Source organism: Falco rusticolus, chromosome 3, assembly GCF_015220075.1.
Source record: "Falco rusticolus isolate bFalRus1 chromosome 3, bFalRus1.pri, whole genome shotgun sequence".
Lineage (NCBI taxonomy): Eukaryota > Metazoa > Chordata > Aves > Falconiformes > Falconidae > Falco > Falco rusticolus.
The window spans coordinates 86,661,258-86,732,024 of record NC_051189.1 but is presented as its reverse complement, the minus strand read 5'-3'; the positions used below and the strand labels follow the sequence as shown (position 1 = coordinate 86,732,024).

Below are 70,767 nucleotides of genomic sequence, written 5' to 3'. Positions count from 1 at the left end.
CTGTGCACGGCCAGGCTGGAACCAGGCCGAGCTAAGGACAGCTGGACCTGCAGTTTTCACATCCCGGCCATCCCCACTGTGCCAGCCACTGCCCCACCACAGCCCAAACTGCGCCCCTAAAAAAGCAATCAGGCTGCTCCAAAAGAGGAGGGCTGATTTGCCAGCAGATCAGTGGCTGAGTTGAGATTACATCCCAAGCCTCCCGACTTCGCTGGCTCTGCACCCATACCCTCACCTGCTGCCTCCTCCTCCAACACTGATGTTTGCCTCCCCAGGTTGCTGGCAGGATCTGAAGTGCCTCCAGCTCAGAACAAGTTGTCCCCATATGAACAGAGCATCACTATACAGCCACGTCCTGCAGCTCTTCCTTTCCTCCCCTCTCCAGCATGCATCCCGCCCTGGCCTAAGAGCGAACCTGAGGCTTGCACTTTCCTACATCCTCTCTCACTTTTGATTTCCCCTGCGAGGAAGTTTGGTGCAATGGGAAATGCACCATAAACCAAAGCATGGCTGTACAAGGCTGTGAAGAACCCCCCCCGGTGAGGTGCACACTTTTCTTTCAGGGGGGCAGAGCTGAGAAACGGTCGTGAGTCTGTTTTCTCCTTGGAGAAGGATGAATTCACAGCTTTTCCACCCTGGCCAGCAGCAGGGCTGGGCTCAGAGCAGCTTGTGTAGGTCTGCAGAGCAGACACTGTTCTCCATCACTCCTGGGGCTGGCGGTCCCCAAAACCATGCCAGTCCCATGATGGTTTACGGTCTCCCAAAAGCGCCAGTGACAGAGCAGGGTTGCAAGACACCAGGGAAGGCTTTGCAAGCCCAGCAGGGATGCACTTGGCACAACAAGCTGCTTTTACACCACACCCTGTCTTTTTTCCCTTGTTTTCCTAAAGAAGCAAGATTTATGTGAATCATCTTGGGCAGTTTCAACCAAATGATGCTGAGTAGAAGAGCCCTCAAGGAGATGATGTTCCCTCCAGATCTGCACGGGAAAATCAGCCACTGCCCTTGGGGACTGTGGCACCAAGGGGGCCCTCCCTGTGCTTGGCAGGATCCAGGGCAGAGCCTCACTGAAATCACGGGTGAAAAAACATGCTGAGCTGTGCCTCTCCATCCACGGGAGCTCCTCTACCCTGGTACCTGCCTCTGCCTGGCCACCCTGGAAGGCCCAGGTGTAAGAGGTATTGTCTGAAGCCTGTCCTAAATCAGTAGCTCTCCCAGATAGAAATGTGCAGAGGTGGCATTTTAGGTCAGCAGGGCCCTGCCCTCGCTGGGGAGAGTGGGGGCTGGTGACAGGAGCATGGAAGTACAGTGAGCAGGAGATATTGGGGTGGGTTGGGAGCAAGAACAGGTGGAAAGGTGGGACCATGGCTTTGGGAATGAGGTGCCACCTAGCTGATGCATCAATCTGTAGACATGGACTGTCTCCTCATGCCATGGTGGGGAGGGCTGGCAGAAACCCCATACAGCTCCGTATTTGGCCATTTTCCCAACCTGCTCAGCTTTGTCTACTACCTCTCAGCGTACCTAGCCCCTTGCCAGGCTCATGCATGTCAAACTAGTGCCAGAGCTCTCACTGACAGCTCCCTCAGCTGTTGGTACTGGGGTCTCCATGTAGCCTCATGTATGGTACACCAGCCCTTCCCACGCTCCTGTGCTGGGCTGGACCAAGGCTTATGGAGGGGTACAAGCTGGGAACCACCTCTCTTGGCTGTCCACAGCAGGATGCCAATTTGCGCAAATCCCGTTCACAATTGCAATAGCCTGTTTTGCAGGAGGAGACACAGACACTGAAGTAAACCATGAGACCAGGTAGTTCTTCAACCAAGCTGTCTACCAAACCAAAGGGGTGCTCGATGTAGGGTCCCAGGCCAGCTGGCACTGCATGTCCATTCTGGACAATGTGGCTGAACCCTTCCGTGGTCTAACAGGGGAGACGTCATGGTATCTTCTTACACCACCAGCAGGATAGGGAGTCCAGGACAACCTCTGCTTCCCAACAGGAAGGCACAAAGCAAATGCCCCATTTAGTTAGTCCATCAGATGGGGCTGCAGGCACAGCCATCGAGTTCACTCCCCATCCATCAGGGGTGGGGTGGGGGGGTGACTTACTGCCACAGGAGATGATCGGACTGGGCAAGCCCAGCCGTGTGCGATGGGAGGAAGAGAACTGAAAGGGCAGGATGCTTGGGTTCATCCCACCGGGTTGTCATCTCCCCCCTGGATTTATCACCCCCTGCTAATTAGAGGCAGTCAGCTCTGTCTAATGTGGACAAGCCCTGGCTGCATGCTTGCAGGCAGGGAAGGCATGGCTTGCCACGTCCAGGCGAAGGGCTCTCAGATGTTTGAACTCAGCTCGTGTCCTCAGGAGTTCGCAAGCGAGCGGGGCGGGGGTGTGGGGAAATGTGAAGGGCAGCAAAAGAGAGACAGGCTCTGCTGGAGCAAGCACAGACCAGAGCCAAGCTTTTCTTCTGGCAGCTGGCACCAGACATTCACAGGAGGAATATTTTTTTTAATTTTTTATTTTTTTTTTTATTTCCCCTCTTGAAGTGGCCTCAGTGGGCCCTGGAGGGGAGAAGATTATTAAAACCTGACATGTCCCCTCTGGTCCTTCCCATGTGGCCAGCCCCGAAAGGTTGCAGATGCTTTTCCACCTTTGCTCACTGTCCTGCCTGCCAGGAACTGCAGACCCCACCCTCCACCGAGCTTTATCCCCAGGACCCTTTCCCTGGATGGAGGAAGAGGAAGCTGCCCACAGCATCCCGAGGATCCCCCCAATGTATTCCTCACTTCTGGGGAGAGCCGATGACACAGCTGGGGCTGACACCGCATGAGCCACAGCAGGGTGGGGAGGAATCTCGGACGAGATACAAGGAACAGGAAGGACCCGCAGCGCAGTTTGGTTTGGCAGCCCCTGACAGACAATAAAAGGTCAGGCTGCAGAGGAGCTTGTTTTGTTTTTTTATTTCCCTGGCTTTTGTTCAAGGCTGCGTCCTTAAGGATGGGATTCTCTACCCTGGTGGCAGGCTGAGAGCATGGGTGGGCGGCTGGCTCTTTGTGCTGGTGGGTTTTTTAGTGCACAAACAATTTTGCTCGAGTGCAGGCTGCAAGAGGAGAAGGCTGGGGTGGGTGTGAACTCAGGCTGAAGTGGTGGAACTGTGCACCAGGATCTGGCTTGGTACTAGGTCCAAAATCTGAAGCATCTTCTCTTTCACATGGAAGTTTTAGGTGTTTCCAGGGGCCCTGGCAGAGCAGGAATTCAAACACATATTGTGGAAGAAAAAATGAGGCCGGTCCCTTGCCAAACAGCCCCAAGCAGAGCCTGAGATGAGGGTCCGTATCGAAAAGCTCATGTAAGGTTTGACAGTGTAGTTCAGTGGTCTCAGCAGGTCAGCTGTTTCACCCCTTGATTTTGGGTAGGGTTTGATGTTTTAGAAATAGTGCTGTTGCTTCCTAAGCTTCTCAGGGCAGGGACAGCTTCTTACAGCTGTGCATTGCACCCAGGCTGATCCCTGGTGTCCTGCAGCCCAAGGGTCGACGACCACAACACGCTGCTCTCACACAGAAAGGAGTTTGCAGGGTCACCATGGCTGTGCAGCTCTAACAGCTCAGAGAGGTGAGTTAAGCTCTCATCCGGAGTGTCCTGCCAGGATCCGTGTAACCACCTCCTCTTTTTGGCCACTGTGCAGGGCCACAGGGAGATGCAGTGAGCCCCCCGTGAGCTTAGATGCTGCCGTTATCTCTATCTTCTACATGACCTTTCCTAAAAAATTCAGGATGCAATAAGGAAACCTGTTCTTGGATATAGAGCAGCAGTTTCAGTCTCAACCCAAGCAAGACTAGAGCTCGGTTCCTTGTAAGATGCATGGGCCAGTATCTTCTGATCTCCGGTACTGGTACTAATGTGGTGCTAAGCCTCAGGAGCCTGCTGAGCAGCTCAGCTGTCTTTGCGGGCCAGACATGTCTAGGGGTGATGTCAGGCTAATAATAACAGGCTGATTGTTAATAATAACAGTCTGATCTAGAATCTGATTCATGAAAGCATAAAGAACAGGAATATAATAAATACCAGTCAATGTGGTTTTATGGAAAAGGGGTCTTGTACCAACTTGATGATATATCATCATAATTTCATTCTTTTAGAACATAAGGTTGTTTCATATTCATAACTACATATGCAACAGGCTTGTAAAATACTAGATTTGTACAGTGTGACATTGCAGTGGGAGAAAAAAGCACCATACATCAGCAGAGCACGTGTTAAATGAGCTAAGAGTTGGCTGACTGACAGATCTCAAAAAGTGGTGATCAATGGGGAATCGCTAGTGACTGGATCTGTTTCTTCAATGGAAAATCCTGGGCCCAAAGCCATGCAGCTTTCTCCACTAGTGAGCTGGAAATGAAAGCTCCCTGAAGAAGCTGAAAGGGGCAAAAGTGAGGTGGACCAGGACAGCCAGACAGAGGTACTGGTCAGTCCCTGTTGGTATGCAGCCATTTCCATGCAGACTTTAGCTCAGCCAGCTGGAAAAGTGGTGGGCTGAGGGATCAAAGTACAATGGGCTGTGGCTCAGCATCTTCACTGCGTGATGGATCACATGCTGAGAGCTGGTGGAGCCAGAGACATCTCTTTGCAGGGCTTTGCATTTGGTAAACCTGCATCCCATGACAGAAACACTCTCAACAGAAAACTGATGAGAGACTGCGTACGGGATGCATGTAGGGAAGTGATTTAACAGCTTCAGATGGAGTCTGAAATTGGGTACATCATATATTTCTGGTGTCCACACTTTGGAGGGGATAGTGAGTTGTCTATGTGGGGAGCACACAGTCTAGACATAATTCCTTCTACAGCTATGGACGCCTCAACCCTAACAGAAAGAGCTGGAGGAGATAGTTACAGCGTCAGGAGAAGATGCATGCCCCAGAGGGTGTATCTTTTTAAAGTCTCTTTTAGTGATCCAGTTTTGTACCCTATGAGCTATAAGATATTCTTTTCTTCCCTGGGATCATCATAGGACTACAGGATAATTTGGGCTGGAAAGGACATCAGGAGGTCTCCTGACCTATGGGGGTCACCCCAGTTGCTCAAAGCTTTATCCTGAAACCCTCCCAGGATGGAGACTGCAGATATAACAAGCTGAGCAACTGCAAGCAGAAGGACTCAGCTTCAATTCCCAGGTGTGTTACTTGGCTACAGCTGGGGTAGTTATAGACATGTGTCTCTGTGCTACATGTTGGCTCCTTCAGCCTAGCAGATTTGCAACCCAGAAAGAGCCCCAAAATGTTTGGCCTTGGCATTTAACAGCACCAGGTGAGTTTTTGTGATAGCCCTTTATCACAGCCCCTGTTTTGAGTGCTGAGCATCCATCCACTGAAAACAAGTGCCTCGAACTAGTCACCCATAGCTGCCCAAGTGCTGCAAAACAAGTCAATGTTGTTTGTCTTAAAGATTAAAGCTCATTTAAATGCATTGCTTCTCCCTGTCTCCACCTGATATCCAGACAAGATGCCCTGGCTTAGGTGAGTCAGTCCCTGGCTGAAGTCAGCAGCACTTCCAGCCTCACAGTTATCTCTGCGAGGCGGAGGCAGCTCTTGCATCGCGCTTCTCCCAGCCAGAGCTGTCAGGTCTCTAATCCTCTCCCACCCCCGATCCTTGCACTGGGCCCCAGCTTGGCTGTGACACGTCCTTGGAGGCTGCCCAGTTGCTGTGGGAGAGCTGTGCAGCCTTCTCTGCTCTGCGAGCCCCAAGGAAGATGTTGCAACAGAAACCAGCACCTGCAGCCAGGGAAGGGCATTTTCCACAGCCGCTGCTTTTGCAGGGAACTCCCTGGCTGTGTGCAGCACACGTAGCTCTCTGGCAGGATGCGGGAGAGGCTGTCAGTTGAGGGATTTTTTTCTTTTTTTTTTTTTTATTTATTTTATTTCAAGGATGCGCTGACAAAGCTCCAGGTGGCTGTTTGGCAGCCACGCTTTCTCCTTGGCTGCTGACGCCAACAGTGAGTGAGTCAGCCCTTGCCAGCCTCTGTGCAAGCCTCTTCCCTCCTGCCATTCAAACGTTTGCTCTGCTGGACAGTTAAAACAAATTCTGTCCTGAGGTCCTGCCCAGTGAGCGGCTCAGGCAGGGTGGCACAGCTCCTTGCTGTAGTCATGTCATGAAGCAGTGATTTGCAGAATCCTCTTTCTGAACTGTGGGGGTAGTCGTGTAAATCTGGGCAGAGTTTCCCTTTCCCCTCCTTGCTCGGTTTGCAGGAAAAGCTCCCAGGGCAAAACCCACCCCTGGTGATCCACATTACTGTACCTTTGCCAAGCAGGGCCTAATTCCCCGCTCTTCAGCTACATTTGCTGCAAACATTTTAATTTTCTTCCCAACCCAAGCTCTGCCCTACATTTTCATACCTACGAGCATGGGAGTTTCCAGATGCCCCAGTGCAAACAGGGCAGCACCTCCCACCCTCCCGTGCCTGGCACCCAGACCCACAGAGTCCCCCAGATCCTGGGAGGTGAGACCTTCACCCCCGACAGCCTCCCAAGATTGCACAGCCTCTGCCTGATGGTGCATGTCTCCCTGGGCACAGAGGGAAGCTGGAAGGTCCCTTTCTGACAGCACGATGTCCTCAGGTTGCAGAAGGACCGATCCCAAGCAGGCTGACAGGAGCAGTGGTGAGAGCCGCGCTCTGCCCAAGAGCAGCGTTGGCTGTGATAGCCAGCAGCAGTCTAAAACAAGCAAGGAAAGGTTTCATCATGGCTCAGCATGTAGCAAACAGGGAGCAAGGCAACCCTTACAAAGCATTTTTTATCCAGTCTCATGAGCCTGGACTATGGCTGATCTAGGCTTTACTGAAGACCCTGCAACATTTGCCTCCACAGCTCTGCAGGGAGCTGACTTTCTGAGGTGGGTTAGTAACATGAGTTAGGGGGAGTGCTGAGCCGTGGGTCATCTCCCAAGGCTTTGGGTCTCTCCAGCGTGGATGTCTCTATGTGAGCCGAGTGTCTGGGGTTCTTCTGTGGTGGTGAAGCTCTGAAAGAAGTGTCCATGACAGGATGAGGTCGGTCCCTCCTGAATACACAGTATTGATTCTTTACTTGATCTCTGCTGACTGGAAAGGGAGCCCGGGATGACATCACACTGTGGGCACCCACCTTCAGGTGGGTGGATCTCACTGATTTTGGTGTTGGCAGGATTGAAAGTACTGACTGCAATACGTGGCTGTGATAGGGCTTGTAGGTACCCACCTCCTCTGCTGGGAATGGGCTAATGCACTGCAGAGCATGGCATGAGTTGGGAAGAGATTCCAGGACCTGTGAGCAGCCAACTTAGACCTTTCCAGAAAACTCAAGTTTGACAGACTTTCATAGTGCTCCTTTTAAGGAGGGCAGGAACACAGAGTCAGGATCTGGCCTGCAAAGGGGTGCACAGTTTTTGGTGACAGAGGGCAAGGAGGAATGCAGGCAGGTAGGAGACAGCATGTACAGGCAGGAGCACGGGCGGGTGTTTCTCCAGCACATGCAGCTGTGTTCGGAAGTCCCCCTGGCCCTCCTGGTTGGGAGGTGAGGCAGCAATTACGCTGATTGAAGGCCCGGTTGATTATTGCACAACAGTGGAGGCAGTGCCCCTTGCAGCTGCATGGTTCAAAGCCTGCAAGGAGATAAGGATCTGCCTTGCAGAGCACTTGGGGAGCGCTAGGGCAATCCAAGGACAGCTCTGGCCGCGCCACCCTGCTGCAGCCCTCACCTCTTCCAAGCTGGCATCTTGCTGAGCCTACAGCAGAAAGAGGGGAGTTTCCTTCCCCCTTCCCCACTTACCCCACCCAAGGCCTTGTAATTACTCAGGAGCTCACACAATTAGTGTCAGCTTTCCTTGCTTACCAGCCTGTTCATGCAAGCTCCTGCTTCTCAGCCTCCATGGAGACTCTGGTCTTTGCCTTCCTGCCTTGGTCATGGAGGGCAAAGTTAAAAATTCAGATGGTTTCATGAGCAAAGCCTGTTTTTTTGTCCAATGGGTGGTCTCTGCCAGTGGTGAAGGACTGAGAAGACCTCCAATGGGTAGGGTGTGTGTAATGTCTCCTCTGGGTGGACTCTTGGGTATCTAACCAAGGTTAGGTCATGCTCTACTGGACATACCACTTAGGTCTTTATCTGCTTTTTTCATTGGTCTTGTAGGAATATGGTGGTGTTGGGAGCTCTCATGCTCTGCGGGGTTAAATCAGTGACTGGATTCAAATTCTTGGCATAGAGAGATGGACAAATGGGCCTTACAAGCCCTGTGGCAAGTAGTTTAATCGAGACTAACACTGAGCTATCAGACTAGCAGTGGAAATGTAAAGAAACCTGATCACACTCCTGAATTTGAAGCAGTAATGTCAGTGCCCACCTTGCCATAGCCTTGAAGCAGCTTCCCATGCAGCAACCTACCGGCCTGTGCCCCCTGCCCCTAACCCAGGGCTGAGCTGGTTGAATGTTTTCCCCTGGAAGAGCTTTGCTATGGACAACACTCACTGGAGAGGGTCCAAAGCTTCCCAAGATCTGATGGCTCTGTTGAGCTGTGTTGGTTCCCAAAAGCCCACCGCTTCAGCAGCCTGGCTGGTATGTTACAGGGCCTGGTTCCTCCAGGGGTCCCAGCTATGGGGCAGGACTGAGGTGTCTGGAGTTGGAAATGGATGGTGAGAGTGGGTAAGTAAAATCCGCTTCCAAATCAGACCTCTTTTCCTAGCAGGCCCTTCCTGTAGAAAACACCGAGTCTGGGTCATTTCAGCCTTCCCACCCTCCCAGGCAAGGGAAGCTGTTTTCTGATACATGACATGTGCCAGTTCCCGCAGAAATGCTGAGATACCTGCCATGTCTCTGAGTGTCGCATGTCCTGCCTAGGTCAGTTGCCTCCACAGTTTTAACTTGCTTGGTTGGCTCTAAGCCCGAAGAGCTTAGCTGGACCACAGCTAGACATAAATCATTAGTGGGGTTAGGGATAAAAACCACATTACAAAGGTCATTGTCCCATCCTGACCTTGGATGGGACAAAATGCTTGTCCTGTTCTTAGAACTCCTCCAAGGGCTTGAATACCATGTCCTCCCTCCAAAAGTCCATTTCACCATCAGAAACTCTAACCCAATGTTTAACCCGGCTCCTCCCTGCTGGTGTACTGCCCAGTCTGCCCAGTCTACCTTCCTGAGTGGACTGCGGTCTACATGTGTTGCTCAGCTAGGGGACACTGCCCTGAGATAGTCACTGAGCTCTCCACCTTGTACATTTAGCTGTTAAACTGGTCTATCATAGGAGAAGCAGTGAGAGAGGGAGAAGCAGCCATCAGATCTCCAGCCACAAGATCTTCCTAACCCAGGTGTCCCTGGCAGGTGTGTTTGTGCTGGTAGACAATGTGTATTTAGAAGTTGGTTCCTCCCATTGCTGCTTCATGCCTGAGCCCAGAGAGGCTGGTCACGGTCAATCCAGGTATTTGGTGTATTTCTGCTACAAGGGTTGCCCACTGTATAGGTGACCTCAAGTAGTCAGGTTCTAGCACGCTATGAGTTATTAGCTATGGCCCCTTGGGGAGCCCAGCAGGGGCTTTCAGCTGGACCACTTGCCCAACAGCACCCTACAGCTTTGCCGTGGGGACAGCTCTTTCCATGAGGAAGAAAAGGCATCTCTGAGACTTACAACATCTTTTATCCAAGTACATCAGTTGCCACGCTGGTCAGGATCAGGGTGGGTGTGGGGTCTGCTTATGTCAGCTGTTTGATGATGAAGTATGTACTTAAAAACCATGACACACTTTGGTAAGCGAGCAATGCAATTAACTTACTCAGCCAAGGCAAGTCCACTGCTGCAGACCAGCTCACAGCTGACAGACCCTCCTCTGAAGAAGACCTTGCTTGGGCTGGAAGTAAATGCTTGTGATGGTTGGACTTTCTCTGGCAAGGTGCTGGCTCCTGACCCTGCAGTGATCATGGTGGCTGTGCTGGAGGCCTGCTGGAACTGGGGGGCTGCCTGGCCTGGCAATCACTGCTGAAGACCTGCATGACGTTTTGCTAAGGGAGGGCTGGAGATGGAACATACAGTGACTATCCTGGATGGAACAGAGACCAGCCCATGGGGAAAAGGGCTCTATGTGAACATCTGGAGCCCTGGGTGCTCCCTCAGCACTTGCCTTAGCACTGGGCATATCACTTTTCTCTGCCCTGGGCTCCACTTTATCCAATCTGTCTGCAACCCATCATCTAATTGCAGTAGGTCCAGCCCTTTCCTAGCCACCTCTGTTGTCTGTCCTGGGAGCTTCCAGGAAAGGAAAATGAGATGAGAGGAGGGAAATAACCCAGGGAATGGCTGGGACACATTTGGGATGGGACAGGAGTGGGCTGAGATCTTCAGCCAAGGGGAGGCAGCAGGACCCTTCCCCCCTCCCCCTTCCCGTGCACCCCTCCACTGTGCCTTGACTGGAGTTCAGCTCTGCCTTTGCTTCCCCCATTAGCAGCACCACAGCACACAGGGATGTACAAAACAGTGAATGCTTTTTATTTTGCTGCTGGAGTGTAACCACCGTAATTTCATAAAACTCAAAAAAAAAGAGAAGTGATTACTAAAAGGCATAATTTTTTTTCCTTTTTACACAAGACCTAAGTAAACAGACAAGTTTCTTTTTAAAAACGTTATAAAGTGTCAAGATCCTATACCTCATCTGCATATTCAAAGTGATGCTGTCTGATACAAAAAGCATTGGGTATAATAATTTAGCTATGGCTCAGACCGAAAAAAGAAAAAAAAACCAAACAGTCATCTGGGCTTAATCTACATACTACTACGATTGCCCACGGAGTTAAAAAGGAAAATATGCAGTTCTTTGTTGCACAGAAAGAAACAGCAGGGAAGTCCAGAGTTCACTGGGAGATCATTTTCTAAGGGGAAGCTGAGTGCGGCGAAACGCCCCCCTCCCCGGGAATGTCTGCCAGAGCCTGCAAGCAGGACCCCAGCCGGCCCGTGACCCCCCTGCTGCACAAAGAAACCAGCCACATTTTTCTCCCACCAGACAGTATCCCATCCAACTCCACCCGCCAAACTGCACCTACCCAGCCTGCTGGAAGCAAGTAAGATGTAAGACCCTAGAAACAGCATGGAAGTCACGAATCTCCCTGTGTGCTTCCCCACTGGGACTAATAAAAAACAAACAAACCTAATAAAAAAAAAAAAAAAAAAAAAAGAAAACGACTTGTTCTATTGTAGATAGAGCAAGACTCTTTGCTTCCTCAGGAAATCTGTTACTCATAAACCTCCTCATCTGAAGCTCACAGCCTAAGCACCACAGCATCAGCCTTGCTGCAAGACTCATAATATGAATTTACAAAGGCAAAATTTTTTAAATACGCATCACCAGACCTTTCTCAAATAAAGCGCTGCCCATCTGCGATGGCTGTGTTGCCTTCCTTCCCACTGCTGTCCCCACCGTGTGCTCCAATCTGACTGACAAACATGGAGAATAGAAGGGACATATGAGCCTCTTAAACAAAATGCAGATAAGGCCACACCTGTGCCACCGGTGAGAGGACACAACTATGAATTCCTGCTCAGACTTATTCCCCCATATGAAATTCAACCATGATCGATTCCCGGGCAAAGCCTACAAGCTCTTGGTTTGATGGTTAGGGCATCTCTGCTTTGACATCCTTTGGGTCTAAATCACCAAAGCTCTTGCTACCGGTTTGGAGCCCTGTCCCTGCAAACTATGGAGAGATGACAGCTTTCCATGGAGGAGGTGAGGGAAGTGGATGGAATGATGAGGTATAAAACTGACTTTGTCCTTTGCTTCTGCAGAAAAAGGCAGGGTGAGGTGGCTGGTTTGTAGCCAAAGCCATGGGGGTATCTGTTGCTTATGACGTCTGCCAAAACCCAATGGAGGCAAATGGAGCAATAACAGAACTGGCAAATAAATCAGATTTTTAAGGCTCTCCTTTCAATATCTTGGCATCTGAGGTGAAACAAGATCAGTGTACAAAGAGAGACCCCAAAAGCAGCCCAAACCATAAGCCCTTGGCTGCTTAGGCTTTGCTCTGGTGCTATGCGTCTACTGAGCTCCAACCTTCCCTCTTCCCCAACTGTCCCAACGTTTCTGTGAAGGAACTGGGCTCTTTGTGAATTTTTTTCACCCAAAACCTGGTTGGAAGACCCCTCAATTTCTCCACCCTGTTAGGTTTCTGTAACCCTGTCTAGGCTGAAACATCAAGGAGCTGGTATCTCAGAGGTAGGAGCCCAAGTCTGTATCAAAAAAACCCCAAATATTTGGCAGTCCAACCCAGAGAAACCTTGGGAGTGGGTTCAAGCCTTCCATGAAAGGACAGCAGCACCTAGGCTGCTGAGGTGTCCTGTCTATGGGAGGTGACAGCAAGTTCCAGGACAGGAGGGAGATGTCCATTAAAAAAAGAAAAAAGAAAAAAGAAAAAAGAAAAAAGAAAAAAGAAAAAAGAAAAAAGAAAAAAGAAAAAAGAAAAAAGAAAAAAGAAAAAAGAAAAAAAAAAGAAAAAGAAAAAAGAAAAAAAAAAAAGGACAATTAAATTAGCATGGTTTTGGGGTTTTTTTGCAGCGACTCATAAAACTGGAGAGTATCAAGATGCCACTCTGCCGGCCAGAGGTGCTCAGGTTTTGGCCACATGGATTGTAACTGGCCAAGGACTACCCTTACACTAGAAGCTCCCCTATTTTTAAGGTGGATGGGTTGATGCTACATAAAGCGAAGGAGCACTGCGAAGCCTGTCCCCCTCGTGTTCCCTCTAACAAGCCCACTAAGCCAAGATCCGAGTGTACTCTCATCAGAGCTCAGCACTGAGCATTGCTACTATCAAACCCTGCATGGAGGAGGCGGCGAGTTCCAATCGCCAAAGGAGGCTGAATTCAAGCCCCACTGTCCCCACCCCAACCCCAACTCACAAGCATCGTGGCTGAAGCCTTGGACCGCTTGCCCTGGGCAACCTGCCATGCAACGCTCCCAGGAGCGTGGGTGAGGAAACCATCTCTTCTTCTCACCAGGGCAGAAACACCTGCAAGCTTGCAAGGCGGTGGTTCCCACTGCTTTATCCTAAACTCTTCGCATATCATGGCACAGCCTGTTATGACTTGGGGAGCACACGGGACCGCAAGGTCCTCCGCCTAAGAGGGATTTGGGCTGTCCCATTGCAATGCCAAGCCACCTCCTTTTGTCCCCGGGGATGAAGCAGCACCTATTTTAGCAGCAGGACACACCCGGACAGTAAGGGAATGGTGACCCACCCAGCATGACTGCTGTGTTACAGGATTAGGCCTTCCTATCAGCCCCATTGCTCACCCTTGCCAACAAACACACTCTGACCACTGCCACCCTTCCTACCAGGCACGGGAATCAACAGTCTGGAATGGGGTAGGAGAAACTCAGGGGGCCAAGGGATGTCCCGCAGCGTGGAGGCTAGGACAGGCCCAAGGTGTGTGTTACAACAACTCTGGGGCGATGTGTGGAGGGTCCCCACCTCATCTGTCACCAGAGCCCATGCCATGGGGTGGCTATCCCTGCTGTGCAGCCAGGCTGGCCCCTATCAGGAGAGGAGGAGTGGTGCTGGAAATGGCTCCAAGCTCCTCCTCTGCCCACGTGTGGAGGCATGAAGCCATCCTCTACCCTTCTGCAGGTACTGAAGTTGTCTAATCCTCACCACTTATCCGAAGAGATCAGCCCTCTGAAGCAAATGTCTCTGGATAGTCTATGATTTGGAAGGCACACAAACCTCTGGAGATACCCAACACGGGCCACTGAAGGCATCTCAAGTTGGTATTCCACCAGACATTTTATGACTAGCCCTCCTTGCCCCAACAACTGCAATCCTCTGCAGCTGAGGGGGTGAGCAGCAGCAAGCCCAAAGGACACTTGAAGCATCCACTGGGCCACACGTATGCCCTGGTGACAGCGGATGGCAGCCATCCATGACTGAGTGCTGGGGATCGGTCTGAGGAGGCCATGGGTCACCTCCCGGGCTCCACTGGGAAGAAATGGGAGAAAGAAAGGCCAGAGGACGTGTGGAAGACAAACATATTTTTTTAAAAGTTTTTTTTTTCTTTAATTAGCAAATTTCTTATCCTTGTCAAAAGAAAAAAAAACCCCACAACCCCTATGTGCCCACCGCTCCAGCTGCTGCAAGCGTTCAAAGGCAGAAAGTCGAGAGATGTTTAATGTCCTGGCTCAGGGGCAGATCTGAGTCCACCCCACCAGGGCACGTGCCAGGGGATTCTGGGGTGCCAGGCGCTGTGTTACAGATGCGGGAAAGGCAGATGCAAAATTTGGTGATGTGCCCTTGCTAGGAGCACCCAAAATCCCCCAGGAAAGCTGAAGCCCAGCCCCTTGGCCAGGAGACACAGCAGTGGAGGACATGGACATGCCCTGAGATGCACATTGTGTTCCCAGGACATTGCAGCCAGAATGGGGGTTTGTGCCGTGGCTCAGTGATGGGGACATGACACAAGAGAACCCACCACCCCGTACACTGAATTTGGAAGCTATAAATAAGAGCACTCCACACTTTGGGGGACTCAGCGCTGACCCTGCACCCTGCCAAAGCTGGGTACCTCAAAGCCTCACCATGGTCCTCAAGTTTCCCAGAGCCTCTGCCTTTGCTGCAGCAAGCCCCCAATGAGCCCCATCTGCAGCATCCTGGCTGGCATCAAGGCAACAGGGAGAGGGTGATGTGGCACAGGGGTCAGGAGACACAGAATAGTGCTGGGGGACTTAGCTCAGCCCTTCCTGTGGCCAGAGGGCCAGCACCAAGCTACAAGCTGCCTTTACCTCTCCCTGCTATCACCATCTTCCCCCCTGAGGCCACTGCACCATCCCCACTTCTGTCCCCACTGCTACAGCCCTTATTTATAGGGAAGAGGTGGGAAAGGGTTTTTCTGGGAGTGCTCCAGCCCTCCTGCTCCCCATCCCTTCCCAACTGACACAGACCTGCCTGCATCACCCCAAACCAAGCACCCTTTGTCCAACCCTCTCAGTGCAATGGGAGGGGAAAGGGAGAAGGAGGAAGGCGATGAAGAACCGTCACATGAGCTCATTGCCTGTAACACCAAGAGTCAAAGGGTAGTGCTGCCTTCCCTCCTCAGGGCTGTAGCTGGAGAGAGCAGCCTTTTTCGGGGCTCCAGCAATACGACCGTGCTGTGGGTGCTGGAACACGCTGGTGGTGCTCCATGTCCCCCCACCCCAGCTCTGGCAGTGGGGCGGCGCATGAGGTGCACAGGGCTGGGCAAGGAGGTGAGGGGGTGGGATGTGTGCGAGTGCCCGGGTGTCTGTGTGCACAGATTTTGGCAAGAGGTCGTTGAGGTTACATGATGCAGCATTTGTTCTTGTGGTTATGAGGGTCCTTAAATCGGAGTCTCTGCTTTGGTCGGTATTTTTCCAAGTACGTCAGCTGCTTGCTGTTGATGGCTCCTCTGCGCTTCCTGCGGGGACAGAGAAGACCCAGCACAGTCAGTGCTGTGGCAGGAGAAGACCTCCCACCCCACAACCACTTATTTCAGGGTGCTGAACTGCCCTGTCTGTAGCACAAAGGGATTATGGAGGCTGCAGCCATGTACATTCTTCAGGGATGGAGGCGGGCACTGACCCCAGCAGCTTTTCTCACTCATCAGCCCTGCAAGTCTCAAGACATGGACAGCTGGGAAGGCAACAATTGGGGCAGCTGCCAGAAGCAGGCTGCCCACTGAGAACCCCCCAAGATGCTCTCAGCTGCTGCCCCAGCCTCCTGCAGCCCTGATGCAAAGGCACAGGGTGCTTGATATCAGCACCTCCCTCTTCCTCCTCCAAGGAGAAAAGCAACCCTGTTGCCACCCCAAAAAACTGGGACATGCCAGACCTCTCTGTTCCATCAGGAGAGGGGCTGCTTTCTCCCCTAACACTGAAACACTGCTCGACTTACTGTCGGATGAACTGGATGGCGTCTTCATACTTCATCCCACTCTCGATCAAGGCCAGCGCAACAAGGACGGGAGCACTGAAAGGCAATGGCAGCCCCGGTCACTCCCCAGCCACGCTGCCCAGAGACTGACATCCCAACTTGGGATGGGGGGACATGCCATGGGGCTGTAATGGTGGCATTGCAGACAACTGCCAGTAGTGACTTTTAGTTCGTAATTTCTTGTCATTTTACTGCAAGTGGTGCCCCAACCATGATTCTGGAGCAAGACCCCTATGACAGGGCTGGCAGCTGTTTCCTGCTCTTCTAATGAGCACAGGGACTTTGGAGGCAAATCTATCGGAGAAGTGGATGTGAATACACATGCAAAACCTGACCTGTGCTGTGGGGAACAGCAAAATGCAGCAGCTCTCAAAAAGGATCAGCTCCCAGTTGCAGCGGCATTTTGAAGTATTTACACGATGAGCTCTTTAGCAAAAGCAAAACAGCCACAGGGCACTGGCAGGACAGCACCGAGCCACCCAGATCCCCTCCAGCGCCCAGGGTTTGGCCATAAGAAGCACAAGGAGAAGCTCCGGCAGCAGAACCCCCCGTCAACACCTGTTCCCACTCAGATTTTACTGCATGCAAAACCCCTGCTCAAAGCGGGACCGGGGAAGGGAAGGAGCAGAGCGGGCATGGTTTTCCCTCTCCTCCCTTCATGGGTGGGGTGGCAGCTGAGGTGCCGGGCTCTGACTTACCGCCCCAGGCCGGCCACGCAGTGCACGGCCACGCAGCAGCCAGGGTCTTCACAGAACTTGGTCTTCAACAAGTTGAGCCAATCTTCCACTATCTTGCTGGGAGGAGGTGCTCCATCATCGAACGGCCAGTCCTGCGAGGCGGGGGCAAGGTCAGGGCAAGAGAGAAACACTGTCGAGACTCTGGGGAAAATCTCAGGGAGACTGCTTTTTACTCAGGGTGGTGGTGTTTGGGACCTTGGCAGTGGGGAGACAGATGCACGTGCCAGAAAGCAGGCTCACAGCGCAACTCTGTGGGGATGCAGCGGGTTCTGCGGCACCATCTGGCATGCAGGAATCCCCCAGCTGCTTTGGCTCAGGGTTTGCAGCCATACAAGCCTATGTTTGGGGTCCTCCCATCTCCCATGGAGAGTTTCAGCCTTGAGGAGCACCTACAGGATCTGCAACGTGGTCCCCATGTCCTCCAGCCTCTGCAGACCAGGGTGGCCATCGCCTGCCTCCTCCCCATTCAGATGACCACAGACAGCTTCGGGGCGATGCAACTCCCATCTTCCCCTGCAGCAGCTCCCGTCTAAATCCAGTACTTGGGAGCACAAAGCCACTTTGTAGGAAGTTTAAGCAAACGTGGCTTTGAGGTGGCTGAAATCTCAGGGCCTGACATGGTGCTGAAATTCAGCTTGCTGCCACATGTGGTGGGTGGGGAAGCTGAACACAGAAATCCCAAAAGGATGCTCTGGGGACCCCCTAACGCAGCACTAGAGAGAGCCAAAAGGAGTGAGACAGACCCCTCCAAATGGGGCCATTTAAACAGCATCCTTCAGGAAAGGCTGTTAAGGGGCACAAAAAACCCCCAAGCCCTTCTTCTTCTGCGCTTCATCCTCAAGCTGCCGGGACTCAACATCGGAGCTTGGTGACAAAGTGGGTAAAAGAGGTGCCGCATTAAGCATTCCTCAGGCCTAGGTTCTGCTATGGGGGAAAAGTGTCCTGTTCCATGCCTGCGACTGCTGCAGCATCCTGGGAAAATGACGGTGTCTCCCCATGGGCACCGGCAGCCAGTTAAGGCTGCACACCTCTCCCAAAATGGGGATTTCTCTCCCAAAATGAATCTGGCAGAAGGACCATGGCCACTGGCTATGCAGCAGTGAGAGGCACAGGAGGGCAGCATCACTTGGAGGGGATGCCGCGTGGTGAGCCCTGGTGTGTGGGAAGCACTGGGCCATAATCCTTGTATTTGAGGAGTGAGTTACTAAGCTGCTGTGCTGGAGTCATCCTTGGTGTAAGATGGCAAAAGAAGCTTCTTCACTTCAGTGTTTGAACATCTAATGTGATTTCAGTTGGGCTTTGCTAGGAAAGGAGCACATTGGGCTTCAGAGCATCCTAAGGCTTGAGTCAGCCCACCCTGTGCAGCCTGCTCCCTGGCCTGCAAATCCATCTCCACCCCACGGTGCCCAGAAAGCTTCAGCCATGAGTGCAGGTCACTGGGCTCACACCAGGGATGACACACCATGCCACAAAACCATCAAATCATACAATGGTTTGAGGTGGAAGGGATCTTCAACTATCATCTAGTCCATCACCTCCACCATGGGCAGGGACATCTTTCACTAGGTCGGGTTGCTCAGAGTCCCATCCAATCTGACCTTGAATGTTTCCAGGGATGGGGCACCTACCACTTCTCTGGGAAACCTGTGCCAGTGTTTCACCACGCTCATTGTAACAAATTTCTTCCTTATATTCAATCTAAACCTATCTTCTTTCAGTTTAAAAACTATTGCCCCTTGACCTGCCACTACTGGCCCTGGTAAAAACTCTGTCTCCATCCTTCTTATAAGCCCCCTTTACGGGCCACAGTAAGTTCACCCCGGAGCCTTCACTTTTCCAGGCTGAACAACCCCAGCTCTCTCAGCCTTTCCTCACAGGAGAGGTGTTCCATCTCTCTGATCACCTTTGTGGCCCTCCTCTGGATCCGGCTCGTAACAGCTCCGTGTCTTTCCTGTACTGCGGACCCCAGAGCTGGACACAGCACTCCAGGTGGAGTCTCACCAGAGTGGAGTAGAGGGGCAGAATCCCCTCCCTTGACCTGCTGGCTGCGTTACTTTTCATGCAGCCCAGGATACGGTTGGCTTTCTGGGCTGCAAGCGCACATTGCTGGCTCATGTCCTGGTTTTCATCCACCAGTATCCCCAAGTCCTTCTCCGCAGGGCTGCTCTCAGTCCATTCATGATACTGGGGGTTGCCCTGAGCCAGGTGCAGGACCTTGCACTTGGCCTTCTTGAACCTCATGAGGTTCACGTGGGCCCAGTCATCAAGCCTGTCAGGGTCCCTCTGGATGGCATCATCCATGATGGGTATCAACCACACCACTCAGCTTGGTGTCACCTGCAAAGCTGCTGAGGGTGTACTCAATCCCACTGCCTATGACATTAATAAAGACATTGAACACTACTGGTATATCAAACACAGTACGTCCATCCTGCACCATAAACCTTCCTACCCCGAAACCCACACAGTGTTGATTCTCCGGCAGGATTTCTGCCCCATCTCCAAACTGCTGGAAGATCTGCCAAGCAGATGCCCATGGCATGGGACATCCACGTCTGGCACAACATGGTAACCACCTTCAGAGATTGCTCAGGATCCCCTGTGAAAGAGCCAAAAGCAGAGGACAGATCCAGAACACTCAGGGAGTGTGTCCAGTATGGGACCACCATACATGTGGGCACCGTGGCTGCGAATGCTGGCACCATGGCACACCACACCAGACCAGGCCTCACCTAGCTTGTGCCTCGTTCCCCAAAGAAAGGGACAGTGCATGAAGATATAAACTATATATAGAAATACATTTGATCCAGGTATATACAGAGATATCTCTATATCTGCATACATCTATCTATCCATAGACACAGAGGACAGAGATATATCTCTATATCTTATACCCTATATTGTTCCTATATAGTTATAGAAACTTATATAGAAGCTATATAGTTTCTATACAGTGTCTTCTGTAGTTTCTGTATCTAGGATATTGTTATCTCCCTATATAAAACATATCCTAGATACAGATATTTCTCTATATATGTAGAGAGGTATGCATATCCTAGATATAGAAACCTGGAGGACTCCAGTCAGAAACAGGGTAAAAGGCAGAATTTGATGTGTAAGTGAGCAGATATGGCATCCTACATACAGATTCTATAGGTAAGATACTACTATCTTTCTTTATAAGCTATCTATATAAAGATATAGCATCTGTATCTAGAGAGATACAGATGCAGATCTGTGTCTAAAGAGACATAGGATCTTTTCTCTACCTATATCCTGTAGGATATAGGATATAGCTCGCTCTCTCTCTCTCTAGGATATACATTATACAGAGACAGCTATACAGAGAGGACCTACACACACAGGACCACCCCAGGAGACATGAGGCACTCCCAAACCCTTTCCTAAATAATGAGCAGAGCCTCACCCTCCAGCTGGAGCTCAGCTCCCTGGCAGGGCAATCACGCCAGACATCATCTCCAATTACTTATCAGCCAAGATGCAGCGCAGGCAGCTGCCTGCTCTTCCTCCTTGCCTTTTCCTTGCTGCATGCTCCCCTTCATCCCCCTGAGCTGCACCAGCCGGCTGCTGGAGCTGGAAGAGCAAAAAACCCGGCCCCCCACTCCCTGGATAAGATAAAGCTGGGGGTAACAGGAACCACGTGCATCTTCCACGTGGGATCAGGCGCTCTCATCCCCTGGATGCTTTAAAGCCTGAGCAACAGGCAGGGAAGGCAGCTGCCGACTGAACCGTGTGAGTCACAGTTTCGGGTGTGTGGGCAGTTCTTGCCTTTTTTTTTAAAGCACCAGCCTGATCTCAGCCTGGGGAGTGGGGAGCTCGCCCCGAGGGTGAAGTTCAAATCCTGCTCCTGGGCAAGCGTGATGTCGCAGGGTGTTTAGCAGAGCTGAGGGATGGGAGCATTTAAGCATGGGGAGACCAGCCCCGCCGGTGCCCATCCTGCTGTGCACCTACCATGACGGTGATCCCGTCCTTCTCCAGGGGGGTCTTGTCATAGGTCACTTCGCACACTCGCACAACTGTGGTGGCACCATACTTCTTCAGGTCCTGGGGAGGGAAGGAGAAGGACGGGTCTGAAAAAACCTTTTGAGTGAACCCAAACACATCTGAGCCCTGCTATGGCCTCATGGACCACTATGGACCATAAAAAAGCTCCCTGTCCCATCTCTGGACCCTTGAGCAACCCCCCTGTGGTCCATCCAGCCTGGGAAGCATAAGGAAATACGAAATCCCAGGGCACCATGGGATTTTTACCCAGCACCGAGTCACAAGCACCAACGGGGATGTTTATTCTTAAGCCCCCGACAGCCACACCAGTAAGAACTTTACATCCCATGCAAAGAAACATCCCCACCACAGGTGCAAGTCTCCTTCAGGAGAAATTATTTGTGCCTGGCCAGGTTGTAACTCCCATGGCAGATATACACGGAGGTGGCTGCGGAAGGGGGGAGGGGGTTGCAGTGCACCCTGCAAATCTTGCAAATTGCTCAGGGGCTCCTTCTTGACCTCACTGCTGTATCCCATCATCACTCCAGTGTGCTGCAGGCTTGGGTGTGGGACTTGGGCTGTTTCCATCGTGGATTGTTGCCTGCTGCAAGGATTGCCCCTGGATTATGTGCAGGCGTACCGGCCTTGCTGGGCACAGTGTGAGATCATCCCCTTCAATGATCCATCTCCTTCGTTCCCTGTGTTTGCTCACCAGACCACGGCAAACCTCCACACACTTGGCAGCTCAGCCGAAAATCTAAGAAGCTGGAGAAAAGAGGAATTTTTCCTCTTTCTCACTGGTGCTGTCCCCATTGTCTTGTAGGGTATGGGGTGGCTGTTCCCAGATCGCAACCACCTTCTAAGGCTCTCTCGAGCTGGTGGTGCTTCCACGTGTTTTTTTGGATGTGCAGTGGGGGGGGGGGTTCCTCGAGCTCACAAGGTGCCTCTGCTGCCAGCACACTGGACCTCAGCGCACTTTAGGTCTCAGGTAAAACCCTTTCGCCAGGCCCATGCACAGCCCCAGGTCCCACCACAAATGCAGTAACAACCCAAAATGGCTCCTCATAAGCAGAAACCGCTTGTGCTGGCTCATCTGAACCTGCAGGACACAGTGTTTCTCCCAAGCATTGATAAAAAGAGCAAGCTGAAGCCTTTTGCCGCCAACCATGGACACGCATCCATTAATCCCACCCCTCCAACTCCCAGCTACTGCCAGTGCTGGAGGCAGTGTTCCCAGGCAGGGCATCTTCACTGGTTCCTACAACACTGAGCCCCTCCAGCTCCTTTTGCAGCACCCTACAGACTCCATGCACTGGAAAGATGCGGGATACTTGGGATGAGAAGTCCTTGTTGAGGTGCTGGGAGATGCAGGGGAGGTTGCATGCATCCATGTGTGCCACTGCAAAGCCCCTTGATGTGATGTGCTGGTGGAGCTGGCAGGGGATGCAACAGCAATGGGGAAACTTCTCCATCTCTGCCACGCCCAAACGCCACACTTGAGGTCCTCCAAAACATCCTACCCCAGAAAGCGGGCAGTGATTGGACCCACTGCCCTGGGATGCCACCGGAGGCTGTGGTACCAAAGGGATGCACCACTGCTGCATCCTACACAGGATTGATCCCTGTTGCATCTCAACATCAGCTTTTAGTCCCAAAATGCGCAGCTGAGCCCCTGCGTTCCCCTTCCAGCCTCCCCTCCTTACCTCCAAGAAGGTGCTGAGTGTGGCATTGGTGGGGTTATGGGTGATCAGGAACCTCATGTTTTTGTAGCAGACCTCCACTGGTGCAGGGCGGTTCATCCGGGCCATGGTGGGATGGGAGGAGGATGAGGTGGTGCTGATGGTGGGAGAAAAACCCAACAAAAGTGTGGCGTGGAGGGGAAAAAAGACCCCAACAACTCCTCTGCACTTAAAAAATAAAAATAAAACAGGATCGAGAACTCAATATACAGATGTTGTGCAAATAATCCCAGCTCCTGGGAGCGTGCCTGATTCCTCGACACACTGCAAGCCCCCCAGTGTAAAAAGCCAGATGGGAAAAAATAATATTAATGGTAATAATAATAATATTATTAATAATAATAATAATAATAATAACAATAAAAATCCCTTTGCTGTAGTGTCGGCGTCCTCGGCGTGTGTGTGACGGTGTGTGGCTGCCGCCTCCGGTGCCGCACGCTCCCTTGCGCTCTAGAAAGGCCTCTGCATGTGGGGTGGTGGCGGTGGCGGGAGGGTGACCCCCGTCACGTTACCCCATCAGGGTATGTGGAGTACTTGGGGGCGGCACAGGGGGCCGGGAGCCTATGGGGCGGCGTCGGCGGCGTCCAGCAGCGGTCCCTCGCTGGGGCGATCCATGCACGGGAGCCTTGAATGGTTGAGTCGGAGGGTCGGGATGCCGGGCGAGACGAGGTGAGGCGGCTGTGCACTGCTTCACAGGGCGGGCTGCTGGGGGCTGCGGGGCTCAGAGCTGCTCCTCAGCACCTTCATAAATCCCGGCGGAGAGCGAGGCTGCAGGGGAGGGAAAGAGAAACAGGGTGGTGAGAGTGTTCTCCTCCCCAGGCTGGCTCCAAGGAAGCCCCTGGCTGGGACAGAGGGGACATGGTGCCCCCACATGTGCCGGCACCTGCTGCATCATATACACATACAAGCATCCCTGACCACGCTTATCTTCGCAGGAGACCATAGATTAGAAAGCCAGGTGGTATTTAAAGAAAAAGCTGAAATACCAGCTGAAAATCCGAAGTGACACTGGAAAGCTGGGGGAGGCAACTCACATTTCCCTGCAAAAGGGAAAAGCACATGGCAGGGAAGGGGCTTGCTCTCATGCCACTCAACATCAGCACCCAGCTGACGTATTTAAGCACCCGAGCCACGTGGGCCGACTCCCCTGGCACCCACCCTGTCCCCCCAGACCTCACCTTTGTATCCCCGAAACGCACGGTGAATATTTCCACCCCAAATACAGCTCTCTGCCCGAAACCAGCCACCGCTCCCCCTAATCGGCCACATGCTCTTGTGCTGCTCGAGCAGCTAATGTCCACCAAATGCACCTCTAATGCTCTTAGGCAAACTAAGCCGCCTGCAAATGAGCTTTCTCGGGAAGGGGCGGGGGAGCAGAAGAGAGGGTCGTGGGTGCACTGTTTTGCCAACACTAGTGATGGACATGCCTCCCTGCTCGCTCATCCGCACCCCCATCACTGCTGGCACATTGCTCCCTATAAAATACCCTGGCACTGCAACCCCGGGCATCTTTGCCTTCCAAGGATGGCAATGGAAAGAATTAAGAAAGAAAATCAATTCCCATTGTGGAAATGCCAAAAGCCAAGAGAGGACAGGCTCAGGGGGAGGTGAGGATGCTGCCAGCCCCGCTCAGAGCTGAGGGAAACCCAGCGCTTCCCCGGGTCGTTACCCTCCGGACTCTTGTTTTGAAGCTGGTCCCTTCCCCAGGTCAGCAGCTGCTTAGCGCCGCGTGGCCAGAGCCTCAAAATAGACCATAAGCACATAAGTAACCCAAGCCAAGCCAGCATGCACCCCCTCACCTCTCCTCCTGATGCCCCAGCACCCACAAACTTTCCCCTCTGTGTTGTTGTAGTGTGATGCAACAAGACAAGGTGGGAGAAGGGAGGTGTGCTGAGCACTGACAGCTCACCACACCATCTGGGTGCTCTCACTAGGCTCCTCCATGCTCAAGCATCATTTACAATGGCTTGCTGGCTCCTGCATTGCCAGTGGTCTGTGGGAATAAAAAAATCAAATAGCAAAAAACCAAATAGCAAAGGGGAAAAAAGCCAGGTGAGGTGGCAGGGGAAAGGGGGGCTGTTCTCCTGAACATGCCCAGCTTGGCTTCTAAAATTGTGGACTTTCCCACTGGCAAGGCATTAATTATTTATTACTGGCAGCATGTGCAATCTCTGGTGCTCCCCCAGTGCACAGCGCATCTCCACGCCCATAGTTTTACAGCTGGGATTTTGGAAAGGAGCTTAGAGGGGGCTAGGAGCTAGGAAAGGGCCAAAACTCAAGGGGATTTCAGCACTGAGCCCTCCCCAGCTCCTCTGCACTCTTGCATACTGCTGTCCCCTGAGCTGCCCCAAACTCCCTTGTCAATCACATTCTATCACTCCTCACTCCATTTTTTGGCTTGTAAAAAAATTGGGTAATGCTACCCCAGAGCCCTGCAAGGATGCTCTGTGAAATTCAAACCCTGCCTGGGCTGCAGAGGGTGACTGGGACCACCCCCACCCCCCCACCCCCCCTGAAGCCAGTCTCCATTGAGAAAATCAAATTTTAGCAGCTGTCAGAGGCTGGAAGCTGGATGGAGGGATAGGAGCAAGGTGGGAGCTGCCTCCCAGCAACATTTTAGGTCTGATATCAGACAAAGCAGCTCAGCCTCCAGCTGATGCTGACCTCTCCCCAGCTCACCCTCCCCAGCTGGACCATGGCAGCTGGGATCTTTGCTCAAAGCTTGCAATGCTCCTGCAAGATGGGATAGGAAACCCGCTTCCCCCAGGGCTTACTGTGCTTTTCCAGTGACTTCCCACCCATCACTTTGCTTGCGGGGTCTGCTCCCCGCTAAGATGAGCTCCCCATGGCTGGGTAAGAAATGGTATCTCTAGAGGGTAATTTTGGGCTGGTTTGGGCTATGTGGCTCCTACAGGTGCAGCCAACGAGCTGTGAGCCAGCACGGCCACAAAAAGAGCCAGCAACCCAGTGAGTGAATGTTTCCCAAGAAAAACCTGCTGCTAACCCCCTCAGCAAGCTTCTTCTTTCTTTATTCACTTTAAGGAAAAAGAGGTTAAAACCTCCAAAGGGATGGGAGGCAGGAGAGATGGGCAGTCACAGATGCCTGCTCAGAGGGAAGAGCTGTTGGAAATCAGGTATTGCCCCAAATCATCCTTATGCAAAACCTGCTTCTCTGAAACAAAGGACCTGAGGATCTTCTGCTTTTCTTTTTAACGCTTTTGGCTCTTGGCTCTTTTGGCTTCCACCATGTTTAATGACACCTTGCATTCTGCCCCTTTGGGCTCAATACACTAGTATGAGAGGTGCCTGCAGTGCATAAGGAAAAGCAGCAAAAAATAACTTTTTGCCCTCCGAACAACTTTATACCCTGCTTTAACTGGCCGCAGGGTTGTGTTAAAACGAACCGTGCCTCGTTTAACTGTGTCCTGGATTAAACCCACCCGCTGAGCAACCCCATGGGACCAGGAGCCACTGTAAGTACCAATGCCAGTATGGCATGCCAGGAGCAGTAGCTTGCTCCCCATCATCATCCAACACACGGTTCACGCTCCATTGGCGCTCTGGATCCCATATAATTTTTTATTGGCTTGGGTGTGTTCGCTGCCACTAATGGAGGTTCAGTGGGAACTGCCTGCGTACGAGAACAGAGACTGCTCCTTTCCCAGAAGGTCTCCTCTCCAGTGGAAGCGTTTCAAGTATTTTGGCAATTGCATGTCCTGGCAATTCAGCCCCGAAGCTCATAATTCCCTAATGGATATTCAATCACAAATCATCCCCAGCACTACAGGCTGCGATGCTGATCACCATATTAAGCATGGTAGAACAATGTGGAAAAGGGTGTTTCAGCTAATATTAATAACCTGCCAAGTGAATAAATATCTTTCTGACTTGAGCACTACAGGGGATTAGATGAAGCACGTGAGGATGCAGTAAGCAAGCCCTAGATGAGGATGCTCAGCACTGCAGCACTGGCCTTTCAGGCTCAAACCTGTCAGGGTGAAGCCCAATGTAGGAAATCCAGCATGGATGACCAGAGGAGCCAGGTACCCTGCTGCTATCATCCCCCTGTAATGCCCAAGGCTGGGGAGGGATGGGGACCACCTCCCCACAACGTGCTCATCACTGCCACCCCAACATCTGCAAGCACATCTCAAAGCTTCACCAGCAACACTTGCCTCTGAATTTCCACAAGTATTAATGTGACACGGTGGGCTTCTTCCTTGCAAAGCCCCTAAAAGACATGCATACCGTGCAAGCCACAGTGACATTTTTCACCATAACTATGGAAGGTTATGGTTCTTCCACAAGAAGTTGGCAACAGCCTGGCGAGGATCCAGGTGTGGCAAGAGAGCAATGGAGGGTGCTGCTCTGGGGGATGGGGACCACCAAGCCATCACCTCCCTGCCTACACCCCAAAGTGGAGGGGATCACGGGACTCTTCTAATTATTCTTTTGCCACATGGCAGCTCCATTACACAAGCCTTGGTCTCATCCCAGCCATCCAGGGACAGAGCCTGCAGCAGTAGGGAGGAGGCTGCTCTTCCTCCCAGCACCTTGATGCAAAATAAAGACCAGGTCTTCTTTGCTGCAGTTAATGAGAGGGCTTGGCTGGAGCAGCGAGCAGATGCCAGACCTGATGGCTACGCTGCTTGGTACTTGGGCTAGCGGGATGCAGCTGGTGAAATCAGGTTCTCCTAAACACAGCAACTCCCCAAGCAAAGGAAGAGGAAGCTTTGCAGAGCCAAATTGTCGCTCCATGTGGGCTTTAGCGGCGGGACTTGGAACAAAGGCTCTTACTCATCCAAACAATATGTATCTCACCCATATATAAATATAGCTATCTCCCGAGTGAGCACATCTCACGTTCAAAGTTCACCTTCAGAAAAATCTAACAAAACACCCATCTGCGATACATTTGCTCGACCTCTCTCCTGATTTCAGCCCATGTAGCAAGACACTGACCAGCCCTTTCCCCTTATGGCCGATCAAGTCCTACACTCGCTGCTCCCGTTCCCACCTCCACAACAAGCACTTCCATAACCCTGAAAACTGAATACAGTTTCTGAATATTCCCAGTTATTGCCACATAGCAGTTCTGCACACATCTACTACCACTGCCATGCGTGACCACCGTGAGCAGGTCCATGAGCCTTGCTTGCATGCATGCACACAGCGACCCGCCAGCACTACCAGCAGCACCACCACTGCCACCATTGCCACCAGCAGCACAGCCAGAGAGGATAGGTCCCAGGACACAGAGAGCCAAAATGCTGTCCCCAGCCCGTGACCGCAGCCAGGACCCAGCCAGAGGAAAGCCAACGTGCTGAGACTTCCTCCAGCCGCATCTGCACGGAAGGAAACAGGAAAGGTCCGGGAGGAGAGCAACAGAAACAAAACACCCCACAGGAGCCAGTATCTGGGGGCAGAGGCATAAGCGGCGACCAGCACATCCTGCTCCACGTGCAGAGCTGGAAAGAGCAGACAGGGATGTCCTGGCAAGGCCATGCTGGGTACCATGGGGAGGCAGCGGAGGCTGCAGGATATCTGCTGCTAGGAGGAGAGCAGCACCGGGCATCGTCTGTCAGAGAAATATTACAGGGGTTTGCCTCCAAGGTTATTTTTTTGTTTGCTTCTTTTGCTGCAGGGGATGTTTTCTGAGCAAAACAGCAAGGAGGATTATAATTGCACGGGGGCAGAGGGAGAGCAACGGGGAGCTCTCGGCAGCCCACCAGAACTGCAAGATAAAGCCAACCTGCAAGATAAACCAGGTCGTTACCTTCCTCCCCATCCTTTCTGGCACAAGGTAAATGCCAGCCAACATGTACACTTGCAAAACAGAGCCTACTAGCTCCAGTCAGATTTAAGGAGTTTGGTGGTACACAGGCACCAGGGAAAGATGCTGGCGTGATGTCGGCGCAGAGACCTGCAAGCAGGAGGCACTCAGATGACCATGAAAGAAGGAGGAATGGGGAAGATGAGGCAGCAAGCCAGCCAGCCAGATAAAAAGAGCACAGTCTTCCCAGCACTGTGAAAGCTGGGAATGCACCACAGGCCCTGGTAACACGACAGACCCCTTTTTATCTTTTATTTGCACCTTTTTTCTTTGAAGAGAGGCTAAGGCATAGTATGGAAAGTGCCTAAAACGGCCCTCTGGGAGTTGCTTTTCCCTCTCACATGCTTTGGTGCTGGCCCACAACCTCGATGGGACATGGACCACAACTGACATAAGGATACCTGTGCTGGCCACTGGTGCCAGGGCTGCCTCTCCTGCCCAGTGATCGCGGGGCAATGCCCCAGAGGAAACACAAGATGCCCCAGGCACCCCCTGCACAGCCCTTTAGCTGCAATTTCAGGTTTTCCCCCTACACACAACCCCCAAGCAGCTCAAATCCGAGGTATGCATGGATGGCATTTTTTTTCAGCCTAACTCCTTCTTGCACTGTAAGAGATTCATCCACCAGAAGCAGCTCATAAAACCCACAAAACCAAACCAAACGTTCAGCACTGGGGGGAAAAGGACCCCCTCCACGCTAAAGCAGACCCCCCCCCCCGTCAGCAGACAACTCACGGGTAGCCAGCAGTGGCCCCGCTCGCAGCATGGTCCTGGTTTTATGATCCGGGATATCCCCTCTGCCGCCTTCTCCCAGCAGCCACGAGGAGCTCGCAGCAGCAGTGCCGACGTCAGAGGCTTTTCCTGGCTTGTGTTTGAAGGGAAAGGAGGAAAAAAAAAACCCAACGAGGGGGGTGGAAGAGAGGCCAACTCCACAGAGACAAGTAATAGCAGGCTTTGGGCTGGCTGCCTCCCAAATCTGCAGAGGGTGCGCCCTGGAGGTTTTTGCTTTTGGGGGGTGAAAGGCTCGGTTGTTTGGGGACAGCTGGTCCCCACGCTCCGGTGCCTGATGCACAGGGAAGTGAGGCACCCCAAATACTGGGGGCTAGCTCCCCCCACTTCCTTCAGGGATTTCTTTCGGCCAGAGCAATCAGGAAAAAAAACGCATTCTGCATCTGATGGGGCATTTCAGGACTTCCTGCCTCGCCCAAGAGCATCCTTGGAAAGAAAAAAATCCCAAAGCAGCAGCATCACGCCAGAACACACACAGGGGGGCAAGCTGACCCCAGCGGTCCCCCCTGACAACTGCCATCACCACATGCCTCTCCCACTCTGAATCTCTGGCGCAGCTGAACATCTGCTTGTTGTGGTTTCTCCCATCATTTTGAGTTAATTTAATACTTGTGGCAGGTGTCTCAATGGCAAAATGTGTGTGTGGGAGCAATGCCTCTCAGCCTTTTACGGGGGGAAGCACCTGGAGCATGGGCAGCAGCAGCCCCCTGGGAAGGGCATGGAGGGGCTGTTGTGACCTCCCCTTCGAAGCACAGCTTGAGCCTGTGCCGGGAAGGCTATTTTTGGGAGAGGTGCAGCCTGTGTTTAGTTTTTCTACTGCCTACCCCAGCACTGTTGTTTTGGCCCCTGGTCTCCAACTGCCCCGTTTTCCACCTGACCTGAACTTTGCTGTTTGGTATGTCCCCACTCAGTGGTGGCATCCCGCTGTGAAGATGTCCCTATGCCGCCTGGTCCTACCTCATCAAGCCAACAGTAGCCCTGACCGAAGGGCATCAGCAGCCCTCTGTGCGTCACTGGCACATCTTGCATAACTCCCAACACCAACTGGCCGCGGTGGCTTTGATGTTTGTTGACAAAGAAGGGGGTTCCAGGGGACTCAGTCTACCCAACGGGTGGATTTCGACCTGCAGATAGTGTTGAAATAGTGCTCCATGATGTGCTGGGGATGGCAACATAGGAGAGAAGAAAACATGCTCTGACTGTCATCAGCCCCATGGAAAATTCTTCTCTGGTGGATCAAGCTATAGCCAGCATTGACCACAGAAGCCAAGCTCTGGAGAAAGACAGCTCTCCTAAGTCAATGGCACCAGGTAGAGACGGGGCTTGTGGGTCCTTGAACTTTCTACACTATCCAGACCCTCTGCTCTCAGAGGTTGTCCTCCCAAACCATCTCATCCTTGCTGGCCAGTATTGCGTCTATGCATTTCACCCTGTGGAGACAGGATCATACATATCGTGACAGGCTGCTGGGGGGTGGCAACACCACTAGCCCTCTCCCTTGTTGTGGGCACTGAAGGACTTTTGAAGGCGGCCACCAGCACATGGGGGGAGTCCTGCATGGAAAACCCTGGGTTGGCTCCTCATCATCCTCACCAGCCCTGACCACTGCCACCCCACAGCAGAAACCACCCCTCCAGCAGGATGGGATGCTGCATGCAGGTATTAAGTACCCCCTCCAGAGCTACAAATAATACAAAGAGATATCAGGAAAACCACGATGGGTGTCAGCCAGCATAATTAAAAGCCACGGAACAAGTGAAGGGAGATAGGAAATGCCCTGCTCCTGCATGGGATGCTGCAAAGTCCAGGCATGCTGCAGACCCTCTGGCATGCCAAGCTCCTGGCTCATCCCACCAAGCCCAGGTCCTGCATAGAAGGTTTCCCCTTCAACCCCCTTCTGGAAACCTCCTTAAGTCAGGAATAAGCCACAGCACAGCTCCTTAGTTGCCATGGGACCACTGCTCTGCAATAGCAGTATGTCAGCAAAGCTCTAGGGACAAAGGCAGGTACCTTCAAGCTTCCAGATCTGGCTGCATGACTGTGGGCACAGACTGATCCTGTACCCTCTCCTGGCTGCACCCACTGCACCCAGCCACTGCCAGCAACAGGGACAAAATCCTTTGGTCTGAGCTGCTGCTGCTCTTGCGTAAAACCCCAGTGCCAAGGGACACTGTGCTGGTGGGTGCTGAGGTGTCCCCTGCCCGTGAAAGCCTGCAGAGCAAATAAGGTGGTTTTCTTCCAAATAAAAGATCAAAGGGGATGAAATGCTAGAAGTTGCATGCAGCTGCTCTTGCTGGTGGGACACTGGTGTCTCCACTCATTGCGCAGAGCCTGCCTGGTGTGTAAAGATGGAGATCAGTAACAAGTAGTGTCAGCGGGGGTCTGTATTAGGACTGGTACTGTTCAGTTATCTTCATCAGTGATACAGGCAGTGGGACTGAGTACACCCTCAGCAGCTTTGCAGGTGACACCAAGCTGAGTGGTGTGGTTGATACCCATCATGGATGATGCCATCCAGAGGGACCCTGACAGGCTTGATGACTGGGCCCACGTGAACCTCATGAGGTTCAAGAAGGCCAAGTGCAAGGTCCTGCACCTGGCTCAGGGCAACCCCCAGTATCATGAATGGACTGAGAGCAGCCCTGCGGAGAAGGACTTGGGGATACTGGTGGATGAAAACCAGGACATGAGCCAGCAATGTGCGCTTGCAGCCCAGAAAGCCAACCGTATCCTGGGCTGCATGAAAAGTAACGCAGCCAGCAGGTCAAGGGAGGGGATTCTGCCCCTCTACTCCACTCTGGTGAGACTCCACCTGGAGTGCTGTGTCCAGCTCTGGGGTCCGCAGTACAGGAAAGACACGGAGCTGTTATGAGCCCGATCCAGAGGAGGGCCACAAAGGTGATCAGAGGGATGGAACACCTCTCCTGTGAGGAAAGGCTGAGAGAGCTGGGGTTGTTCAGCCTGGAAAAGTGAAGGCTCCGGGGTGAACTTACTGTGGCCCGTAAAGGGGGCTTATAAGAAGGATGGAGAAATACTTTTCACTAGGGCCTGCAGTGGTAAGACAAGAGGCAACAGTTTTAAAATGAAAGAGGATAGATTTAGATTGAACACAAGGAAGAACTTTGTTATGATCAGAGTGGTGAGATGCTGGAACCGGTTGCCCAGGGGACCTGTGGATGCCTCATTCCTGGTCATGTTGGACCATCATGGAAGCCTTCCAGGTCATGTTGGACAGGGCTTTAAGCAGCTAGTGATCTAGTGAAAGATGTCTCTACCCATGGGAGGGGGGTTGGACTATATGACCTCTAAAGGTCCTTTTCACCCCAAACCATTCTCTCATTCTATGACTGCCTGATGGCTAGGTGGCTGGGTGGCACCGCAGCCCTTCCCCAGGGTTCTCCATCAAGTGGGATCCAAACTGGATTAACAACGGGATTAAAAAACCTCACTTGAACAGGACTTCCTGAGCATTAGGAAAATGGTCTGAAAACTTCTTAGGACCTGAGTCCTACAATGCTGCCACTTGGGATGTGGTCTCAGACTGCAAAAACGGGCTCCCCCATTACAATCAAGCTGGTCTTCTTCAGGGCTGCATAAGGCTAAAGCAGGCTACTGGCACTCCAGATGAGCATGTTTTAAATCACATCCTCACTGGCAATGCAGCGATGCTCTGGCATGCCTAGGCTGCTCTCAGCTGCTGTTTGACGCAAAACCAGCTAAAAAGGGAATTGATGGCAAACTACAGAGATCCTGGTGCTTCCTGTCACTTAAAATGAATCGTCTCTTTCAATATATAAGATGAACAGTCATCTAATCATATTCCTGTCATTCAGAGGAAGGATTTCCAGTGGTGGCTTTATAAAAGCCAGTGAACGCCCTGGCATCTCAGAAAGAGAAACTGCAATGATTTGCACAAGCAAGAAGCTCGTGTCAGAGCTGCTGTGGGATGCTGCTACTCACTCCTCTTCCCATCCTGGGAGAGAAACTAAGGAGAAGGCTGTGCAGCACAGCCCAGCTGGCCGCAATAGACATACCCAGGTGATTTTGAAGACCATTGAAGGCGAAGGACCACATCCTCAGAGGAATGGCTGGAAGAGGAAGAAACCCATCCTGCCTACAGTGCTGCTGTGGAATGTCATGTGAACACACACAACGTGCCACGTCCCACGGAACAGTGCACCCAGGAAAAGAAAATCCAATAGTGGGTCATTGCAGCCCCAAAGCAACTTTCCAGACTGATACTGCTCTTGGGACAACAGGGAGGCGAAGTGGTCATCACACAGTGCTTTTTGGGCCAGAGGAGCCCATGGCTAGCAATGCCATGCTGCTTCTCCCTCACCAAAGTTTGCAAAAGAGCATCTGACTGCTCAAGCAATGCCCAGGAATGCTTACTCATGAGCATGGCTTGGCTTTGATTTTCTTTCATCGGGGTATTTGCATAAAACTGGTGCTGCCTTTAGGGAAATGCAAATTCCCTGCACAAAGGGAAGTGTTTGAACGTGCTGGCTGCTCAGACGCGCTGGGCAGGGAAGCAACACTTTTATCACCTGAAAATTAAATAAAGGCTGAGATGTGAAGCCTCCCCACCCTGCTAAGCAGGAAAACTTCCTCAGCTCCTATGGCCGGATCCAGTAGGGACAGGACAGGCAGGATGCGGTGTTTCATCCGTGCTCTGCACATCCTCCCAGGCCCCAGGGGTAAGCTTTAATGGCCTCGAGACACGCAAGCTGCTCTGTCTCTGCTTGGCTCCCTGGCTCCTGGATGGTTTCAGAGGCGTTCTGACACCCCGGTGTGGGTGGCATTTCCCAGCCACCCTTGTTGTGCTGGAGCTGGCTCTAATCAAGCTGAAAGCAAACGAGTTTCCCTGGATAAATTAAGCCGTAACCCCAAATTCATCATGTATGATGAAGCCAACAGCCAGCTACTGATGATAGTAAATGTTTTTGGAGATGCACACGCTCTTGCTCTGCCTCTCAGCGGGAGGAAAAGCAAAAGAGGTGAATGAAAAAGCAACTCCAATAACTCCAAGCAAAAAGCCAAAGCTGCTGCGCAGGGGATGGGCCTGTCACACAATACCTGTGGGAGAGGCAAACCCAGGGAGCCTCATTCCAACACAGCAATACTGCATCTCAAGAGGGTCCCAGAGACTGAGCTGATGTGCTTGGCTCCAAAAACCTTCACCACGGGGCACTGCCACCAGTGGCAAGAGTGCCAGGCAGTATCCTCTGCAATGTTGCCGGCTGCATGGGCCATGAGCAAAACGGGACCATGCCTAAAATCCAGGCTGCCCCACCACCACCCCCTCTCCCCACCGCACTCACTGGGTGCTGCTGATCCCTGCTCTGGGCTCCTGGCTCAGCAGCACCAACCAGGTGCTCCTGCACGTATGGGCTCTGTAGGGCTGCCATGGGACCTACTCTGGGTGTTCCCAGTCTGCCAGAACCAGAGGTCATCAGGAGTGGCTCAGCTGTCCGGGTTAAACACTTGCTTTGAAATCTGGCGAGAGTGGTCCCTGCCCCTCTGCTCCCAGGGACACACAGGACAGTTTCAGCCTGGGGAGGGAGGCAGACAACCATTCCCAACCCTGCCTGTTGTGGGTGCACCCCAGGAGGGTTTTCCTTCATCTCTTTTTGTGTTGCTTCCTAAAGAGCCAGTCTGTAGCCAATGGAAAACGCAACATTGAGGAAAATCTACGGAGACCTTGCAGAAGTGCAGAAACACCCAGTGCTGACTTAGGGGTGGATCGATCCCCCCATTACAAGCTACTGTGGTATGGAGAAGCAGCTAAATTGAGGGCATTCCTATTAATATATTTGGCTCCACGCTGAAATCTGTACTGTTTTAAAAATCTTAGCAGAAAAATGATACTACAGCACCCTAAAGGCACTGTGCATAGAGTACTCACAGCAGCCAGCGCAAAGGATGTTTTGCTATTTCACAAATGATTTACATTTGGCACTGCACATGACAACCAAGAGCAAAACAAGCCCAGGGGCTGTCATGGGACCTACTCTGTCCCACTGCAGTCTAGCCTGAAGGAGCAGAGACAAGGGGCACTGAAAATGTCCCCTCCACCCACAGGGCACAGGGCTTATCCGCTCCAGCGCAAAGTCAGCTGCCACCCGGCTTGGCTCAGCCCTGCTGGCACAAGGGCACTGAGATGTTGATGGCTGCCCTGGTGAAGGCACCCAGGAGCCGATCTCGCCTTGAGGGAATTAAAAAAGAGAAAAAAAAAAAGTTTATTTTCAGCTTGATCTGTTCCCAGCCTATCTCCCTGCACTGTGGGCAGCGTGGGGACGGGGACGGGCAGCCAAGGGCTGCTAAATGAGCGCTGTAATTAAAAGCTGAGGCATGGTGTAAAGCTCTGCTGCACGTTCCCAGGTGGGAATTTCCACGGGGTTTTCTTTTATCAGCCGGTTGGTAACACTCCCCACCCTGTTTTCCAGATCTGCCATCAGTGTAGTTTGTCAAACCGATGGCGCACATCCTCTCTGCTGTCATTAGCACACCCTGGGCAGGCATTTACTAGAAACAAAGCAGAAGGACCTCCCTTGAGCTCTGCCTGTGTGCTGCACTTGCTCCACCCCACAGCGGCATCTGAAGGACTTTAGGGACCTGGCTAAGAGGCTTCCCTGCAGGGTCTGGAAATGTCAACCGACCTCTCCCGTGAAGCTGGACCTACACCCTCCCTGGCTGAGCCTCTGCGAGCCTGCAGGACTGCTGCAACCTGCGTTTGGATGGATGCACCCGTGAAGCTTTCACCTAACTCAGTCGTGAAGGGGCACCTGCCCCAAATATGCTCCCAGGAGGCTGCCGCAATGCCCGAGTCTCGAGTAGGGGTAGGAAGAGGAAATTTTGGTTAAAGCCAAGGATTAACTCTGAGCTTCCCCCACTTCGCCACCACAACTGCAGGCAGGAGCTGGGCAGGAGCATCACTGTGTGCACCATGCTCTCCAAAGCTGGTGACAATGCCACCAGCTCCTCACCAGCAGCACACCCCCCGCCATCCTCCAGCTTGCAGCCACAGCCCAAGAACAAGGATGATACCCTGCAACTGGGACCATGGGTGATCCCTTTGATGTCAGGGCGCAGATAAACCCTGGTCCTTGACCTGTCCACTTCAGTAAAACAAACAAAAACTCAAAGAAATCTCTGCTAACTTTAGCAGGTGCCAATTTTAGCAGCTTGCAGGAGGAACTGCTGCCCAGCTGCATGCATGACACCTCTTCTGCATTTTTATCCCTAGCAGAGCTTCAGGCATATATTCTGATTTTCTTAAATGCCTGCAGACAGTTTTGGGAATATAGAGCCATTTTTAAAGTAAAAGAGAAAATTAATCAGTATTTTAAAGGGAAACAGAGGGGAAAAAGCTTTTTTCTGGAACAGCATCTGCAAAAAACCCTGCTGTACTAAGATCTGCCCAGAAAACGTGCACCCACACACGTGGGATGTCCCAATTGTAACCACCACCCCAAAGCTGTGCCGTGAAATAGCAAAGCCAGCCATGGGCTGCCCCATTGCCCCTACTTGTCCTTCGTTCACTGCCAGCCTGGGGTTGTTATCTTGGGGGCAAAGGAGTAAGCTTACATGGCTGTCCTATGCAAAAGCTTTCTGCAGATTTGCCATCATTCAGATGGGCTTAACATGTGGTATTTTCTTCAACTTTCTTTTTTGGAAGTGATTTATCATGCCCCTACATTTTAGCAAAGAGCAGCAAAGTGATGGAGGATGCTCAAGGGCAGCTCTGGGATCCACAGTAACATATCTTCATGTCAAATTTACCAAGATTTTTAAAATATGAGACACTGAGTAAAACTTTTGACTCAAACAAATCACGCCTTTTTCAATGAGTTCATTTTCAGGAAGCTGTCCCATACACTCGCCTCAAAAAATGTTTTGTCTCTGGCTTGCTTCCATTAAACCAGATAATTGGGAGTTTAGAAGTTCATAACTTGAACTGAAGTCAGAAAGTTTTGTCTTTCATTTTCCAGAGCTGATTCATGGCCAGTCTGGTCTGAAACGTGGGCTTGCTTCAAGTTCACTGTCATTTCAGAGTTCATTTGCAGTTTAAAGCAATGCTCTGCTCCTGCCTGAAGTCTCCTGCTCTCTCATCCCAGTTCAGTGCTGGCAGGTATCAGCACTGCTTGCATTAGCACTCCCCAGTGCCTGTGTGGATCCATCTTGTTGACCTTGACTAAGGGAAATGCCCCTGGATTTGCTTCTTTGCTAGAAATCCAGAGGGATGTCAAGCAAGGATCTTGGTCCTGGGGCTAGATATTGCAGGCTGCCCCATGCCTGAGTGATCATCCTCAATGCTGAGTGCAGGCAGAGAGCAGGCAGCAGAACTGGGGCACACCACCTTGGACTTTGATCACTAAAGCGGACATTTGAGCTTTTCCAAATTGAGCTTTTCCCCTCTCTGCTACAGCAATACAAGAATTTCAGCTTCCTTATTTCACTGAACATGGCTGTATTTCTGGTCAGCAAAATCAACAAGAAGAGCAGCTAGCTTTTTGGCTCCCTTGGAAACTTTGCAGTCCAAGAAAATCAGACGAAACGTTTGAATATGCTCAAGCTTGTTCGTCAACAGTCTGATTTCTTAGGGACCTGACCCTGCGTTCAGGCCGACCGACGCTGCACCGACAGCAATATTTTTGGGTCCTGTGTGAAATACTCCTGCAACAGCCCCGCTGCCAAGTCTTGCAAAAGTTCCCAGGCTGAGGGGCTGTTGCTGGATGTGAGGAAGGAGCATCCATTGCAGGGTTCATGTGAGTTGCTGAAACATCTTGGGTCACCAGGGAAGGGTCAGAAGTGGAGAGAGACATGCACTGTGTTAAATACAACTCGATAAAAGCAGCAAAATACATACAGACGAGAGCCTGACATTTCATATTGACTGTCACAGGACTGAGGTTGGAAGTGATTACCTCCAACCTCCCCAACTGATGAAGCACCACCATGCCTTGGCATCTTTGTGGACATCCTGCAGACGGGATGGTCACCACACTCATGCATCCCTGACATGTCTTGATGGACAGATGAGGCCCCTGGTCCTGGGTACTTTGATTATGCTCCTCTCAGGAAATTTAGCATCTAAAGTACATATCTAGCTTTAAAGGATATAATTTCCTTTCTCTTTGCTCTGCCCAAGGTCAGCAAAGGACACGGACCCATGCATAGGGCATCGCAGCCCATTCTGGAGACACAGTTCTCCATTCCCAGACACCCCCTTTTCAGCTCCAAGCAGCCCCAAACTCTTCCCTTGGGGCCTTTCATGCAACAGGAAAAGCACCCCTCAACCCTAAAACGTCGTCATCACCCCGAATCCCCCAAAGAGGCTTGTCTGCAAAGCCTGTCTGAGGTGTGGTGCCTCGCCACAGCCTGGGGACGAGGCATCTGGCCGAGCCTGCAAGGTGGAAAGTTCAAGTGGCTGCTGTTTATTTGGCTTTGCAAGTGCAGTCGCCCAGCCTGAACATAGGCCAAGTACCTTCCCAATGCAGGAAGTGCTGCAGGAGCCTTTAAATAACCACCAGTGGTCAAGGCTTTGGTTTACGGCTTCACTGGATGGAAAATTATCCCTCACACCAGGTCTGCTTCAGCTCTTTCCTGACTATAAATGGCATCTTCTCACCTCCCTACCTCCTAGGTCTTCATGTTCATACCCACCAGGCCCACGTGCTTTGTGGAAGCTTGCAAGAAGCAGAAAAACATCTCTGAGCATAGGCATAAAAACACGTACGGGTTTTTTGTCCCTTGTGCAAGATGAATTGTATGTCCTACAGTCAAAACTTCACTTTCATGAAAATCAATGGCTCCTTTGGGCTCTCCTAACCCTCCCCATCCTGCCATTAAGGTCCATATGTAACAGCTCATCATACTTCAGCATCAACCTGCAGACTTTCAGCACCACCATAAGTTGCTCCTCACCTTCCTGCCGCCAGGCTGGTGTGTTACCAGTCCATATGCTTAAAACCAAGAATAAAGAACGAAATCCTTCCTTCAGGGGAAACAGAAAATGCCAAGATCCCTCCCAAAAGGCTTTCTCATGTATTTCCCTGGGGGACTTGAAGCCAGAAACCTTGCCAAGAACCTGGACCGAATGGGTCACCCAGCAAATCCTGCTTTACCGATGGAAAGTTCCCAAATGCTGTTTGCTGGGAAACCTGGCTAGTTTGGGATTTTGGCAATGCAAACTTGCCAGGACTCTGGGGGATAGAAATGAGGGTTTTTTTACCTATAGCTGTCATTAACAGATTAACCTAAAATGACAGCTGGCAAGAAGAAGCTCCGTAAACAAGCAAAATAGCTTTTTACAGTCAGAAAACAAGACCTTGCCCTGACCTCCTCTTGGGCAGATTCACTGGTGCACAGCAAACCAGTATTTTATTTTAAACTGTGCTTGTAAAAAGTAAAAAAAAAAAAAGCTGCTTCCTTGAACACTTAAGTCAGGTAAGGACACAGCAGGCTATTCTGCCTTATAAATAAGCCTGCTCTTGTATACACGTATTTTAAAATAAGCTTATGAAATGTAAACACACAGGCTTTTGCAAAAGTAATTCAGCCTCACTGAAACCATTTAATAGTGGCTGAGCCAGTCTTCCTTTGCCACTTCAGAGATCTGCATAGGGGATGCTAACCTGAGCTCCAAAAAGCCCTCAGAGACAGATATAACACTCTCACAAACACGCAATTCTATATTCAAATTTTGCAGCCCTCCTGTCCCTTTGAAGGGTCGTCTAGAAAAATGCAAAAAGGAGAAAAATCCAGTATTTTTCCTAAGGACCATCCCTGAAGCTGCATTTCTGCCTTGGTTTCTAAGCAGGAGGTTGTAGGAGGGAGAAGTTAGGGCAAGCACGGTTTCCTCCAACTCAGGCATAGTGTGAGCGCTTTCTATGTCGCCTACCTTTCTGCACCATTAAGATGGATAATTTTTCTATTTGTCCGTGTTCTCTATTCCCCAGGAGAGGAGCCAACCGCCAGGAAATATGGGCTGTAAAAATAAAAGTACAGTCCTGGCTTCAGAGGGGCAGGTGCAAGGGGAGAATCTATTTTTAACTCTTACTCTGCAAGATGGGAATGCTGGGACTTCTCTGAGTGGGGCATGTCTGAGTTTAGGAGATTTATTTGGAAGTGGTGGAGGGGTCTGACTGGTGGTTAATCCCGGTGCTGGGCACTTGGGGCCAGGGGAGCAGACATCAAAGCATTCCTGTATCTGCTGGGAAAAACAGGAGAGGCAGCAGCCAGAGGCTCTGCCTCCTCCCTGTGCGGCTGCTGGGGTGACAGGTGGCATGGACCTGACGTTTGTGGCTCTCCATGACCCAGGAAAGCTGTCAAGATGTTTGAGCAAACTCCTGTGGCTGGATCTTCCTGCTTGATTTGTTGGGCACATCCCAATAACGGAGATGGCAGAGCACTGCATGGGTAGTTTCACAAGTTTAACTGAGTATTGGTTTGAGGGGATACTGCAAGGTGAATACTCTAATTTGAATAAAAGCTAGAAAATCAGTTTGCGCTGAGGGCTGCTTAAAGTCTTCTGCCATTTGTTGAGGACTCTGTTCCCCTGTGGCAGGAACATACTGGTAAATGCAATGGTCTGGCCATCAGAGACCAACCACTCGGGAGTCAAACAGCCCCAAGGGAGATTCTGGAAGGACCAGCTTCCTTGACGGAGAAGGTAAAAAGAAAATTTTAGGCATTTCCACACCACAAGCAGAATAACAAGCACTGATGAGTCAGGAAAGCTGCATGATGAGCTCCCAGCAAGTTCATGAGACCAGTGGCTGCTGCCCCTGTGTCTGTCCTGGGATCCACGGTAGAAGCTTTTCCTACCACAGACAGAGGATGGTTCAAACCTCTCATGAGTGGGTTCTGCTGCAATCCAAGAGTTAACATCTGGCCTTGGAGATGAAGAGCACGTGAAAAATACAGCAGGACCTGACCTCTCATAAAGAGTGGCTAAGGTAACTTTGTCAAAGGCTGGCATTCAAGACTTCTCCATCCAAAGAGCCAAATGGCCCCAGGCAGGCTGCTCTGGGGGATTTCTGGGTATACCGCATAAATCGCCAACCTCATTAAAGCTCTGAAGACCACAGAATCCAGCTCCTGACCTTCTCCGGAGCAGAAAATGACAAAACGTTTCCTGATATTTATAGCCGCTGGAGAGCCTGATGGGAAAACCCCACTTGTGAAACATGGGCCACTTGCCATGGTTGCTCTGCAGAGAACGGTCAAGCTGCTCCAAACTCCTGCCTGATGGACTGCTCCACCCCTGCGGCCACTTGACCCCAGGCAAAACCATGCTGAGAGGCTGCGCAAGGGGAGCAGGCATATGGATCTTGCTCCCATTGGCTCCTCCATGTCATGTTTGCACGGCAGAACTTGAATTAGGCAAGGCTGAGCATCCTAGCAAAGGGGGCTTCAGCTGTGGGGCTATAGGGACCTGTTAGCCCTTGAGGAGCACCTTTCACCTGTATGATGCTCCACCTAAATGTGGCTGACCTTACCTTGGAGGTGACTGCAAGCTTTTTAAGGAAACTAAGGAGAGGGCACAGCCCCTTTGCCCGCCTCCACTAGGTGCCACCCACCTCCTCAAAGCATGGTGGGACACGCACTGGCACGTTTCTTTGCTGGCAGCTGAATCTCTACCACCCTGGCACACACCAAAGGTGCTTTCCATCGTGCTTAGTCACGCAGGTGCAGGAAACCTCACAGCCCAAGGCAAGCTCTTCCTGCAATGGGACAGGCTTCACTGAGGGCTCGTTGGGCGAGAGCCTCCCAGCACCGGCCCCACGCTAGACAAGCATTTGCTGTCACGCTGTCGAGGAGGATTCCCATAGCTTCTGTCTTGGGCCAGTGCCAGCACGGGTTTTCTGCTCGCTTCCAGGCCGAGGGAAGCAAGCTGTTCATCACGCACTGCCGTGAGAAGCTGTGAACGAACTTGCCAGCCATGATAGGAGCAGACAGCTTTGGAGCTTGCTGGGCTCAGCTGCCATGATGGCAGTTCTGCTCTAGTTGAAATGCTGCGATGGCACCCAAGGCCACGTACTGACCACTGCCCTGACACAAGCTAAAATAAGCTGCCGGGCTGGGGGAATGGCAGGTGACAGTGAGCGCCTCCCACGTCAATGAGAGCAGCGCAGGTCACACTCCTGAACATCACCTTCACGATGAAGCTGTTGCTCCTGCTCATGCAGTGATGCCATGGGTAGGATTCAGCTTGAGGGCAGAAACCTCAATTTGGGGACCCAGGAGTCTCTTTATAGTCATCATAAAAAACATAGAATGGTTTGGGTTGGAAGGGAACTTTAAAGGTCATCTTGTCCAATCTCCATGCAATGAGAAGGGACACCATCAACTTGATCAACAGACCACTTCAGCTCACTCTAAAGGAGTCACCTGGTGCCTGGGCTCCTCCTGTGCCTCTCTGCCACAGCTCCCCTGTCAGCAAGTCCCCACACTCCCGTGGCCACTGTGGGAGACTGAGACCCTTACACACCTCATCCTCAGCAACAGAACCCAAACCAGAGCATGGCCAAGACCCTACGTGCATCTCCAAAGAGCCCAGACAGATCTTCTCCCAGGGAGATCTTGGCCCTTGTGATGGCCCAGCTCCTTCTAAATGTCCCCAGGTAGTCTGCCTGTGACTCCAATTAATAACACTGTTATTTTGTCAACAACAGTGGGTCAGCAGCAATTCATAGACTTCACACTGGTTAACCTTCTTCCACCAAATAAGCCCAGGGATATTTTGACTCCCTGCCCTTCAGAAGTTTATTTGTGTAGGACCTGTCCACTTACCAGCTTCTGGCGATGAGAAGATGCCCAAGGGGCGTAACCGCTTCCTAATAGCTGGGGAAAGACTTTATGGTTGTGGTTGGGGCTCCCCGGCACTGGAGCTAGACAAGTTGAGCACCTGCCAAAGCTGCCCAAGAGAGTCCAAGAGGCCTGTAATTAGCCTGGGAGAGAAACCAGGGCAAGTGCAATGATCCAGCCATCACACCCAGATGCAATAAGATCTTCTGTGGAGAATTTGCAGGTGTTTTTCTCGCTGGAAGCAAAACGTGTGGACTGCATTTGTGAAGCTCCGAAAGAAGACCCAAAAGAAAAGGCACATCAGAGAAAGCCATCCCCACTTTCAGCCTTTTCCATGTCCCATCACCCAGGAGGAGATGACCCAACACCAAACCAGTTCAAGTTTCCCCAGTGCCCTCCACTGCCTAGGACCAGATCTTGTCATCTGATGCTTCCAGCATTTTGAAGCAACAGCAGAGGCAAAGAGCAGGGTCAAGAAAATGGACAACCTTTGCCTTTGCCACGCCTTTCAGAAACAGGAGGACCAAGGAGGATGATTTCTCCACCTTCCTCCTGAGACACGTGGGATGCACCTTCCACCCTAGGACTGCTGGCTGCCACAGCACAGTTTCCACTCCAGGTAGCCCAGAAACCTTCACCGCGATTCGAAAGGGTTGGCCAAAAGGGATTCAACCAAGACTGCCACGCTGCCTGGGCTCTCCTGGCAAATGATTTACAGATGCTGCAACTGGCTGGCGTGCTCTTCACTCAGACAGAACAAGCATCTGGCAGGTCCATTATTTAAGAGGCATTGCTGCCCTGCATGGAGGGTGTGTCCTGGAGATTTATTATCCAGATATAAAGTGACTGAGCTCTGTCTCAGGAGCACTGTGAGGGAAAAGCAAAGAATTTCTTCATAAAAGAACCTGCTTATCATGATTGCAATTATTTGCACATGAAGGGGAGGCCAGGAGAGCAAAGGCACCACAGGGTGGCAGGGGGAGGTGACACAGGGCTGGTTTCCAGCAGGGGGGCTGCCAGCTGGAAGAGGGTGCCTGGTGTGATGAAGGAATGGCTGTCCCAGAAAAGGAGCAGAGAAAGCTGTGCCTTTTAACAGCACTTGGGACATTTTCTCCAGCACATTCCTCTCCCTCCAGTAATCTTGTGGGAGCCTGGAAAGACGGGTTGTGAAACCCAATCCCTCCCCACTGGCAGCTCTGTGGGGATGTCAATGGCCACAACAGTCTTGCACGGGGGCAGAACCAGCATCCATCATATTGCAAACACCGAGACACCAACAATTAAACTGGGTGGCAAGGAGAAAGCCTTTCCCACCATATACCTCCTCCCTGGCCTGGCTTGTCCCTGCAGCAGGATGGACTTGGGCAGAGGCTCTCAGACTGGGGCAAAGGATAAAAATAGCTCAGCGTGATGCAATATTTACCTCTTCTTGAGATTTGGGTGAGGTCATACATTTGCATCACTTTGGGCTGTATATGCTTAGGGATAGAAAGTTAAATCCTCCAGGTTTCGGAGTAAATCCCAGTTCATAGCAGTAGCTGGGAGAAAAACCCGGTGGGATGCACTAGCTCCTGGGTGGCTCCTCCAGGCCAAGCAGAACCTTGCCTGGTGTCTGACATTCATCCATCCCAGCGATGGGCAGGACATTGGATCTGCATCTGGCAGCGGTTCGCGAGGATGCTGGTCACAGCCACGTGCTGGGCTGAGCTGTGCATGCCTGCCAGCGGTGTGCATCCGCGTGACAAGCCTTCGCCTGCCTTTAGTTTCAATTAAAACCGCTAGTAATTTTAGCAAGAAAACCCTGAACCAAGCGCATCCTGCAGCAGGCTTACTAATGCTGGCCAGATGTGCTGCTCCTGGCAGGTGCCACGGTGGCTGCAAGCACGCAGGTGGCTTTGCAGGGGGAAACCAAGAAAAAAAAATAAAGTTATGGGTCATTGCCATAAAACCAAGTCTTCCAGGCTTAGGAAAACTGAACCGAGCCGGTCCTGGATGCTTTGTGGACTGAGCTTGGGTGAGGCCCCAGGGCTGTAATGGTTTTATTTAAGGCGTGCAATAACCTTTGGCTCCTATTGTATTTGCATTTGCCAGAAAGACAGTTGGTCTAGCTGGATTAAAGCTGGCGGTAATTACATGCCAATGCCTCCTCTGTAGCAAGGAAGGGAAAAACGGAAAAAGAAAACCACTTGCGCATCCCCCTGCTCTCCACTTCGTGCAGAGATGGCACCCTCCTGTGAGCAGAAATCCAGCTCGTGCCCAGCATTAGTGATTTGGAAAGTTATTGACAACGCAGTCTGAAAAGGAGGAGAGATGTGGAAATCACTCCTGGTGTCAAAATGTGTTTCGTAAGCCACAAGCCATATCCCCTGAAGGACACCCTCCGCCTTGCCCAGCCATCAACTCAGCAAGCAGCCTTCCTCAGTTCCCTAAATGAATGTGCAAAATTCAAAACAGATGCTCCAAGAAGCCTAGTCGAAGACATTCCCTTTCATCTGGTAATTGCTGCTTCCGAGGGAGAAGATCTGAAACAGTCCTCAAACCCTCTTGAATGGTCCAGACACCTATTTTTGTGCTATTTGGACTTCAGAGCAGCTTTGGCTTTGGCATTCGAGCTACTCTTCTGCTCCTCATCCCCTCTCCCCAGCAGTTAATGGCCAGTCTCAGCCTCCTTGCCAGCATTTGCACTGCTGGGGCTGGTTCACAGCCATCTCCTTGCCACCAGCCACATGCAATCACACTGTAAAGGGTGCCATAATGCCACCAAGATGGGCACCACTGCTCCCTCAGTGCCAGCCAGGCACAGTACATGAAAGCCAGCCTGGGGGATGCAAAAATGAGGTGCAAAAGCTAAGGTGTTATTTGCAGTAATGGCAGTGGTAACACCTCTATTTAAAACTGCAGCAGGAGGAAATCCCCCCCTTTCCCGCTGCTATGGCTACACTCCCCCGGTTTTGACTTAACAGAAGCCTGAATTTAATTGAGGTACATTTGCACTGAGGATTTCCTCTTGTCCTCAACAGTCAGTGCCTTTCTAACTTCCACAAATAAACAGCCAGTCCTCAAACCTCGGGCTCTTTATTGCTTGTGGTTCCTTCCCCTTCGTTTCTAAGAAATGAGTAACAGGAGAAGGTTGCAAAACACACACTGACCACTCCTGGCTTTAATACAGCAAGAAATCAAATAAACGGGAAGAGAGGAATGAGGATGATCAACTACTGCATGGAGAAATCAGCTGCACCCATCATGAGTGCTAGACGCCATAGATGCCGATTTAGATGGTGAGAAAACACAAAGCAAAAAGCAAAACCAGCAATACCACCGATGAGTGCACGATGAGATGCACTCCGGTGCTGAAGCTGCAGCTGCAAAGGAGCCCACGGGCTGCTCTAAAAGACTTGGGGTGGAAAGTTAATGGCTGACATGATGTACTAAAGAACCACGGCCTGAAGAAGAGGAGTTCAGGGTCAAGAATCACTTAATGTGGAAAGATGTGATGGGGTCTGCTGGTTTCTTCCCGGTATCTGCCGCTGATCCTCAGTGTTGCATTAACATCGCTCTCCCCAGTGGTGGAGACAAGCGTTAGGGGGAATTGTGTTACACCAGCTTCACTGGAAATCATGAGAGATGAGGATAATTCTGCTAATAACTGCAAAGCCCAGCTCCTCCTTGATGATGCCAATTTATGTATGATTTAATGAGGGTTGCGGCATGATGGAAGGGCACTGCAGGGGAATATAAAATCCTGCCTCAAATGGATACAAGCTGATGCAGTTTAGATTAGGCAGGATGAAAAAAATTAACAAAAATAGGTTCTTAACTAAAGGAAAACTTGGAAGTAGTAAGGAGGTGCTGAATGATGGAACATCTTTCTTTCCATCAAAAGTACCAGCTGAGTTCCACCTGCCAAGGAGAAGGCAGGGGTCCAAATCAGAATAGGCAAAACAGCATCTTGGCATCACCAGGAATAAGCAGAGCCTCCAAAGAAAGTGCAAAAAGGCATCAATGTGCAAAGAAAACCCATGGCAAAGATGTGGCAGTGAAAAGTTCAGGTGGTGGACACGAGACCCCCAAGGTGAGAAATTACCACCCCTGGGCTCAGAACAAACATCTCACAGCTCTTCCTTTATCCGAGCAGGCTCCCAGCCATCATGCTGAGCACAGAGCTTTGCAAGGTCTTGTGCACAAAGCTTCAAGCCCCTTTGGTAGGGTTTTAATCAAAACATATTGCATCCTGGATGGTCCAACACACCTGAAAGGGGACCGGTGGTAAGGCTCAGCAGGCATATTTCGCTCTGATGAACTTAAGTGGTGTAAATCCACTTCAGCCTTTGAGCAAAACGCCAGGCACAGTCGTACACAGGAAACCTCTTCTTCAGAAGCCCAGTGCTGGGATTTGCACAAGATTAGCATGGTTAGGAGCACGAGCTGTCATGCTGCTACCCGAGGTTGCCAACCCAAAGGAGGGGGCAAGATGTTATTGAAGGCTGCATTAGGAAAAAAATCCCCATCCTCCACCAAAATGGCTTTTGCATTGCAAAAGAGGAGTGCACTAACGATATTAAATGATAGCTTTGAATCCAAGAGCTTTTGACAGTGAGAGGATGGTTAGGGTGTCCTTCTGTAAGTTGGGGCCATAACTGGTGAGCGTGTCAAGAAGCAGCATGGTGGATTTTCCCCAGTCAATGGGAGGATAAGCTGCAGATGTGAGTCACTGGGGCTGTCTGCACCGCAGGGGTGGGGAAGCCTAGATGCCCTTACACCCCCTCCTCCATCCATTCTCAACTAGCAGCACTGGGGTTATTTAGGTTGGCAGACCCACAGCACTTGGCACAGCCCGCTGGAGGATAAATACCAGAGCAGGGAAAAGAGCCATCTGAGCTAAAAGCCAGTTTGGGTACAAGAAGAACAAGGCCAAATGGGTACAAGTCATCCACAAATAAAATAAAGCTGGAAATGAGAGCAGTTTATATCCATGTGAGCAGCGAGGCTCCGGCAGTGGCTTTCCCGGAGGACCTGCTGGGGTCAAATGGCTCATTAGTTTTAAGAAGGAAGCCGACAGGGGGATTGTGTCATGGCTGCCTGTAACCATGATGGGGAGGGGGGACACCAGCCTCCAGACCAGGCAAAAATTGGTGGTGGCCCTGGGGCAGGCTTCAGCGGGACATGGGTCTTCTGCCACAGCCTGCATCCCGCCTGGCAGCTGTACCTGAGCTGGTGGCGTACAGAGGGATGCAAATCGCATCCGCTTGCTCTCAGAGAGTGGGAAGCTGCGCGGGGAGAAAAAAAGGCACAGCTCCGTTTTTCCAGCTGACAGGAGCTTAAACACTGGCTGGGATTTGCGCTCAGGGCTCTCTGTGAAATTCAACTTGGCTTGTCTTAAGACAGCGGCTCTACTCCCCAAGCACCTTAGAAGCATTTCAGTAATAGCAGGGGGAATCAGACCTACTTGTCAAGCGTGTTGCTGTTTGTGCAAATGCTGTGTACTGGAGGGAAGACTGAAGAACAAGTCCCCTTTTTATAGTGCGTTGTATGCTGGCAGAGAGCCTGCAAATTAGAAGGAATTCAGAGAGGAGAAACAACAACAACAAAAAAAGCCTAAGGGGCTGGAGGGATTAGTTTTGGAGGGAAAAAGAAAAAGAAAGAGAACTAAGTGTGTGGTCCAGGGGATGTGACTTCGGGCTGGGACTGCACCCACTGCTATCCCATCCACAGCAAACCTCCCTGTGCAATGTGCATGCTTCCCTACCTGTCCTTAAGAGGCAAGATGTGTTTTCTCCAACCTCAGGAGACAGCTCCACCACATCCACGCAGAACAAAAATATTAGAACAATTACATACATGATAGAAAGTAAATTAAGCAGCCACCAGAGCAATGGGCAGCCCACAAACAGAATTGTTTTGAGCTGCGAGTGGCTGAGCCATGGCAATGAAGGGTGCCTGAGGAGGAAACCCCTGCTACAATGGGGTTTCTAGGGTGGTTTTATCCCAAACTGGCTCAGTTCATCCCCAAGTCCTTTTGAACGTTCAGGCAGAGGTGGAAGCTCCCTGTCTCAACGTGGCCCTGCTATCAGCATCCCTATTGTTTGGGGCACTGAGAAGGGCAGGAGGTGATCTGGATCATGGGCTTAATCACCAGCCTCCTGGAGAGGGGATTTTGGCAGGAGCCCAGCACCGTCCCAAGGAAAAGCCTGGCTGTCCTCAGCTCGGGGTACCCTGCCTCAGGGGGACATCCCCATGACCAGCTGGTTGCACCCCCCAGGATGCATCACCCCATCACCCTGGGGAGCACCAGCACGTGGACACATCCAGAACCTTTTGGGGTGGGCAAGTTGGGATGAAACTAATTTTCCTGTTTGTTGACCAAACCTCCTGTTTTTCTGCCTGCCACACAACCAAGCACAAAGCTATAATTTGCCACTGACGGTATAGGAAAGGAGGGGACACAGAGGCTGGGACTACACTTCCCTTAAATGCCCCTTAACGCCACCTTAAAAAATAATGAACCGGGGCAGCGGAGGTTACTGGTTTGGTATGAGAATTTTCATGAGCATGAGAAAAAAAAAAAAAAAAAAAAAAGACCACATTGCTCCAAAGCAATTTTTTTTTTTTTTTTTTTAAGCAAGCTTCAGGGGCTCTGGGAGAGCAAGGCTCACTGCAAAGTTTGTTTTCTGTTGTGCCCATGTTACCAAGCACAGCCGGCTAAGGAATGTGTGGCGAGGGGCGCCTGGCTGGGCTGCGCCCCTGGGTAAACACTGGTGGCCAGGTATAACACCACGGTGAGGGTCACTGAGCCTGGGCATTGCCTGCAGCCCAGGACACTGCTCAGCAACCCATCTTCCCAGTTTAATGCAAGCTTTGCTTCCAGCAGCACTCCATTTCTGACCGTTGTATTGCACATGCAGCTAGTAAATAAACACAATATATACATTTAAGTATCCCAAGAAGTTGGGATAATCATGGCAATTCCCCCATCGCCTTTCCCCAGCGTGCCAAGGTGCAGCGCAGTAGCCGGCAGCTCCCAAACCCTTCTCTGGAAAAGTTCAAACCCTCAAATACTTGGAATTGCTCTTTGAGAGAATTTATTTTAAAGCTGCTTTAACGGCAGCTGGGAATTACCAGGGAGGCACTTTGCTCTGCAATTTCCCAGCTGCTGACCCTGTTTGCATGAAGGGGGCCCTGGGTGGCCGCCCATCTCAGGAACATGTGCTGAGCCAGCAGTGCCTGGAGTTGCACCCAAATCTCCCCTTACCCCAGGTTGCAGGAGCAGCATAGAGAGGGCTGTTGTGCACAGCAAAAGCAAGAAAAATTAACTCCAGCATCCAGCAACGAGGGTGTGAGCTTGCTTAGCTGGGATGCGGTAGGGTTATTTTTTTAAGACCCTGTTGCAATGAGGGCTGAAAGTTGGACCCAACCATATTGCTTCCTCCCTGGAGCAAAAGCAGAGCTGGGAGGCTCAGCCTCCAAAAAACCAAGCCAACATCCCAATGTGCTGGTGGCACATTGTTTTTTAACAAGCGTTTTGTTCTTAAAAAACAAGAAAAGAAAAAAGTTACTGAGCAAAATCACCGATGGCAAGTCTGCAGCTAAGCGTTAGCAGGACTGGAAGCAACAGTCACTGCATGAAGATTGGAAGATGCTACCACCAGAGCTGTGGCTGTTCCTCTTGCAAAACCCCTGTGCCGCTCTGCCCACCCCACTGCCCCAAGAGAGCTATGGAGCCCTTCTCTGCTCCACTCCTACACAGGGACACCTTGGTCACCCTGGCTGGGCTATGCGACTCAAACCCTAGAGATGAGGTTGCAGCCCTGGAAGAAGTGCAGGCAGGTGGGATGGGTCTGGTGGTGGGTAGAGCCCACCAACGGCTCCCAGATGTGAATGCACCTGCACAGTGCAGCCAGCCGGCAGCCGCCAAGTCACCCAGAGCAAAGGGGGCCCCCAAAGCCACAGGCAAGGGTTGGGCTGATAGGCATCAGCCCTCTGCATTGCCGTGCCTGTGGCCCCACACCAGCTTTCTTTTCCCTGCTGTCATGCTTGAAAGACACTTGTGGAAAAACACAGCAGAAAGGAGAGGGTTTGAGTAGCAGGTTGGAAAAGGAAGGGGGGGAAGAAAACAACTTGGCAAGGCGGGAGGGGCTGAAGGACACAGGCGTTTCCATTTCGGTGCAAAACTCCCAAGGGTGCCACTCCAAGCATTTATTGACCAACTCGCTTGCTCTCAACAAGCTAGCCTTACAAACCGTGGCAGGGAGGGACACTATTTCTGATCAAGCCACGTACAACAGCAAGACTTTATTAACTCTATAATCAACCAGTGACACGCACGGGACACAAAACACACGATCAATGACCCTCCTGGAGAGGGCTCTGGCTCTGTAGGCATTGCAACATCACCACCAAAAAGCCATCAAGTGGTCTCATGCAATGCTTCAGCGAACAAAAAACAAAACAAAACAAAACAAAACCCCAAAGTCCAGCCAGGCAGGTACAGCCTGCTTAAAAACGCCCAAAGGGTGCACCCTTGCCTCCAGCACTGCAGCAGATACTGAGGACCGAGTTGCTTATCTCAGTATTAGAAGGAAAATTAATCATTGTCATAATAAAATAAGAATATTAGATGCAGCCAGGTCAGGTTCACTGAGGGTGAAAGGCAATGGTTTGACTCCGAACCCAGCTGTTCTCCCCAGACTGAAAGGTTGCGTTGATAAGATCTTCCCCAGCACAAGTCTGTGCGGGAACTCATCATCCCCCCCTTTCTTGTAACACGATAACGCACCATATCGCCCCCCAGCTCTCAAGTTAAAACATCTTATTAACTGCAGTGACGTTGAAGAGGAAATCTCCGAGAACTATCACAGAGATGAGAGGGAACTCGCTTACCATCGATCGGCTACGATAGCACTGCAGAGATATCTGCATGTAAAGAAGCATTCAGCCCCTCCTTCCCACCCCCCCACCCCATCACTCGATGTCATGGGAAACTAAACCTGACATCCAAACAGCCTAGACACAAGAGACTTGCAGTAATTTAAGATTAAAAAAAAACACAAAATAAACTTGCCTTCCAGGAAACCATTTGGATACAGACCCAGTGCAGCTGCAGCCACCCTCCGTGCTGTATTCATCCCTCGGAAATCAGACAGGGTGGGGAAGAAAAGGGGAAGGGGGGGGGAAGGGAAAAAAGAAACGATATTGCAGCTGATGAGCTGCGAGAGGCTGTTGGCAAAGTGGTCCAGCAATGATCTGAAATTCAGACGGTCACGTGAGGAGCCTGTCTGCAGCTCCCGCGCAGCCCGGGCTCAGCACTTCGCCGAACTGCACACGCAGCAATTTGCCGCGTCGAGATCTCCCGCCCTGCTCTCACCCATTTTCCAGCTTGTACCTCATCCAAAAAAGCCCAGCAGGTTTTTGCACTGCAAAGTGACCGAGGGCTTCATGCCAGTGCCACTCCAGCCACAAAGGTGGATTTCTGCCATGCAAGCGCAGGTCATGCCGAAAAGCATTGCTATGCTGCAAAACGACACCCCCCCACCCCACACCCCCTTTTAGGTTCTTCCACCTAAATCGCAGCCCTGCAGGCGGCGGTGCCTTCTCCACCAGGATGTGCACTGCGGCCATCGCCCCACTGCGTCATGTGGGGCTGGTGGGGGGTCCCGCTGGTGTGGAGGAGTGCCCAGGAGAACACGCTGTACCTGCTCCCGGGGCCAGCCTGTTCCTGGGCAACCCTGGGCATGCCCAAAACCAGCCCCCAAGCTCCCCGGGCAGCCGTGGTTGCATCAGAGAGCAGCCGGGTAAGCCCAGACACCTCTGGGGTGAGGTGGGAGCTGGCTTTTTTCTTTATTTATTTAACTATTAAAAAAAAAAAAAAAAAGCTTTAATTGATACCTGGGACATTGCTTCACACCCAAGGGATGCTTCAAGCTCCTTCCTTCTGTGTCCTGGGCTGCCCCATGGTGTGGCAGCTCCCAAGGACCCACCACCATCAAGCGATCAGCAAGTGTCCCTCTGCAAAAGCTGTAGGGGCTGCATGGAGCCAGCCTCGCCATCCCACTCGCTAAAATCCTCGGGACAATGAAAATGAATTGTTTTTCTCTGCTTGCACCTATTCTTCTCATAAATTAGCAAGAGGAATTAAAAGACTTAATGCTCCACTTTGCCTCGCCTTCACCACCTGGCTGGAGATGCATTGCATTGCACTAAAGTCAGGCAGATACAGTGGGACTAAAAAAAGAGCGTGGGGTTTGGTGGGGGTTTTTTTGGTTTTTGGTTGTTATTTTTTTAAAGCCGGATTGCCTTTCACGGTGACTATATTTATAGGTAGAGCTGTTGAAATTTTAAGGGCTCCTTGCCACAGGAATCTGGTCACGTCTTGTGTTCACAAAGTGGCGTAACTTGACAAAAATGAACATTTAAGTGACTGATGGGTGCTGCTTCCCTCCCTTAGTTTTAGATAAAATCAGAGGAGAAAAAGAAAAGATGCAAAATGCATGGGGGAGCCATGCACAGCCCTGCCACGTGCCACAATCAGTATTTTCTGGGTTTGGAGTGTAGCGAACATGGGACTTCACACCCGCCCCTGGACCGGCACTTTCCTTTTCTGTCAATGACAAAAAAACCCCCCACAACTTTCATGGGTGGTTATTTTTGCTTTCGGTTTGGCTATCAGTGGCACGCACAAAGCCTCCTCTGCACTTTGTTGAAAAACCCCAGCGGGGTTCAGCTCCGGAGCGGTAAAACTCGCTCTCTCCATCTGAAGCTACCCGGGAACGCCACCCACCAACGTGCCACGGCACACGATGCCCAGAAACCACGCAGTCTCAGCCCAAAAGTTTGCAATTTTCTTACGCAACAGCACGCTATGCTGCTAAACCCCTGTTTTATTTTAATTTATGCTATAAAAGCACATTACACCATGTCCAAAGACGCTACCACCCTGCTGAGCACGTCTGGATGCTAAACTTTTATTTCCCTATGGCAACGTGTGCCTATTTAAGACAAAACCCAAACCATAATTAAAGTTATTGATAGGAGCCAACGTTTACAGCTTGCTATTTTAATATCAAGTGCTGTTGGATTTCAAGCCACTGATTTCCATCGCTTGCAGGGGATGATTAAGCTGGAAACTTGCCTAAATGCCGGGATTTTACTGACGTTTCTAAAGGCACTTCTACTGTCAAATCAAAGAAATGCACTTCAGAGGCCAATCCCAGTGGATGCTTCTCATCGGGGACCACCTTGACTGGAAGCCGGTAAGTGACTTTTGAGCTATCAACACACACATAAAAATAAACCTAAAATAGCCATAACGAAAGCTTTTTGCTTCTACAGCCTTCTCTGTCAGCAGAGCCAATGGGGTGAAGGCTCGTGGGGCTCCGGTAACATGGCTATTTTCAGCCTCATGGAAGTTAGCCCAAGTATCGCTTTCCCAAAGGAACACGCTTCAGGCTGGAGCACTTACCAAAGGTTAAAAGTCTCTTCCTTCACTTGCTCATGTGTCAAATTTGGTGGCTGCCACCAGCATCTGACATCCCCAAAAAGCAGCCATGTCAGGGACTGTGCTGCAACTGCTCCCACCAGCTAGCACCCGGATGGTTAACTCTAAAGCCCAGTGACAACACACTACATAAGTTCCTGGATATATACAACTATCAGTGCAGAGTATTGGCGGGTGTACAAAGCCATCAACTTTAAATCCACCTGTAGCATTTTCAACATATGCTATTACCACTGATACACCCAAAAATTAGCCGTTATTATAAAAGCGGAATTTAAATCCAGCTCAGAACACGGTAGGGAGATTGATGATACTTAATATACAAAAAAGTCACCAGCCCCATTTATCCACGCTAATAATTTTCCACTGCTATCAAGAAATACATAACTTCATTAAGTCTGTTTTCTTGCTGATCCTCCTTTAGCAAGAAGTATGCATGTAAACCCAACCCAGCAGCTCCAGACGCTTAGTCGCCCCGTTTATGTTTCAGCTCCTTTGAGCAGAAAGATGAAGCCATAACTGAATTAACTGGAAATTGGCAACAGCACAAACTTGCAGATTCCAGCTAATTGCTTGGATTAGTAATTCCAGTCGCATGCAAAATCCACCTTACCTACGGCAGAGAAAGGCATTGCATGGGGTGTCCTCCTGCTATGCAACCCACCTGCTTGCGCAATGGGGCCCACCAGCCTCCCAAAGCCCCCAAGCCACAGCCAGGCCTGCGAAAGGCTCGTTAGCCCGACACAAACATGCTCAAATATGGTCCAGGAGAGGCTGTCACCACTGCAACTGCTGATGCAGTGACCGCAGCCCTGTCCATTTGACACTGTTTTCTTGCAGAGGTGGGAAATGTCCACTGGGATGGCAAGACTGGACAGCACAGAGTACACGCTTAACCCTGGGGGCCCCTGCAACACAGAGGCCTGCGTCCGGCCTCGTGCAGGTGGTGAGGCCCCTTGCAGCCCCGAAGTGTTCATGTCCGCTGCTTTGCCCTCTGCATCACACCCAGCGTGTAGTGCAGCGAGCCGTGTGCCTGTCAGGGTGCTCCGCCGCTCGGAGCTGCCCCGGTGGTGTGCACACTGCCCTGACGGGGTGCGTGCGTGACCGCAGCATCGCCCACGGCCTCCTCACCCTGCATGGTGCAGAACTCTCCTCTGTTGCTAGAGGGATGGCTGCACTGTGCACTGCCCTGCTCGAGCCCCACTGCTGCTACCAGCATTAGTGCGCTGTGCAAGGCTGAGCGGGACCCCCCTTACCGCTACCGGGGTTACTGCACGGGGCACGCTGCACACCGCCCCCACCCCTGCAGCTACCGGGGTTGTTGCACCGGGCACCCCACGCACGACCCCCCCCCATGCCACTACCGGGGCTGGAGCACTGGGCACCCCACGCACAGCCCTCCCATAGCACTACCGAGGTTGCTGCACTGGACACCCCGTGCACGGGCACCCCCACGCCGCTACCGGAGTTGTTGCACCGGGCACCCCGCGCACGGCCCCCCGCCATGCAGCTACCGGACTTACTGCATAGGTCACCCCGCGCACCACCCCCCCGTGCAGCTACCGGGGCTGTAGCACCGGGCACCCCACGCACGGTGCCCCTCATCGCGTCCGGGGGTATCGCACCGCGCCGCGCACGCCGCCCACCCCCGCCGGGCCAGCAGCGTGCGGCGCCGTGCGCGGGCCTCCCCCGCACGCTGCGATCGCCCCACGCCGCGGCCTCCCCCCGCCGCGATCCCAACCCGCCCCCGCCACGATCGCCCCGTTCCCGGCCTCCCGGGCCGGGGGAGGAGGGAGGGGGGGTGGGAATCGCCTCGCGCCCGGCCTCCCCCGCGCGGTGCAGCGCCGGCCCCGCGCTCCGCTCGGCGGAGGGCAGCACGCGGCCGCCTCCCGCCCATATCGTTGCGCGGGCGACCCCACGTGCCGCCGCCTCCCCCCGCGCCGCCGCGCCCGTCCCGCGCACTGACCCGCTCGCCGGCTCCGGCCGTGCCGTCCCGCTCCGCGCCGCGCCGCCCGCCCAGCCCCGCTCGCCGCCGGCGTCACGTGGCACCGGGGGAGCCAATAGAGACGTCGGAGGGGAGATGGCTGGGCTGGTGAAGGGGTGGGGCGGGGCGGCAGGGGAGGGGCTGTGCGGTGGGCGGGGTTGGCGAAGGGGCGTGTCCTCAAGGGGATTGGGTGGGGCCAGGTGAGGGGGCGCAGTGGGGCGCGGGGGATGAGGTGAGTGTGGCACGGGAGGAGGAAGAAGACGACGACGAGGAGGAGGAGGAAGAAGAGGAGGAGTAAGAGGAAAATGAAGGCGAGGAGGAAGAAGAACAGGAAGAGTAAGAGGAAAAAGAATGTAAGGAGGAGGAAGAGGAAAAAGAAGAAGACGAGGAGGAAGACGAAAAAGAAGATGACGAGGAGGAAGAAGAGGAAAAGGAGGAGGAAGGAGAAGACGAGGACAAGGAGGAAGATGAGGAGGACAATGAGTAGGGCAGGGAGGGAGGCCTGGGAACAGGGGCAGGGGCAGGCAGCGCAGGCCTGGGCTTGGTGCAGCAGTACACCCCTTTACCACAGGCAGTACTGGTGGGGCAGAGGCCCATGAGGGCCCCCGCAGGCCAGGTGGGGTGCAAAGAGGTCGCTCATGGCTGAAGTGCTATAAAGGATATATTTAACAGCTCACTGTTAGCAGTGCTCAGTATATGCGAGGCACAATGGTGCCACCCAGGAGGTTGCTGCCCTGGGGACTGGCACGGTTCAGAGCTGCCATTGCTCAAGCTTTTCAACTGAAGACCTCACCTCAGGTTGTCAACCTTTGTGGCTATAAATCCCTGCATAGATCTATGGAGTAAAGAACTACCGTAAATTCAAAGGAGTAGGAACAGAGCACCTGATGTCAGCACAAGTTGCAAGTTGCTTCTTTTCATTTATTTCTGATTTATTGAGGGCTGTTTTAGCAGAAGTCACTGCAGAGGCAGCCAAGGGCTTCACAGACATTAAAGGAGTAGTAGGATAGGGTTTTTGGGGATGACAAACAGGCACAGAGGAATGAAGTGATTCCTTAGGAGTCATACACAAATACGTAGAGATAAAGGGACAGCAGCTGAGTATCAGGAGATCCTCAGATGTATTTGCATTTCAAGGATGTTTATTACTCATCCCTGAAAGGCACTCAAATGGTGCCCTCTGAACTAGAACCGTTTGACAGTGTTTCTAAGACGGTACTCTGTTGAAAGGGCCAGAAGTCCTTTGGTTAAGCACTGGCCTGTCACAACCTACAGCAAGTCCTCCAGCAGAACTTGAGAAAGCCTGATTTGGCATAGTGAGTGTTTCCAAAGAAAAAAGAGGAAAGAAAAGGTTCAGAATTTCTTAATGCAACATATGGGAAAAAAAAATTGGTAAACAAGTCAATTTTTCCAAGGTTTCTTAATGCAATGAATCTTATCCAACTACAGTGTATATGTGTAAATACATAAAATGGATCCTTTGCTAAAACTTTTGGATATGTTGACCAATTTCAAAAGATATTAGAGACATTTCATTTCTGCAAATCTGGAAACAGGCAGCTGGATAAAAGGGTTATCCATCAGCATGCATAGCTCTCTCCTTCCCCTTCCAGTCTCAAAGCAGAGGCATAGTGTACGCTTAACCTTGGTTAGACATCAGCAAATTCACACCTTGCAACAGACATCTGCTGAAAACAGAAAGAAAACTGTTACTTCCCTTGCTATTGACATTTAGGTTTTGCTGTTTGACTCCCTGCTACCTTTTCTAAGTGAGAAAATTATCTGTTATTCACATCAACGTTTTTAATGAAATACTCAGAGCGTAACTTTCGGTGGTGCTAGAATTGGTCTGGCAAAGCTTAGCAAAAACTCTGGAGGGCAGAAGGCCTCCTGCTATTGCTGGTGATGGTAGGACTGACTGAGAAACCCGCCTGCAAATGCTTTCTTTAAAAGCAAAAAGTTGAAAACTGAAACAAACAAACAAAAAATCCAGCACAAAGAAAAACAACTTCACAGCTGCTCCAGTTGGTTGGGTATTTTTGGTCAAATCCTTTCTTGTTAAAACAGCATGACCCCTTTCCCTTCCATGGGGATTCCCAGGCATGATGGGGAACTGAATTTGGCTCTGAGGGAATACGTTTGTTTTTCTGTATCCTTTACTCTTTCTGAATATGATAGGCCTGCCTGCCTTTCAGATGCAGCAAATGCCAGTAATCTGTTTTTATTTAGTTGAGAACCTGAGAGTGGTAGTTGGCAAGCTGTTCTTTGCTTACCATTTGAAATGTCACATGGCAAATGCTCGCGCTTGAGCACAATCTCAGCTTGACAGCTCTGGCAAAAGAAAAAGGGGCAACAGCATGAGCCTCCACCACATCACTTCAGAAGTGCCTTCAAAACCAGCTTGATCCCTCTTGCATGGGTGAGACCGAAGGCTTGCTGTGCCTAAGAGTGTAGCTTCTTGGACAAGGGTGTAAATTCATACCAGTTTTGCTGCTGCTCTTTGGTAGGGGAACTTTCGTTCCGTTGTAAGCCTGAGAGAAAATGGAGGCATTAAAAATTGATATGCAACACAACTGAGGAACACCTCAGGTCTCCTAGCAAGCCTGAATCCATCTTCAGTCAAGCCCTTCCTCACTTCTCTGTATTTTAGAGAAACGGGCAGAGAGAAATGTTTCCACAATTGGGTCACTGCCTTAAGAGGATCAAATAGGCTTCACATTAGCTGTAATTTGCTGAATTTGAATGGATTTTCAGCATAAATATCAACAATCTCCTGTGCACGTTAGCATCCTTGAGCATGTATTTCAGTGCATTACACTGAAAAGCAATGTGGAAGGACAGTAACCTCTGCACAGATACTAATCCCAGAGAGCTGTATTTGCCTTAGTGTTAGTGGAAAGCGTGGCCATGTTTTAATGTGTGCTTGTCAAAGTGCTTTTGTTACAGCTAGGACACTTTCCTGGATCAAGCCCATGCAGTCTCCATGTTTGCAGAAAGGATGGAAATGCAACCCATACGCCTGCTTTGTCTGGGTTTCTGTAATCTGTTTTTTCCATGGACTTTTCCTACCCATTCTACCATTTCCATTTCAGCCAAATGCAGCTTTCTTCAAGCTAGGGCACCATTAACACTGAACTGACAGAAAAAATTGCTCTCTTTTTTTGCCACCTGCAGATAACACTTCTCACAGCTGCTCTGTTAGAGACAGAAGCAGCAGAAAAGTGGTAATTCTGGGTTGTAAAGGTTACAGGAAGAACCACTCCAGGGTAGGAAGTGAAACATGAATTCTTGATATGCTGTGTCAGTATTAATGTGCCAGCACTGATGCCTCCTTCCCATCCACCAACTGTTTAAACTGAAGTCGTCTTCCACTGAGTTTCTCAGCCACTGGAGCTCGTGTCTTGACTCTCTTCACCAGGTACTTCTGCTCCTTTGGTGAAGCAGTTATTACATCATGTTCCTCTGGGACTTCAACATCTGGATGAGGTTTCCAGCCCTGGGTGAGTCACCAGCCCTAACACAGACATCACATTCATCTGTACTACGAGTGACATGGGTTTCTCCAGCTTGCAGAGGTCCCAGAAATTGCTGTGCATTGATTGGTGGATGCTTTTTCTTTCTGGGAGAGATAAGAAAGTAAAAAAAAGGAAAAAGAAGGAAAACTTATGCAATGGTTCTGAATCAGATTTTATTTAATTTTTTAAGTTAGCTTTTCCTCCAGGAGAGGCTCAAAATAGAACACTTAACTCTTCAACAGGAGTCATTTAATAGCTGGACCAGCACCTGGAATTCACTTAAAGGCACTGACTAATTCAGCACATGAGCGAAACTGAAGTTCATTCATATGTGGTAACGCCTTTCTTTTTCCCACACTCATCAAAACCTTGTTTGCCTACTTCACAGATTCCCCAGGTTTTAATAGCCAGTGAAGACTTCAGAACAGAAAGAGCTGGGCCCAGAGACTAAGAGGTTGCATTTGCATGTAAGAGAGATGGGGTGGCTATAAAAGGATCACTACTGAGTGCTGCAGATAGCCTGACTTCTTGCAGCTGCCCTCCTACACAGCTGAAGCTCAGTCCTGCTTTCTCAGGCACATGGTGTAGTCCAGGGCTTTCATCTGGGCTGAGAACATGGTTAAATCCTTGCAGGCACCACAACGTGGAATGGCATTTTAACCACATCAGGGAAGGCAGGATGGGTCTCCAAGGGCAGGGCTTCTTCACATGCGGTCCCTGCACTACTGGTGGTCCCTAGCATGCCTGAAGGTGGTCTGCAAAATGATTGCAATTAAGAAAACAAAACCATACACATTGCATTCCCATGACTGCAAGCCAGCAATCAGAAAGGAGGTGAAGTAACAGTAATAGATAAACATTTTGCCTTTTAGGTCCCAGTGACAGTTCTTTCAGTGGTGCTATGGTCCTCAAGTTTTGTCCTTTTTTATGAAAGAAGGTTAATTGTTCATTTGGTTTAAGGAGGTTGGTGAGGGTTGGCTGGTTGCCCTGCTTCATCTGGCACTGGAAACCTGGGCTGATACATGCTGCAAGAACCCTGCTTGCTGCCAGAAGTTACCTGCAGCCAACCCCACACACCTATTCAAAGAGCCTACGTTTTCCTCATTAAAGGACATACTTGCATAATCCTCCTTGTGTGATAAGGAGCAGTGCCTACTTTCTGTCACACACCCAGGCCTCCAGACTTAGCCAGGCCTAAGGAAAGGACTATTCTGTGTAACCAGCTCTACCTGGGAGTGTAGACACATCCTAAGGACATGATACTATCAGTGTGGTGGGGGAGAGGGTGTGCCTCAGGCATCCAGCAAAGCACGGTGACTGACAGGCCGGTGTGGAGACAGCAATTGGGAATGGGTGAGAGCCATGGAACTCAGAAATGTCTCCGTGCTTCAGAGGAGTTTCCTTCTTGGTCCCATGAGAAAAAAAAAAAAACCAAAAAACCCCAAAAAAAACAAAACAAAAAACACCACCAAAACAAAAAACACAAAAAACACAACAGTGCTTCATTTCTTTAGGTTGGGATGACTTTGCTGTCTACCCTGGGAAGGATTTTCAAAAGGTCCTGGTGAAAACCAACTGAGGGAAGGGAGCTTGCCCACCTTCATCTTAACCTTGATAATGAAGTGTCTGAATTACAAGCTGAACCTCAAGTAACTTGACCTAGCACCATCCAAAGCCAGCAGAGTCCTAAAGCTGTACATGGGGTAGATCCCTGGCTCCAGCTCTGATTTGTTCTCCTACGAGATCTGTAGGGTCTTACTTGGCTGGGCATGCATTCATCCCTGTATGAATGCTCTTAGTATAGATGAAGGCATCTTGCTGGGGTTTGGCTTAGACCACTTTGGTGGAACCTAGAACTTTGGTAAAAAAACAAGCACCTGGAGCAGGATCTGGCCTTTCCAAGGAGGTTTGGTTGCATTCAGTTATGGATGTGAAGTAAACTCATGGTTTCTGGGTTGGCAGAGGATGAATGAATCAGTTTGTGTTTGGGGGTTTGGGAGTTAACAGGGCTGTTTTTCCCTTGGAGAAGTGCTTCTGTTGATCCACCACAGGTCTGCACTGTTCCAGGAGACAATAGTGATGAGTCTTTAAGCTTAAACTGGAGAGGTTCCTGCTTTCAGTCCTTATGGGCCCTGGTTTAATACTGGTGGTGGCAGCAGGGTGAGCAAGCCGCCTGCTAGCTTCCTCTCCATTTCACAGAAAGTGGAGGCAGGCAAAGGTTAAGTGACTTTCCCAAGGTCATGTAGGAAATTGATAGGGCAGAAGGCTGGTCATTAAGACATCCTTTCTCCAGAATATGACAAGAGATGGACCAGAGGTACAGAGAAAGAACCGGACTTGCCCAAGGTTGCGGGATCATCCCACCTCCTGAGGCACTTGCCCTGGCAGCAAGATTATCACATGCTTCCCATATCCCCACTGCAAGAGGTGAATGGGAAGGGGTGTGGGGGGGAAACGAGCCAGTTGCTATTAATTCAATTGAGCTTGACTGGACATGCACAAGCAATCTGGAGAAGGAAATAGTTCTAGTTCTGTCTGGTTCAGCAGAAACTCCGCCCACTGAAGCTTTCCGGCAGGAAATCAAGTTACAAACATTACATGATCTGAGCAAATTCTCATACACTGATCCTACCCTGGGGACAGGACACTTTTGTGAGCTGCTTATTGAGGCTGTAGTTTTAGATACCTTAACCCTTTCTGGAGTGTTACTTTGAGGGCATCACAGCTTCTTGTGCTGGCCAGACTGTAGAGATGACAAGCGAGAAGAAAACAGATTTGCAACTGTTAGGGTCATTCTTCATCAGTAAAGAAGTCCTGAAAACTGTCTTTATGTGGAGGAAAGAAGGGGAGGGCTGGGGAGTCTTTCTTCTCCTTGCTTTTCCTACTGAAAAATTGAGATCTGTTGACAATATGTTTCCTGGAACACCCTAAAGATGACCAAAAAACGTGTGGTTTCTGGCACCAGCCTGACTGTACAAGTGAAACCTCTCAATGGAGAAAGGAACCAAACTGTACTTGGACTGTTTCAGACCCATTGTTTTTTATTAGCAGAAATGCCTGAAAAACAATAGCAGAAAAACTGCCATTGTGAAAATTCCAACACCTACTGCTTCAGCTAAGGGTTAAGATAAATTGTAATCTGCATGTTTAAACGGTATAATGAACCTTAAGGAAATAAACCTTGATGCTTGCTAACAGCCCTGAGGTTTAAAATGAAAAAGCATAAAGAGGAAGGGAGCTTTTCTTTTCACAGAAAAGGGAGCAAAAAGGACCACAGCTCTCATTTTCCTCTTTGTCCAATTACCAGCAATGGAGACGAATGTCTGAGAAAAAGAGGAAAGTGGAAGCTGCCTGCAGTGATAGCACGGCTGTTTTTCATGATGGTTGTTTCTGGGGACTCGCAGCCCCTTAGCACACTGCTGGAGAGTGGGAAGGTGGGGATGGCCCCTGCTAGCAGTGCTTCCCGCCGGAGCTCGCGGTGTGCCATGTCTCGGATTTCCTTTTTGTTTGTCTGAGAAGCAGAGCATCCCCTGATGAAGGTCACAGCTTTGATCGCCATGGCTTGCTCTTGTGTTTATGGATGGCCATTATTAGTAACACATTCTAGTGTATGCACTACTCTGTGCCTGCCCTTGTCTGACTGCAAGGGAGCAGAGGCAGGATAACAAAAGAAAGTATAAATAGTGTCTTTTTAAAAGCCTGTTAAATAGAAATAGACTTTTAGGGAGGAGAGAGAAAGAGTGAGGCGTGTTACCATAGTAATTGCCAATGGTTTATTTAAGAAGGGCAAAGAAACAAACACCACAAAAAGGCGAAGTCAAGAGAAGTTGAAGATTGCTGAAGGAATCTGTCAGGATACAGACATGGAGGGGCCAGGTAAGAGCAATGAGCTTCTACTAAAGCTGTGCTGAAAAAAATCATCCCACTTTACCTCTTGCAAAGTGGTCTGGAAAATGTTACTATGAAATGTGCATTTCCAGTTAGGGAAACTGTTTCCAGCTTTTTGGGGGATGGATGGTGGGGAAATGTGTGAGAATAAATGTCATATTGGTGAAATCATCAGGAGCAAAGGGTCCCGTTACCTCTGCCTAACCTGAATACACTTAGTGGCAAAGCCCAGCTACTGCTTGATCTTAGACATCCTGTCTTGATGTTAGAGGAATAGGGGAGGATATTCCCTCATGTTGAAGTTGGAGGAGTATTTTTTTAATTATTATTTCTGTAGGTTCAGAACCAAATTCAGCCTTGACATAGGTATATCTGAGAAGTAGGCACTGCTGTGTTTTTGATCCCGTTCCTCCATCTGGATCAAATATTTTGAAGACATTGCTTCTTTAGGTAGCTCTTGCATTTCTTTCTCCAAAGTCAGGTCATTGCAGCAGGCAGAAGCGTTCAGGTTTCCTCCACTTCTTCCTTCAAGCCCCCACTCCTTAAAGGAATATCACAGTAAGCTTTAATCATAGCATCAGAGACATTTTGGGCTGGAAGAGATCATCCGCAACAGAAATAAGTGGCAAAGTCATGCAGTTTGCAAGGCAATTTTGCAGGGTTCCTGGAAATGACTAAGAGATCAATTGATCAAACAGATCAGGGATTGTGTATTCTTTGTGTGTGTTGTAAATGCAGGGCCAGGAGCATGGCTGAAAACTGCAGCTCAAAGCAACCTTACCTTGCAGAGGGCCAAGAGCAGAGACATCTGAGGGCTGGCCAGAGTAGGTCTGATTGGCTTTAGTGGTCCGATGTGTTGCTGTAAAAGAATGGTTGCACTGTTCTGGCCCTTGCGAGTAGTTGCTGCTCCTGATCGGGGCAGAGCTTGCCTGTGTCTGCATCAGCCACATGGCTTGGAAGCTCTGGCTCCATTTCTGACCTTTCCATAGCATAGTGCTGTGGAACCTCGGGTCACTTCACTCCACTAGATCTGCTTTTTCCCACCTGCAGAGGCAGAGACCACGTTTCCATTTTTGTGCCCTGCCTCAGAGGTGTCTGGGAGTGGGAATATCTTCCTGTTTGTTGGTACAGTGCTAATCAAAGGAGGAATGTGGTCAAGAGAGGGTTTTCAGGGTCTCTCACAATGTCAGCTATTAAATATTGGATCTGTATGTCCTTTCCTGTGTGCATAAGCAACATGGGAATCATTTTTATTGTTCCTTTACCCCCAACATGAAAGCTCTCATTGGGTCCGGAGCAAACACCAAAGACTGAAAATGTTGGCAGCTGTGATGAGCAATGGTGCTGTCTGCCTTCCCTTATCCCATCTGCTATCTTGCTTTCCCCTCAAATGTTTTTGCTCAGATTATGTATTTCATAGGTAAAATGGACGATTGTAATGACTTGCATTCATTCTCCCTGTGCTCAGGAGGCTACATCCTGCCTGAAGACTGCCTTGTGCTAAATGCTGCACGTTCACAGGACAGAAAGATGTTTTCTGCTCTGAAGAGCACTTTAACACAAGAAAAGAAACAGCAGATGGAAAAGCAGGTGTGATGGTACCCGGAAATACTGCAATGGGACTGTTCCACTCAGCCTTAAAAGCTCAAAGACCAGAAGCAACTCAAAAGTTCCTGAGGTTGGGTGTTTTTTGCTGTTTTGTTTTTAATCTTTTAGTTTCTAAATCAGTGTAAGGATTTCCCAGTTCCTGCCTCATAATTTAGAAAACCTCAGGGCTGGTACTACTGGAAAGTTCAAACAGCAGAGAAGCCATAAAGAGAGAGCAAGCTTCCCTGTGAGGAAAGCTAAGAATTGAAAAAAATGTTAGTTTCTTCTAAAAACTGCACTAGCAACTTTATCAGGGAGAGGGAGACAACTGCAAGTCTCCTGCCTCTGCAGTGGAGGGCAGATGCTGTGGACTTTCCTGTCCTATTTGGCTTCATGATACAATGTAAAGCCATACTGTGTGTTCACAGAACAGAGCAGGAGACTTTTAGTTGCGTTTTATCAAGAGGTTCCTTCCTCTCACTGAGAGGGAGATAGACCCTTTTAAAAATCTAGAGTATGAGCTGAAAGCCCTGTTTCTCCTCAGAATAATCCAAAAGATTGTCCTCAATTTCCTTCTTCAACACCCCTCTGCTTGATGGGTGCATTGCCGCGGCAGTACCACAGCTCCTCCACTTTACTGATTCCCTGGATGAAATTTGATGCACAGCTTGAAAGGCTGATGCCTCTGTGAGCCCATTAACACAGACATGTTTGCCAGGGGATGGAAATGATTTCATCAAAAAAAGGCCCTAGGTTACCTAACTCAGGCCAATTTTTGTGCAAAACCAAACCTACGGGTGACATACTTATTTATAGGGTTTGAGCTAAATTCTCTTCATTTTCTCCCCCTGAGCAAGAGGCAAATTGGAACTTGACTGCTCCACTTTCCACATTTCTTTGACCCTATGGAGAGTTATCCCATGTGTCCACCCATGCATGAGAAATTCAGGGTGAGCATTTTCGGAAGGTTTCACACAGCCTTTGATGTCTCCTAGCCTGGGAAATTGGTCCTCCTCCTGCTTCCCAGCTTGGAAGGTCTTACTGTGGTATCTGCAAGAGATAACGCTCCCTGCTCCCTTTTGCTGTCTGCACTCTAGGCCAGTCTGACTGCTTGCCTCTCTGCTGCGGGACTGCAAAAGGGGTATTTTCCTCCAGATATAGCAGAAGGACCTTCTTGGAGAGGCTGGCGTGCCTGCAGAGCTGGGCAGTCTGCACCACTCCTCTCCTCTCTTCTCACAGAGATTGAGTTATGCCAGGCTTTGACCTAAGTGAAACTGCTGACGGTCACAGGGATTTGACTAATCTCCTTAGGTCGCTGTGAAATTTGAGATTCCTTTTAGGGAATAGAATTTTTTTATGATTTTTTTTTTTTCCCTTTGGGTAACTTGCAATGTAAAAATAAACTGAAGCCCACGGTGGGAGATTAATTTCCTCCTGAACTCAGGAAGGGCAGTCAGTCAACACAAGATCCTCCTGGCCCATCCCAAGAGGACGCTGCTCCTGGATTCATTCCTGGAGACAGCTGCTGTCCGACCTTGCTGTAAGACTTCCTTCCCCAGTGCTCTCCTGGCCCTGCCATAGCCCCATGGGGTCTCAGTGCAGCCCATGGGCACAGCCCAAGACATTTCCTTCCCTCCTGGCTCTGCTCTGCCTCAAGAGCCCTCTGCTAGCAATATTTCTGGGGGTGGGAAGCTGAAATGATAAAGTCCTGATTTCTAGTCACATTTGACCTATCTCCTAATGAAGGGAGAAACCCCATTTCCCCTGGTATCCAGCCTCTAGGGGCTTATGAGTAATTTTGCCTCCATCCACATGTCTCTTTGGAGAGCCTCTTTGCAGCCTGGCTTTGTAGCCTCCTCCAAAGGTAATTGTGTCTTTTCCATGCAGAATACCCCACTCCTGTGGCTCTACCCATCAATCCTGCTGCCAGCATGCTCCCACCCTTTCCAGAACATGGGAGGGATTGCACCATGCTCATAATACATCTCCTAGTTGACCATCATTAGCAACCATCCTGGCTCTCTGATCCTTCCCGACCCAAATGACATTTCAGGGCAGATTCGTTATTATAAACTCCTCAAACATCCTGAAAAGAGTAAGTTTGGCATTGTGGTCTTGCACCTGAAACATTGCAGAAACACTAGACCCACCTTCTATGTGGAGGTTTGTACGTGGGTCTTTGTGGCAAAGAAACCTCTGCAGAGCCCTTAGTGCATATGGTTGCTGCACAATGCTAGTATTAGTCAAATAATTAAGAACTGGTTGCTCACACAAATGCCAGAGCCCAGCTCGTTTTTGCTGTGCTCCAGGGGTTCCCTTTTTCTAGACATTCCCATGAATTAAGCTGAGCAAGCTGGCAGGGGAGAAACAGTCTCTGAATGTTGGCATGAAAAGCCTTACCACAAATTCAGCTGTCATTGTCCCTCTGCTTTGAAAGTTTTAAGCCCTTCAGTTAGGGAGAAATGACAATACCCAGAATGGGATCCCTTTGCTCTTGTTTTGGCATGTAAAATGGAGCTGTCTGACTTCAGATGGGCTAGTTAACCTTCGGCTCCCTTTATTGCTGATACAGAGAAATAGGAATAACCAGAGTGTGAGTCAATCTACAGTAGTATCTGAGAGAGGTCAAGTGGATCACAGACTGTAAGAGAAGCTGAAGCTGTGTGGCCAGATGCAATGTTCTACGTTTTAGATGTCTAAATGTAAGTGAGATAAATTCCACTCCTGTGACTCAGGTGGTTGATTGCACAATACAATGACAAACTGACCACATTGAGTAATACAGCTGTGATTTCATGACTTACTTTCAGCACTGACTTTTTTCCTGCCTGTGTAAAGGTACAGCACTGTCCTGTTGATTAATTTCTTAGACCTCAGTGGCAGGACTATACAAAGTAGCTCTAGCTGACCATTGAGCACATGCTTGTCTTCTGGGGGAGCAGTTATGTGGCCTTACCTTGTGCTTCCTGATTGCTTCTCTCAGACAAGACGTCTTTGAATTAATAAAAGTTCTAATGGGTAAAGTTGCAGGCAAAGTCTAACGAGCTCAGGACTGCAGTGTTGAGAGGTCAAGAACAGGCTGAGGGCTTGTGTTGTCTGGGGAAGCTGCGGAACAGGGCCTAGGGTAAGGGCAAGGAGGGAAATGGGGTGGGGATGAACATGTGAACATGGCTCATTTCAAAGACAAAGAGCACCTAGCACAAAATAACATGAGAAAACCCTAGAGTCATGGAAGATGGGGCTGAAAGGTAGACTTGGAGGGACCATGTAATCTACCCCAATACAGGAGGTCATATCTAAGTTTCTAATCCCAATCAATGAAAGAGAAAGGTGATTTTGCTAGAAGGGTGTAGAGACTCTCCTGCTTGTTTCCTGATGTCTTGGATCTGTGTCCAGTGGTTCACGTCATTTATTGTGCAATGAGAAGTGTTGCCTCCCTGTGAGCTGCAATGCTGCGGGTTTTATTCTCCCTCTGCATTACTAGAAGTTCTTCTATTAAAAGTTTTCCCTAGAATTCCCTGGCTAGATTATCCCTAGAAATCATCAGCTGGGAAGCAGGATTAACAGTCGGGTCCTCCTTCTCTGAACCTCAAGAGGCTGTCATTGATGCCACACTGCTCTAGGATCCTGCTTCCCCAGTGGGAATCTGTTTCTTGTTCCCTGTGACATGATGCAATGCTCTGCATTTGAGATCTGAAATAGATGTGCCAGACTGTGACAGGGAAAAGTGCCTTGGGCAGGACAGATTGGAGAGGGTTGGTAGGGACCAGAAACACAGGATGACTCTTGGGTGTATCTCTACCTCTCTTGCTTCTTCTGACAAGGAAAGAAGGACACAGCTCAGGGCTGTGCTTCTGCCTCTGAGCTAGGGACATGGAGAAGCTGTGCACATGGCCCTGGGGTTAACATCAGTGTACAGACCAGGCACATGAAGGTGCTTGCTGTAGAGGAGAGGACAACAGAACCTGGCTAGGTGAGAGCAGTGGTAGGTAGCACTATCCAGGAAGGGAAGATGGCTTTGCAACCAGGATTAACCCTGACTGACAGACTCAAATTCAAATATAACCTGCTCAGTGAGAAGCCTCTGGTAGGATAGAGATCCCTTGGTGCTGAGCAGTATGCAGATGCAGCCAGGTTTTCAGATGGAGCTGGAAGTGGCCTCCCTCATCACTGAGTTCTCTCCTGGCACTCTCTGTGGGCCCTTGAGGTGCACCTGAACTTCTTTGCTCATGGCCTGGGCCAGCTCCTGCCTAGAAGTCATGTGGCCAAGTATGTACAGTCATTTGCCTTAAGTGCTTGGGGCTGAGAGACAGGGCCTGCTGGGCTATGAGGCTGCTATACCCATCTCCTATTTTGAGGTCCTTATAAAACACAAAAGGCTTGCTTCTTTCACAGAGCTTAAGAGACCTTGAATACTTTAAATCACACTAGCTATTAGTACAGCAATAATTAAATAATGATGAATGCTCCAGAGGGATGTGCGCAATAGCTCTGTGACCTTGCTGCTGGAAATTGTTGCTCCAATTGTTGGTGTTGCTCCAATTAACCTTTGAACTACTGAATAGATCCCCATAATCCCAAAGAGATTTCCATGCCGATCTGCTGGAGACTTATGGGAAAGAGTAGTGCCTTAAATTGCAAGCTGATTGGGGTGGGAAAAACTCCTTGCCATTTCTACATCCTTCGTAGCTTTGAGATACTGAATGTTTGGTCTAAACATACGTTAGGTGGTGTGTTAGCCTGTGGTGATGCCTGAACTTTATCCTGAAATACCTATGGGGTGAGAGAAGCATTATTCACCTCTACATGCCATAAGGGCTAACATGGGGACAACTTGTTTTTTCAGTGGTTGCTGAAGGCACGTAGCAGTGAAGAAATGTGGGTGCTGGAGGAATGGGTCAAGCAATCAGCCTGAAGTACCGATGGTTTGTGGTACTCCACACTATTGTTTTAACTTCAGTCACCCGAAATGCACTGTTCTCAGGGTGCGAAGATGCTCGATCACATCGAGAAGTCAAGCCCTTTAATCACATCTCATGGTAGGCAGCAAAAGGACCAAGGCTCCCTGGAGGTTTGGGCTCTGTGTCCAAGTGCTTTACTGTGGACTAGGTGATGTATCTTTAAAAGGCATTAAGATCACCAGTAAAATTTGAGCGGCTGCTTCTGGGATTGTCTAAGGGAAAGCAGGATCTGACCCACAGGGAAGGCCGAGATAACCATCTCCACTTGAAGGTGTCAGCCCAGGCAGAGGAGTTAAGCTGGAAGGACAATTGCTTTGACAGAGGCAAAGAGTCACATGTAGAAATTTGGAGCAGTTCAGACCATGCTCTGGTGTGTTTGTATCTCCCCTCAGTTCCCACGCCTCTGCACTTCCTTGTTTAGCCCAGGCCCGGAAGCAAAACTGCTGAAATGCAATGAGGAAAGTTATTCTCATGGTGT

At 50.6% G+C, this 70,767-nt stretch overlaps 1 protein-coding gene across 4 annotated transcripts; it reads right to left on the bottom strand.

Annotated features, from left to right (window-relative positions):
* Nucleotides 1–12,509: 12,509 nt before the first annotated feature.
* On the bottom strand, nt 12,510–56,420 carry PTP4A3 (protein tyrosine phosphatase 4A3). Of its 4 annotated transcripts, none has more exons than XM_037379657.1 (6): nt 56,321–56,420; nt 22,394–23,197; nt 20,658–20,750; nt 16,647–16,777; nt 15,910–15,984; nt 12,510–15,433 (listed from the first exon to the last, which is right to left on the bottom strand). In XM_037379657.1, the coding sequence occupies exons 2-6, from the start codon at nt 22,496–22,498 to the stop codon at nt 15,316–15,318; spliced, it is 522 nt and encodes a 173-aa protein (XP_037235554.1). In that variant the 5' UTR covers nt 22,499–23,197; nt 56,321–56,420; the 3' UTR covers nt 12,510–15,315. The 4 variants fall into 4 exon arrangements, with proteins under 4 accessions (XP_037235554.1, XP_037235556.1, XP_037235553.1 ...); XM_037379659.1 differs by lacking the exon at nt 56,321–56,420 and adding an exon at nt 28,998–31,574; XM_037379656.1 differs by lacking the exon at nt 56,321–56,420 and adding an exon at nt 23,608–24,177.
* Between the last annotated feature and the right edge of the window lie 14,347 nt (nt 56,421–70,767).

What these genes read in the sequence shown, in the direction of transcription:
- PTP4A3 (XM_037379657.1), bottom strand. Translation starts at nt 22,498, where the DNA reads ATGGCCCGGATGAACCGCCCTGCACCAGTGGAGGTCTGCTACAAAAAC. An exon ending in AGGACGGGATCACCGTCATG is followed by an intron (nt 16,778 to 20,657) that starts GTAGGTGCACAG and finishes CCCGCCTCGCAG; the next exon opens with GACTGGCCGTTCGATGATGG. An exon ending in TGCGTGGCCGGCCTGGGGCG is followed by an intron (nt 15,985 to 16,646) that starts GTAAGTCAGAGC and finishes ATTGCCTTTCAG; the next exon opens with TGCTCCCGTCCTTGTTGCGC.